A 72089-nucleotide genomic window follows, 5' to 3' on the forward strand; every position below is an offset into this window, starting at 1 on the left:
TAAACATTCATTTATTATATTACTAAAGTTTACTAATTGCATTCGTTGCATTATCATTGAGTCTAAGAAATTGAAAAGAATGTTGAATAGTATTATTATTATTATTTTTTTAAATCTAATGGTGCATATGCACTACGCAGTTTCTTGAACAAGGCAGCAATCAAGGACCCGAAAATGGCCGGTGGTATCACTGCAGTAAACAAGTGGTATCTATCAACCCTAACAGATGTTGAAGAAGTGAAATTGATCATTAGAATGTTACCCATTTGGGCTACCACCATCATGTTTTGGACAGTGTATGTCCAAATGACCACATTCTCAGTCTCACAAGCAACCACCATGGACCGCCACATTGGTTCCTTTCAAATCCCCGCAGCTTCCCTAACTGTCTTCTTCGTTGGTAGCATTCTTTTGACTGTCCCAGTTTATGATAGAATCATTGTTCCCACAGCTGGAAAAGTGCTTAAAAATCCACATGGTCTTACACCATTGCAACGCATAGGGGTTGGTCTTGTTTTCTCAATCTTTGCAATGGTGGCAGCTGCATTCACTGAAGTAAAGCGTTTGAAAGCCGCACAATCACACGGTTTAGCTAATAATCCAACGGCCGAGATCCCGTTAAGCGTGTTCTGGCTAGTTCCCCAGTTTTTCTTTGTGGGATCTGGGGAGGCCTTTACTTATATAGGACAGCTTGATTTCTTCCTACGGGAATGTCCAAAGGGGATGAAGACTTTGAGCACAGGGCTGTTTTTAATCACACTTTCGCTAGGGTTTTTTGTTAGCTCTTTACTGGTTACTATAGTGCACAAGGTGACTGGGAACCAGAGGCCCTGGCTAGCTGATAATCTGAATCAAGGGAAGCTTTACAATTTTTACTGGCTTTTGGCAATATTGAGTGCTTTGAATTTCGTGATATATTTGTTTTGTGCTAAGTGGTATGTGTACAAGGACAAGAGGCTTGCTGAGGAGGGGATAGAGTTGGAAGAAACAGAGCTTAGTTGCCATGCATAAGGGTTTCTCTCACTTTGTGTTAGTTTTAATCTTAAAGCAAGTCCGCCTCTTTGTTGAAGAAATTGTTTAGGATATATAGGGCATTTGGTAATATTGTTTTAGTAATATTGTTTATATTTTTTAGAAAGATGTGTGAGTGAAAAAATGTATGAAGATATGTGTAATGTTATTTAAATACTAAAACCTGTTATTCAAAACACCCTACCAAACAGTCTTTATAGTGATAAGAAAAATAATGCTAGTTTGAGAACGTTTGTAACATTATTTTTAGGATAATATTTGTTCTAGCTACCGGGTTATTTTAGGATACAGCAAAGTTATTAATAGTAGACGGCAATTCTGAAAAAAATAAATTATTATTATTAAGTAGAGTTCTCTTGTTAAATTGTGTGCCTGATTAGAATAATAAGTGAAAAGCTAAAAATTAGTTATATGTATTTTAGGCTCTTAATTTATAGAGAATAGAGAGTTTCAATAATTGAAACATCATGATTGTTCATTTGAATTGGTATTTTATTAAAATCACATAATCATTTAAAAAAAAAAAAAAACAGTTTGTCTTCTTTTTTTTTTTTCTTTTTTTAAGTTAGTTATTTCTTTATACACAGGTCATGTGACCAAATTCCGCACGCCCATTTGCTATCCTAGTGTTACGTGTCCATAAATTTTCTATATTATTTATTTGTTGATATTTGACTTAATTTATATATGTACTCATAAAATTTTTGTAAACATGTCACTTGGGACAATTCAATTTAAAACACAAACCAACTTCCTTTCGTATCATAAGTTACGTTAGATTTATAATACATCTATGTAAGTGTTTTTTTATCCTTTTACGTACAAAGAAGAATATGGAAATCTGGAATAAACAAAAATGTCAAGAAAATATAGATTTTTGGTAGCAAAGGAAAAGAATGAATGTAAATCTAAATTTAAAATATTTTTTAATGAGAAGTTGTATAATAAAAATAATATCAAATTGATCTTGACGTCAAGACCAAAAATGCGGTATTCAGACGAGCAAAATGTGGCATTGAGAACAAGATTGAGAGTTCGAGACCATTCCAGCCTTGACATCAATATTGCAATAATGATATCAAGACCATGATTCCTCAATCAATGAAAGCATAAACAATAATAATAATAAGCATAAAATTTTTTATTTATTTATAAAGTTTCAATTTATGACGTCCGATTCTGATGATTACGTTATTTATCATTAAATTAAAATACCAATTAGTTTTAATGCATGTATGTTGGCAATTATGCCCTGTGGGAGTTTGGTAAATATGTCACATATGTGATTTGTCAATAATGATTTGGCATAAACCACATGTAACCTCTAAAATTATTATTCCAAAAGTTGTCAAAACCTTATTTATTGTTGCACTTAAGTGTCACAGTTTTGGTCATTTTCGTTTGTTAAATAGTAACACAAATGAGCTAATTCTATTGTAATACACCTCTTCTCTCGACAAAATAGTAAGGGTTATCAAATAGCCCACGGCCCACAGCCTGACCCAGAAATCCGACAGCCCACCGGGCTAATGGGCGGCCCAGCCCGTTGTTATTGAGGCCCATGGGTAGCCCACTAGGCCAGTAGGTCAGGCTGTGGGCTAGTTTTTATGCTCATGGATACCCCATGGGCTAGCCCAGTAGCCCAACCCAATAACTCATAATTCATAACAAAAATATATAAGAAGTGTATGAAGGATTGATCCTGAGATATTATAGAGAAATTTCTTAAGAGAACTCACTCAACCACTAAGATATTCAAAGTAATTGTGCTAAACCTAGCTTACTAAATATATATTTTTCTAGTAGTCTAGCAAATTTGAATTAACCATTTGACAATTTTTTTATTAAAGATAAAAATAAAAAACTATTTAAAGCCTTAATAAAAAAATTAAATAGGTTTCCATCAACAAAAAAAAAATTAAATAGATTTGACTGTAAAAAAATTTGTAATTAAGTATTAAATTCTTTAATTCTTTCCTTTAAAAAAATAGATTGATTATTCCCTTATAAAAATTTATTCTTTTCTTATAAAAATAATAAAATAATATGCTAACACAAACCCATGGGTAGTCCATTAGACCCAACCCGATAGTCCAACCTCACGAAAGACCAAATGGGCATTGCCTATGGGCAGGGTTATGGGTTAAGGTTTTCTCTTTTGGCCCAGCCCGACCCGACCCATTAACTAGTTAATAGCCCATTATGTCCAGCCCATTGTGCCCATAGGCCAAGTAAAAATGGGCCGGGCTGACCCGACCCGGCCCATTGACGACCCTTACAAAATAGTGTCATATAAAATAATAAAATAATTTAATTTTATCAACTTCTTCAAAATTGACTTGGGGATAGGAAATTTAATTTCTTTCAAGTTGAGGTATGTTTACCTCGTTTGTAAATGAGCCAAACTATTAAAGTTCATTATTGTTCATTTAAATTTATTTTAAATACAAGCCGAGCTTGAGCTTATTGCCAAACTAGATTATTTATGCAAGCTTGGTTTATTTTCTTCACAAACAAAATCAAGTTGTTTCAAGAGCTACTTGATTAATTTATTTATTTTTACATATTCAATAAACACTATGACTAAAATTTATTTCTTCTTCACAAATTTATGATAATAATTAATAACCATTATAATTGAAAGTATATTACTTGAGTTAATTACATGGAATATTGATTTTTGTTCATGAATATATAACAACTAGATTCACCAATCTTTTACTGTTAAAATTTATAAATATTTTTATTAAAAAATTGATGATTTATATCATCTATTAATTACAAGTAATAATTTAATATCTTATGAACTTAATTACAAACTTACATAATTCAATATTAAATATGTATAAGTATATTTATTCTTATAATGATATATTTATTCTTGGTCTTTTTTTAAAAAATAAATTAATAAATGACAACTCCAATGCAAAAGGCTTGATCTAGGGGATAAAATTACATTGGTTGAATCATTACTTTGTGACTCATTTGACACATGTTGGGTAGTAATTCTCACATTATATGGGGAACACACAACAATGATGAAAAGCACCGTTCTAATCATGAAGTTCATATTATCATAGACTATAAAAGCACTCACCTATTCCTTTCGAAATGTTCTTCCATTAAAGTTGATTGTGAGAGTTATGGGTGAATTGGTTGGCAATATAGCTACAATCCCACAAGAGAAAAAATATATAGCCAAAGTAGAAGGTATATTATGTGAGAAATTGGAGGAAAGCCAAAATCTATTAAATTTAGAGAATGGGAAAGTGACGATGCACCTTACCTACCTCACGCAACAAATGATAAATAAAGATCTATACCATTCTAATATTATTACAATACAATTATCTTGTGTATGCTGTTGTGCTTGAAATGCTAGGTGGTAGGTGATTCTCATCCCTTTTATTGAATCACATACAAGCTCGAAGGTTCAACAATGGAGGAAATGAAATCACAGAGAAAGAGAGAGAGTGAACATTGTGAAGCTCGTAAAAATGATTTCGTGTATAAATTATCATGCTCTGTTCCCTTATATAATGAGAACAGAGGCGAGAAGAGTAACTGAAGTGACACGTGGCTTAGACTTATAACAAATCTAACTAACTCATTAATCTGTACAGTATAAATGACAACTGTTTAACACTAAGCTACACTATGCTATTGTAGTCTACTTCAATATGTACAAAATACAAGAAACACATACAACTATTGGTATGTACAAACTATCCACTACTTAACACTCCCCCTCAAGATGGACTATAAGTGTTTATTAAGTTCATCTTGGACAAAAGAAAGTATAGAACTGTTTATATCCAAGTGCCTTTGTGAAGAAATCAACAATTTGGTGTTTAGTAGGAACATGAAATGTCTTAATCACTCCATCTTGAATTTTGTCTCGGATAAAATGGCAGTCAACTTCTATATGTTTTGTTGTTTCATGAAACACTGGGTTTGCAACAATGTACAAAGCTGCCTTACAATCACAGTACAAAGAGACTGTCTGATTGTGATCTAAACCAAAAGTTTTAAGCAAAGCCAACAACCAAACAATCTCACTTGTCACAGTAGCCTTTGCTCAATATTCTGACTCTGCTGAGGATCTAGACACCACTTGTTGCTTTTTACATTTCCAGTATATGAGAGAATCACCAAGGAAAGCACAGAACCCTAAAACTGATCTTCTGGTGTCTGGACAGGCTACTCAGTCAGCATCACAATAGCCTTTGAGTCTTAATTCTGAACTTGCAAATAGGAATAAACCTTGTCCTGGTGTCTTCTTTAGGTACTTAAGCACTTTATAGGCTACTTGTAGATGTGGAGCTTTAGGGGAACTCATAAACTAACTCAGTTTATGCACTGAGTAATAGATGTCAGGCCTGGTAAGAGTCAAATAAAGTAGCTTGCCTATAATTCTTCTGTATAAGGATGGATCTGGAACATCCTCTCCCATTGAACTTCTAAGCTTGGCTGATTGATCCATAGGCACATTAGCAGGTTTACTTGCTAGTAGACCTTTATCAGAGAGTAGCTCTAGAGTAAAATTCATTTGACACAAACTGATGCCTTTCTCAGTCCTAGCAACCTCAAGGCCTAAGAAATACTTCAAGGTACCAAGATCCTTGAGCTTGGACTTGTCATCTAGAAAAGCTTTGGAAGTATTGACTGCCTCCACATTATTGCTAGCTATTAGGATGTCATCCACATATACTAGTAAGATGAGAATTGAACCCTTGCTGACCTTAGTGAAGACAAAATAGTCTAATTTAGATTGAATAAAACCATGATCAACAAGTATGGATGAGAGCTTGGCAAACCACTGCCTGCTTGCTTGCTTCAAGCCATAAAGAAACTTTGTGAGCTTGCACACCTCCCCCTTGCTGCCAAATCTAGGAGGAGGAACCATATACACCTCCTCATCCAAATCCCCATGCAAGAAAGCATTATTGACATCCAATTGAGAAAGATGCCAACCATACACAGCAGCCACAACCAATAGAGTTCTAACAGTCACAAATTTCACCACAGGAGAGAAAGTTTTATAGAAATCAATACCCTCAGTCTGAGTGAAGCCCTTAGCAACAAGTCTAGTCTTGTACCTCTCAATAGAACCGTCAGCTTTAAGCTTAATCTTGTACACCCACTTGGACCTAATAGGCACTTTACCAGGAGGCAATTTGGTCATTACCCAAGTCTAATTAGCTTGAAGAGCATCAATCTCAACCTTCATGGCAACTTGCCACAAGGGATCAGTGAAAGCTTGAGCATAGGATGTAGGTTCCTTGGCAACAGACAAGGCAATAGAAAAAGCTCTATATGCATTAGACAATTTAGTATAAGAGAGAATAGAAGAAAGGGGACAAAGGATACCTGGACTGTCATGAAAAGTGAAATCATCGGAAGGTATGAGGGAAGCTAAAGCCAAATTGCAGTGATGAGTGTGAAGGTATGTAGAAGCTAAATTGAAATGATAATCAAAAGGAATACCAATAACAGGTGGAATACCAATAACAGGTGGAGAAGAATCCAAATCAAGATGAACAAGATCTGAAAACTCATCAGGACGCATAGCAGTGTCCATAGGATTGAAAGGTAGAGAAAATTCAGCAGAAATAGGAGGAATAGACTCTGGAATTAAAGGCTGATAGGGAAAAACAGAATGAGAAATGGAAGAAGGAATAGGGATAGGTTTAGACAACCAGTGTTTAAAAGGAAAAATAGATTCTTTGAAGATGACATCTCTAGAAAGAAAAACAGATTTGGTAGACAAATCATACAACTTATACCCTTTGTTGCCAAAAGGATAGCCAAGAAATATGCATGCCTTTGCCCTAGGATCAAACTTGGATCTGTTCCTAGTTAAAGTAGAGGCATAACATAAGCAACCAAAGAATCTAAGATGATGGTAGGAGGGAGAATGACCTAAAAGTTTCTGATAAGGAGTGAGATTACCTAGGAGGGGACTAGGAAGTCTGTTGATAAGATATGTGACTGTAAGAACACTATCCCCCCAGAACTTCAAAGGTAAATTTGCATGGAATCTCATGGCTCTTGCAACATTCAACAAATGCTGATGTTTTCTTTCAATAACAACATTTTGTTATGGTGTTTCAACATAAGACAGTTGGTGTAAAATACCTTTGGAAGCATAAAATGAAGAAAGGGTAAATTCAAGACCATTATCAATCCTAATCACCTTAATAGAAACCTTGAATTGATTAAGGATCATGTGAAAGAAAGATTGAACTAAGGAAGAAGTATCAGATTTATGTTTCATCAAATAAACCCAAGTACATCTACTATGATCATCAACAAAGTAAGAAAATATCTTGAGCCATTCTATGAAGGGGTAGAATAAGGTCCCCAAATATCAACATGGATCAAATCAAAGCAAGATAAAGAAACACTTGTAGATTTAGGAAAAGGAAATTTGTGTTGCTTAGCTAAAGGATAGACATAGCAATCAAAAGACTTGTTATTATTACAAGAATTCAGTTCAAGTACAACATAATTCAACAAAGCTAATCTTTGTTAAGAGGGGTGACCCAATCTATAATGTCACAGTCTAACAACATTATTGGAAGCAACAACAGTATTAAAAGAGTCAATATTACAAGCATTGACACTTTTATTACAAAGAAGAGATGGCAATCTAGATAAAACCTCTGAAGCAGAAGATGGTAAGGTGACAGAATTAGTGCACTACAAGGTATATAGACCTTCATGCCTCTTACCCAACCCAATCATCTTCCAATGCTATAAGTCTTGAAGAAAATAATAATGGGAAAGAAAAATATAGCAGCAAAAAGGATTTTGGGTCAGCTTGCTTATAGAAATAAGGTTGAAAGAAAAACTAGGAATGCAAAGCACATGTTCTAGAGTTAGAGTTGCTGAAACTTTGACAGTTCCAATATGAGTCACCTTAACCATGTCACCATTAGGAAGTCTAACAGAATTTTGAACAGAAGAAGTAATAGAAGTAAAGAAATGAATGGAATGCACCATGTGGTTAGTTGCACCACTATCAAGAATCCAATCATAAGAACTGATATGAGAGGTATTGACACTTGAAGAGAAGACAGAATGCTCAAGAAAAGGAGAAAAACAGATACCTAATAACTCTTGTTCTTGAAAATTCATTGAAGGCTGAGTAATGATGGTAGCAACTTGAGGAGTATTGTCCAAACATGCCTCTGGTGGAGATTGAGTGCCAAAGTGACGTTAAGAGTTCAACAATCCAACCAATTGTTGATATTCAGCCTTGGTGAGTGTGATAGGTTCACTAGCATGATCTTCAGCAGCAATGACATTATTTGCAAAGGATTAACCCTTGTTCTTGAACTTATACCCAGAAGGATAGCCATGCAATTTGTAGCATTTTTCAACAACATGCCCCATGGCTTCGCAATGAGTGCATTATGGTCTGCCATTCTTGGACTTAGTATAATTCTTGGCATTACCAAACTTGGCTCCTAGAGCTGCCAAAGCTACTGATGCATCAACCAAGACTTTCTTCCCAGTACCCACCTTTCTATGCTTCTCATCTGGAAGCAAAAGAGAGAGCACTTTGCTCAAGGGAGGCACAGGATCCATAAGAAGAATCTGTCATCTGATAGTTGCATAAATCTCATTCAACCCCATCAGAAAAGACACGGTACAATCCTCTACTTGATGACCATAGGTACATGTCCTATAATTGGAAAACTCATCCCAAAGTCCCTTAAATTTGGTGTAGTATGCATTGATGGTTAAATCTTCTTGGGTCAAAGAACTAATCTCTTCTCTTAATTCAAAGATTCTAGGTCCATTCCCTTGTCCATATCTGTACTGCAAGTCAAGCCACACATCTCTAGCAATCTTGAAATAGACTATACTTGGTTGTAAATCCTTAAAAACAAAATTAAACAACCAAGCTAAGACTGTGCTGTTGCATTTACACCAAGCTGTGTAATAGGGATGATCAACAGATTGAGGTTTGGGAATAGAACCATCAATGAATCCTAGTTTGGTTTTGGCATCCAAAGAAATAAGGATTGCCCTACTCTAGGTGTTATAATTTTCCTCAATGAGAGGTTGAACCACCAATGAAACTCTAGGATTATCATCACTGGATAGGAAATAGGGACTAGAAGTGTTTTCCCAAGGCTGCACAGTGGAGCAGTAGCACTAGAGGTACTCTCAATCATACTTAGTGCAATTTTATCAAAGAGAAATTATGAAGATTCAAAGTCCCAAGCAAGAAATAGCAAATGAAAATTAAGAATTGACTTTCTAGAGAATTCTTCAAGAAACAAGCAATGAATGTTGTGAGATGATGTAAAACTAGATCAAATCAAGATACAATCTACAATCTTGATGAGAACACAATAGAAAGCTACAGATAGGGAATTGAAACCCTAAGATCGAAGATTTCAATTTGATGAGATCACAACAGAAAGCTACAGATTGGGAATTGAAACCCTAAGATCAAAGATTTCAATTTCCAATTATGGACAAGAGAATCAAGATTTCAACATGCTAAAGAAATCAAGACCTAAAAGATGATGACCTTAGTGAAAGAATCAATAGAAACACAATGAAGAAAATTTCTAGTTGATCTGGAAAAGAAACACCAAGGAATCAAAGAAAAACGTAATTGAACTAGGAAGAATCAGAGAATACCAGACTTGAATGATCTTTGAACTAGTTCAGCTCTGATAACATATTGAATCACATACAAACTCGAAGGTTCAACAATGGAGGAAATGAAATCACAAAGAAAGAGAGAGAGTGAACATTGTGAAGCTTGTAAAAATGATTTCATGTATAAATTATCATGCTCTGTTCCCTTATATAATGATAACAAAGGTGGGAAGAGTAACAAAAGAGACACATGGCTTAGACTTATAACAAACCTAACTAACTCATTAATCTCTATAGTATAAACGAAAACTGTTTAACACTAAGCTACACTATGCTATTGTAGTCTACTTCAATATGTACAAAATACAAGAAATAGATACAACTACTGGTATGTACAAACTATCCACTACTTAACATTGTTCTCTAAATATCTGATCTATACATATGTAAGTTTCAATTACACATGTAAGGTATGTGCTTGCCGTTATATAAAATAGAGATATAAGATCAAATATAAAACCTATTTATAATACAAAACACAGTTAAATAATTGATTTGAGAAGTGCATGAAAAGCATCAATAAAAAAAACTTGAATATTATAATAGAAACATGATACATTACAAATCGATATTATAGCATATTTCAAATACACACACATATGTGTGCTTAAAAAACATAAGATCACAACTCCAAAAAGAACTCCTAAACAATTGTTTATTTTTGGTGAAATGGGAAATTCGATTAAAAGAAATTAAGTATGTTAGGACATTTGTGGAACTTGTTAAAACATATGTTATTGTAAATTGGCTAATCCTTTGACAAAACGCACTTCATTTGTAATTGTGTAGATCGAGGATGGGTTTAGTACTTCAAGGAAAAAGAGTCAAGTCTAGTATTGAAGTTATGCAAGTCTGTCCAAGAAACAAGTGAAAAAATGATGTTCATTAAAGCTCGACAGATAATATTAATTGAGGTTTAATGCTGATGCTCGACAGAAACAATATCTATCGAGAATTACAAAATTCAAATTTTCAGATCTGTTTTCATGTATGATAGGCCAAGAATGTATTGACCCATTAGGGTAAATTAACCAATTAATTAGCCAAATTAATTAATTAGGTCAATTAATTAATTAATTTAACACGGTGATTTATTTATGAATGAGGAAAATGTCCAAGGCAAAAACCCCCCCGAGTGAATTTAAGATCACCACTCTTGAGAATCTACTATTATCAAAATAAGCGGTTACAAGTAAAGGAATCCCAGTACCTTATACCAACCTACAGTTGAATCATTATCCCAATACACAATTGGACTTGTAATGTAGTGACAATCTCTCCTTTCAATGCACGGCTCCCGTACGTGACTAACCAATTTGATGCACAGATTCAAATACGTGACTAACACACTAACTTGAGAAGGGTGTTGGTTGCAAAGTTCTTCAATTCATCCACACAATGAAAATCAAGAAGCTCCTTGATCACAAAACTCTACGGTGTATAAACGCAGCAGCTTCTTTAAGAGAAAGATGAACTAGGGCAAATTATCTCTGGTCACAATATGCTTGCAACAACAAGTGCAACAACCTTATGACAGCCCTTAAAATAATCCTTATATATATTTAGAGTTGTGTGAAAAGAAAACCTAAACACATAACTTGGATATGCATGAAAAACAGTTTTGAAAAACTGATTTTCGTAATTCTCGATAGATACAGCTATCAAGCTTATCTGTCGAGTTTCACATTTTAAATCTCGATAGATACATTTGTCGAGCTATCTGTTGAGCTTTAAAACATAGCACTTCTTCACTTGATTTTTAGATAGATTTGTATGGTTTCAATACTTGAACTTTAACTTTTGTTCCTTGAAATATTAAACACATCCTAGATCTACCCAATTACAAGTAAAGTGCGTTTTGTCAAATGATTAGCCAATTCTAAATAACATATGTTCTTAACATGATCCACATATATCCTAACAATCTCCCCCATGGGCAATCCATGACAAAACCACAACATACAAATAAAATATGAGAGAAGTTAGAAATCACTCAACTCATATTCACTTGTTGAATACAATAAAATCTACCCTAACACAAACTCTTGAAAAACTTTGTAAGAAGAGAGTTCATGGCATGGAAGACTTTGACAACTTTTATTTCTGAAACACTTTAAACAAAACTCATCACGACATCTTAGTGTGAAATAGAAATAAAAAATTGCATACAATAAATAAGAAGCATGTGCATAAAAAGAGAAAAGAAACAACACATGGAGAGATAAGTGAAAGAATGAAATAACAACCTCATCAAATATATATATCAAATAAATATAAGGTTTGCTATCACTAAATGGTCACAAGATCATAGTACAAGAACAATGTATCTAAAAGATAAAGAAAAGAAAAGATACAAAAAGTCCTCACTACATCCCTTAAAAAGATAAACACTCCCCCTAACAAAAATCTCCTATACTAACTCTTCTCCTAAGAATATGACTACTCTCATAACCAAAATTACTACCCCTTTTTGTCACGAATGACAAAGGGCAAGTCACTCAAGCATTCATCTCCTTGTCACCGAAGAGCTAGTATCCAAATCCTCATCATCATCATCACCATCAGAGTCACCATCATCATCCTCGTTCTCAGATGCCTTTGGAGAAGGAGAGGGAGATGCCATGAAACCACCAAGGTGAGTCTGTCGTCGTGCAATACAACTGACACAGGTGTTCACTTAACACTGAGAGTGTCAAGGCGAGCACTCATGCGCTGAAGCCGAGAGTGTCCGTGGCCGCTTCGGTCGAAGCTGGGCCTCACCCCGTCTAACGGGCACACCGCTGATGGCACCCATGATAGAGAAGTGAGCAGACTTAGGATAAGAGACAGATGCATGGCGAATGATTCTCGTGATAGCAGAAGGGAAAATAAGCTTATCACGGGTCGTCGTATCCTTATAGACATCTATAAGGGAGAATATGAAATGAGAGGGAAAGTCAATAGTAAGCCCCTCAATGAGGGGTAACAAAAAGGGAGCACGAGACTCAGTAATAGAACTATAGTGAGAGAAGGGATGTAAAACAAATGTCATCACCATGTTCAGGAACCTCAGACTTTTTGCAAAGCTCGAGCAAAGGGTGTTTTGACGGTCACCCCAAGATGAAGGTATCTCACAGAAGGGAGACATGAGTTCTTCTTTATACACAGTCCACAGACGAGGACAACTGGGGTAATCAGGATGTGATACCCTCGGGACATGTAGTACATCAGAGATAAGCTCCGAAGTGACTACTATACGTATACCTCGAACATAAGTGAGAAAGCGAGGTATGGAAGAATCAAATCTGTGCATATTGGTGTAAAACTCCTATATGATCACAGAGAGACAATTGACCGAGATATCACAAAGGGACTCCCAACCCCAATTGTGAATGATAGTGGGTAAGTCAATATCGAAAAAATTTGAAAGGACGACCTGGCATTCCAAATGAATGCCACGTCTAGAAAATTTCTCCAAGAAGTCTTGACGGGTCTTCTCATCATGGAACCAAATGTGAAGAAGAGTAGAATCAGAGGAAGAAGATGCCCTGGTACGAAGAAGGTTCTGGGACGGAGCAGACTTGCGCTTGGGTGCCATGCGCAAACTATCTGAGAGAGAGAGAATATGTCAAGCTCGATGGATCGAGAGCTATTGAGAATATGTCAAGCACTAATTCTCGACAAATTTAGCTGTCGAAGTGTTATCAAGAGCTATCAACGGCAAAGAAAGCTCGATGGATCGAACAGCTATCAAGCAAACAGAAAGTTTCTCGATGGATCGAGAATCTGTCGAGAAACTATTGAGACAAATTCTAGAAAGTTTCGATGGATCGAGATTGCGTTAACTTTTATCGAGAAAGGAAGATCAAAGATCTCAATGGATAGCTAGCTGTCAAGAGCTATCAAGAAGCTATAGAGATGGGCAAAAACAGTTTTTCAAAGAAGAGAAAAACACAGAAATGAATGCAATCAAGCAAGCCACTCAATCAAAGATCCAAACAACATTTTAAGCTCTCAAAAACATCTCTCAACAAAAAAATGTCAAGCATTTAGACCCAAAATACACACACACACTAAACAAGTCTAGCCAATTTTATATTTCAAAAATAAGTTAAGACAGTTTAGTGAGGCCAAATCACATTGTACCTATACATGTATCAAAAGTAGCAAAGAATTTGCGTGTTATGTGTGAATGAAAAAAAAAAAAAAAAAAAACCTTCACAAGATTGCATAAGTTTCTATATGTTATGCCGATTTGAGATATGAGAAAATCAATTTAACTCACACACAATCATAACTGTTTGATGGAAACTATCACCTTTAAGGTACATCCTATAACTCTCACATCTCCTAGAAGACATATTTGCAATCATATATAAAACATTTTGATTCTTTTTGCTTTTAATTTTTCTTCACATATTTTTCTTTTGAGCATATCATGCATGGGCATATAAGAGAGAGAAAAGAAATACTCAATTATATTAAGTTTTTGACATTGCACTTTTGCTATGCCGAAGCATATAGATGTCATTTCATGATTAGCAGGCAACAGTGGTACGATGGTTATTTATGTCTTTCTCTTAAGATTTTCTAGTCCTTCTTGTTAAAAAAAAAGTGATATAAGTGTTAAGTACAAGATATTATTTAATCTTACTCATCACAAACACAAGCCACTAAGCTCACTTGTTTAGTTGTGCATAGAGATGGTCATCTAAGCTACAAAAGATACAAAATTTAGAAAAAGTTGTTTCAATGGCCATCCAAGATACACAAGAACCAATGTACACAAACACACACTGTTTTTGTATATTTTTTTTCTTGATTTTTAAATTTTTTTCAATTTTTTTTTAAGAAAAAAAAAATAAAGTAAAACTAAAAACAAACAAACAAAAACTTGTTAAACAAAGCATAGCATAAAAACTAGATGCAAATGCATGAGGAAGGAGGAGAAGAAGAGGAGATTAATCCATGGAGATAACACCAATGTTTTGGTGAAGGAATTCAAACCGTTTGCTATCAAGAGGTTTGGTGAACAAATCAGCCTTCTGATGATCAGTGTGAATAAACTCAAGAGTGAGAGTACCATCTTCGACAAGCTCCCGAATGAAGTGATGTCAAATCTCTATGTGTTTAGTTCGAGAATGTTGAACAGGATTCTTAGAGATGTTAATGGCATTGGTATTGTCACAATAGGTGGTAAGATGTTCTTGACGAATACCATAATTAAGGAGAGATTTTTGCATCCATAGAAGTTGGGTGCAGCAGCTACCGGCAGCAATGTATTCAGCCTCTGCAGTGGATAAAGAGATGGAATTCTGCTTTTTACTCATCCAGGAGACAAGATTATTACCCACATTGAAACAACCCCTCAAAGTACTTTTTCTATCATCAACATTTCCAGCCTATTCTGTGTCAGAATACCCAACTAAGACATCGTTGGTGTCCTTGCTATATCACACACCGAAATCAGCAGTGGTTTTAATATACTTTATGATTCTTTTCAAAACAATCGTATGAGACCCTTTGGGATTAGCCTGATATCTAGCATACACTCCCACACTGTAACTAATGTCAGGTCTACTAGCAATAAGGTAAAGAAGACTACCTATCATGCTTCTATATAGAGAAGAATCAATACTTTTTCCCAAAAAATCAACAGTGAGTTTAACATTTGGGCTTATACTTTTTCACAAGATTGTTAGCATATTTGGATTGAGATATGAATATACCTAACTCTTGTTGATGGATCTGCAACCTAAGGAAGTGATTCAACTCTCCAATCATGCTCATCTCAAACTCAACTTGTATGAGTTTGGAGAAACTATAAGCAAGTTCATTATTTGTTGATCCGAAGATGATTCGAAACCATAGAGTGCCTTCTTAAGGTACAACACATGATTCAAAAAGTGTGGATCAATGAATCCTTTTAGTTGAGCCATATAGACATCTTCTTTAAGGAACCCATTCAATAATGCAATCTTCACATCCATTTGGTAAAGCTTGAACTTCAAGTGACATGTCAGGGCTAGAAGAATCTTGATGGATTTCATACGGGCTATAGGAGAAAATGTCTCATTATAGTCTATTCCTTCCATTTGAGCGTATCCTTGAGCCACAAGACGAGCCTTGTTGCAGATCACATTACCCTCTTCATCAGTCTTGTTGCGGAATATCCATTTTGTGTCAATGATGTGCTTACCTTCAGTCTAGGTACTAAAGTCCAGACATCATTCCTTTGAAACTGAAGCAATTCATCGTGCATTGCCTGAACCCAGCTTTCATCCTGAAGAGCTTCCTCAACCTTGGTAGGTTCAACCTATGACAGATAACAAGAATAAGACACAAAGTTAGCAACACATTTATCAACTGTACGCTTTCTTAGTGTAAGTTCATTCATATTTTCCACAATAACTTCAGGAGGATGATTTAACTTGATCCTTAAGGAAGGTCCTTTCTCTTCATGAGACTCAGAATCAGGTGAGGTAGGTATGTCTACTGAACCTTCTACAACACTTGGAGTATCGAGAGTACTTGGAGATGCGGGCTCTTAATTAACAATTTCTTGAACATCCTTAGGCTCAGGAGGAAGAATTTCTTTGGGGATTTCCTCACTAATTTTCCCAAAACCAGACTTTAAAGCTTCATTGATAACAACATTAACAGTTTCCATCACCTTCTTGGTTCTCTTATTGTATTCCTGATAAGCCTTGCTTGTAGAAGAGTATCCCAAAAATATTCCTTCATCTCTTTGGGAGTCAATTTTTTCCACATTCTTTCTATCCTCGAGAATGAAACAAGTACTTCCAAAGATTCTGAAATACTTCACATTTGGCTTCCTTCCCTTCCATAACTCATAGGGAGTTTTCTTGGTACCAGGTCTGAAATACAGCCTGTTAATCGTATGACTCGCAATGTTGACGGCTTCTCCCCACAAGTTTCTAGTCACATCCTTGTTATGCAACATGGCTCTAGCCATCTCCTGAATAACCCTGTTTTTTCTTTCTACTACACCATTTTACTGAGGAGTAATAGGAGGAGAGAATTCTTGAGATATACTTGATCTAGTGCAAAAGGACTTCATGTATGAGTTCTCAAATTCTTTACCGTGATCACTTCGAATTTGATCAATCTTTAAGCTCTTCTCATTTCGCAATCTTGTGCATAAGGCTTCAATGTGCTCAGGAGCATCTAACTTGGATCTTAGAAGAATGACCCAAGTGTACCTAGTGATGTCATCTAGTTGGACCCATGAGATCTAGATGTAGTAGCTCCCATAGTCTAGATGTAGCAAATGCCGGAGTGCCCGGATGTCTATTTCCTAAGCTAACATGGTCCACTCACAACATTGTTCACTCTATTGAGCTTTGGTATCCCCAAAATTGATTCATGCTTAGATACAATTGAAAGATGTTTGTAACTAGCATGTCCTATCATTTGGTGTCATAGGTTTTCATTTGGCAAATGAATACTATTGCACACAATATCAGCATTAGGGACCAATCCATAACAATTATCTAGAGTGTGAACACCACTTATGAGTTTCTTTCCAGACTCATTCAACACAAGGCATTTCTCCTTTGAGAATATCACCATAAAGTCTTGATCACATATCTGACTTATGCTCAACAATTTCACTCTTAGACCTTCAACATATAGCACATTTGCAATGTCTGGCAATCCGGGTAGAGAGATAGTTCCCTTTCCTTTAATTTGTGATTTGCTCCTATCACCGAAAGTGACATTATCACATTTCTTAGACTCGAAAACCTTAAAGAGATATCGGTCTCAAGTCATGTGTCTTGAGCAGCCACTATCAAGGTACCACAAACATATGTCCATAACCTTAAATGCGAACTTCATCATGAAGCACACCTCATGCTTAGATGACAAATCAGTAGGAATGGTGTTTTCTCTCATCTAACATTTATGAATAAAGCTTTTAACTTTCACTCTTCTCAAATGAACTCCTCTGCACATTTTCATTCTAAGACAGTCTAGTTTCTTCTTTGTCATGCTAAGATCTTTTCCAATAATCATCATGATAGGTTTCAAATAACATTTAGACTTGAATTCTTTGATACACTCAATCAAGTAGAAATTAGAAAAGCAAGATGTATTTGAAACAAAAAAATCTTTTCTTGCTAGTTGCAGCCATGACAACAGGGGTCAATGGATCACACAACAAAGATTAACCCTAATCACAGTATGCCCGCTCTGATACCACTTGATAGGCCAAGAATGTATTGACCCCTTAGGGTAAATTAACCAATTAATTAGCCAAGTTAATTAATTAGGTCAATTAACATGCAATACGCGTGGTAGCACAAATAAATCGCCAACTAAGTTAAATGCAGCAGAAAAATAAATTTGACGTGGTGATTTGTTTATAAATGGGGAAAATCTCCAAGGCAAAAATCCCATCAGATGAATTTAAGGTCACAACTCTTGAGAATCCACAATTATTAAAACAAGCAGTTACAAGTAAAGGAATCTCAGTACTTTATACCAAACTACAATTGAACCATTACCCAATACACAATTGGACTTGTAATGTAGTGACAATCTCTCTTTTCAATGCATGACTCCCAATACGTGACTAACCAATTCGATGCATGGATCCAAGTACGTGACTAACACACCAACTTGAGAAGGATGTTGGCTGCAAAGTCCTTTAGTTCATCCACATGATGAAGATCAAGAAGCGCCTTGGTCATAAAACCCTATAGCGTATAAATGCAACAGCTTCTTCAAGAGAAAGTTGAACTAGGGCAAATGTCTCCGATCACAATATGCTTGCAAGAACAAGTGCAACAACCTTATAATGACCCTTAAAATAATCCTTATATATGTCTAGGGTTGTGTGAAAAGAAAACCTAAACACTTAACTTGGATATGCGTAAAAAACAGTTCTGAAAAACTAATTTTCGTAATTCTTGATAGATACAGCTATCGAGCTTCACATTTTAAATATTGATAAATACATCTGTCAAGCTTTAAAACACAGCACTTCTTCGCTTGATTCTTAGACAGATTTGCATGGCTTCAATACTTGAACTTTAACTTTTGTTCCTTGAAGTATTAAACACATCCTAGATCTACCAATTACAAGTAAAGTATGTTTTGTCAAAAGATTAGCCAATTCTAAATAACATATGTTCTTAACATGATCAACATATGTCCTAACAATGCATATCTAAGTATATTTGTGTAGGGTTTTTTTTCTCACAACCCTAGACATATATAAGGATTATTTTAAGGGCCGTCAAATGTGATGCAAAGGTTATTGCAATTTTTGTTGCACGCACATTGTGACCGGAGTCAAAATTGTCATAATTCATCATATTCTTTGTAGAAACTACTGCATCTTTGCATCAAGGGTTTTGTAACCAAGGAGCTTCTTAATCTTCATCGTTTGGATGAACTAAAGAACTTTGCTGCCAACTTCTTTCTCAAGTTGGTGTGTTAGTCACGTACTTAGATCTGTGCATCAATTAGTTAGTCACGTACTTGGAGCCATGCATTGAAATGAGAGATTGTCACTATATTGCAAGTCCAATTGGGTATTGGGGTAAGGGTTCAACTATAGGTTGGTATTAGGTACTAAGATTCTTTTTATTTGTAATTGCTTGTTTTGATAATAGTGGATTCTCAGGAGTAATGACCTTAAATTCACCCAATGGGGTTTTGCCTCAGTGGTTTTCTCCATTCATAAACAAATCACCCGTGTCAAATTTAATTTCCGCTGCATTTAGTTATTTGGTGATTTGTTTGTGCTACCACGCTCATTGCATGTAATTGAATCTAATTAATTTCACTTGGCTAAATTAATTGATTAAGTTACCAAAGGAGTCAATACATTCTTGACCTTTCAAAGTACTATAAACTATAAAGTCTAGAGTACATATCACCCCAAGTATCATCCAAAAGCTAGTACAAAATACAATAAGTAGGCTTAGAATACAACACAAAGGATTCACTACAAATGTTTCCTTCCTCCGCTAAAAAATTCACATACTTATTTCCTTTTTGTGCAACGAGTAGGCTTAAAATAAAACACAAAGGATTCATTACAAATGTTTCTCTCCTTCGCCAAATATTCACATACTAATTTTCTTCGTGCAGGACATGTTAAAGGTGAACTTTTTCAAAAACTTGAAGGAAAGACTTGCAATCTGACATAATGAGAAGAATATCGACCAGGATGTTTTGAAATGTAAACATGCCAATTGCATACTCCAAAATTTTGATGAATATAATGGATTAACTAAATAGAGCTCATAACTATAATGGATTAACAAAAAAGAGCACATATCTTTTTTATATAAAAAGATAAAGTGATATACAATATACTAATAATGAGTTTTTTTCCTAATTAGTTTTTAATATATTTTTCAAAAATGGATATCTACCATTAGAGGTAACTTTTTTTTTTTTTTAGAAACACCATTATACTTAACTTGAAATTATATATCTTTTTTTTTTTATTAGAAGATATAATAATTAAGGGTGTGCATGGGTCGGGTTGAACCCATGGGTTGGACAATTTTTTATTATTATTATTATTATTAAATTGAGCAAAAAAATATATATCACACTTGCCACTTGAGTTGATAAACAAAATATACATTAATATATGAACTAATATTTCAACTTAGTTATACATTAATATATGAACTAATATACATTAATATTGTCTTTTATATAGGATAGGAGGAAGAGCTGGTTGTTTAAAAAAATTATTAATTATATAATATATTTTTAATATATGGGTGGGTCGGGTCGGGTCGGGTTTAGTGGGTTTAGAATTTTATGACCCAAACCCAACCCAACCCACTATCAAAAAAAATTTGTAACCCAACCCGGCGAGTTGGGTTAGGTCGGATCAGTTTTGGCGGGTTGGTTGCACACCCCTAATAATAATTAACCTATGCCATTGTAAGGACCAGAATTGGACCTTCAACCTGCCAATAATTGATGATGGCCCAATAAGCCCAACACAATATATTTGTTAGAGAGTGGATTTTACAAGAAAGAACGTTTCAGCAAATCAAATATGGGCCTCAATTAAGAGGGATTAAACTAGTTAAAAAACACGATTTAGGATTGACACTCCTCAGTCAAGTCTGAGGATGAGTTGTTCTTATATTTACTCAAGTTTTTTTTCTAAGTACAAGGTGTTCTCTCTTTTTTTCTCTTTTTTCCCAAAGATTACATGCCCTCTTTGTCATGGGGGCCTTTCTCTTATATGGTCCTGTTATTTTCAATCCTAGCCCTCCACTTGTTGGTCATGTAAATGATCTTTTGGATGCTTGTCCCATCAGAAACCTCCTAGAAGTTTAGTGAGTAGTTGTGAACTGAGATATCTTTGCTCAGGGGTCATTTCCATATAAATGCGGTCAGTTGGTTAGGTGTAGAACATTTAATGTGGTGGTAGCAACCTTCTCCCCAAATATTTCTTCTTTTGTTGTTGGTTATCTTCCTTAAAGCTTATCCATAAAAGGAATGATTACCTTTTTTATAGAATTTCCGGGAAGGCTAGGTTCCAACCTTCCATAATGCTTTCCCAAGGAAGCTCGGCTCCTCGGGAACTACTACCAACTTGTTGTTATACTTTCTCGTTCTCGGCTCATTGATCCCTAAACTTAATAAACCTTACAACCATCCTCAGGTTCATGTGTATTCTTAGGTACGACCCACGGCCGAACTCATTTACTCATCTTGCTCACCTTCACAATAGCCCCTCAAAATGTCACCTTTTTTTCTCCATTGAGGAAAGTGGGGTTTTGATTTTTGCCTTTGAGTTTCACACATTCAATGAACATTCCCACGTGACAACCTCTTTTCACCTGCTTTGAGCATGCTCCTAATGCTTCGACATTTGCGACGCCCCATTAATTGTTTTACACGGCATTCTGTCGCCACATTCTATGGCATGATGAAGATCCTACGGCTGGGATTTACCATGGGATTTCGAGCGAGAACTATCCCGCTCAACTTCTCTCCCTATATAAAGTGTGTGGGGAGTCTGAATCCTTCATTTATTGAATCTTCAATCTCTCAAGAAGCAGTCTGAAGTGCTCCTTTCCTACTTCTCTGTAAGTACCCTTTAGCTCGTATATTAACTTTTAGGACCCCTCCTTCCTCAGCCTTCTATTCTTTACCGTATTCTTTAACAATCCTTCCTTATTTCCTAGATGGGTAGGTTTGCTAACTTAGTGGATACTCTCGAGGGTATAGAAAACTTTAAGGCTCAATACAATATACCACTTGGGGTCTCTATACAACATTGCCTTCTTGGAAAGTGACAAGTTCTAAGATTAGAGAGGGATGTGGTGATCCCTATGATCGCCTTTATAGAGGAAGGAATGAGAATCCCTATGGGGAGGGTGACTAGGGATTTTTTGGTTGCCCATAGACTTTGCCCGACCCAATGCTCCCCAAACCTATTTAGGATTTTAGGTAGTGTCAATACCCTTAATGAAAAGGTGGGGGTAAACCTCACCCATCATGACGTCAATTAGGTGTATAACTGCCAATACCTCAAAAATACCGGGTATTATCTTAAAAATAGGGTTCCTACAGTTAGGCTTATTTTGTGTCTCCCCAAATCTAACAAAGGCATGGACCAAGATTTCTTGATTGTCTCAAGTGAATAGCGTGATGGTTTGCCTTGTCCGACATGAGAGGGGCAACTAGGTGGGATGTTCTAAGTTTAAGTACCCATTCTTTCCCCTTCCAATAATGAAAACTTTAATTTCGTAGTCTCTCCTTTTTTATAGTTCGAGTATTTTTTTTTTTTAGAACCTCTTTTTTAATCATACTTTTGTTTTTTGGATTTCTATAGACAAGAATTTCATGGCCCCCAACGTCAACTTGGTTAACGAGCCAGATCTCACTAGGATACTTCAATTCGAGATCTTTCACCTTACGGACGGACAACTGTGCGCCACCCACGTCATTCTCGGGTACAAGCCAATTTCGTCCAACTTTCAGTCCCCTGAATACGTCATCAAGGCGAAGGATCCTCAATTGAAACAAATCAACATCGCAGTACCTGGGTTCCTCGCCAGTCCTCCACTTAAAGGTACCCACCAAGTTGAGTTGCCCACCCAACGCATTACCGAGGAAGTAGCGACTTCTTCCACCAAAGGAGGAAATGGCCAGGGTGATTGAAGTACTAGACTCTGAAGAAGACTTTGAAGTCCTTGACCAATCACACTCTGCAGAGTCTCCAAGTGCTACTTTCAAACATCTACCCTTCATGAGCAACAGCCAAGAACCATCCAACGTCCCAAAAGCTAGGGTGCTTCAATGCAAAAAGAACACCAGCCTCCTCGAGTTGTTGGAATCATGTGCAGGAGGGTCCACACCCAAGGTAGCCAACCAACCTCAGCGCCCCACTCCCCTCCCTACCTATACTTCCCCTTCCGAACAGCTAGAAAAGAAAAGGAAAAGGGAGAAAAAAGGGAAGGAGACGTCCGAGAAAGGTGAAATTGCCCCCAAGGATCTTGAGCCCCAAAAAGGAGCAAAGTTTGCTAAAGGGGCACAGAGAAAAAATATGCCAAAAAGTTCAGGTGCAGAGATGGTTGCTGACCACCGCCCTAGGGTTCCAATTTGGAACCCTGTACTTAAGCTAGATGGAGCCCAACTCCCTTTGGACTCCTCCATCAAGGACTTTCAAAAAGGGAAAGCGGGCTCCGTGTCTGATGCTTTGGAACAACCTTTGCCCTTGCCTTAGGACATGGTTGACCTGAGGACCTTGAAGAAGCCCGAGGTTTTCTTAACCCTAAAAAGGGATCTGGCCATGGTACGTAACTCAGTTCATCATCTTGTAAAAGTTGTTATTATTATTATTATTATTATTATTATTATTACTTGGAGAGTTTAACTCATTTTTCCTTCTTCACATTGTTGCCTTGTTTTTTTTTTTTTTAGGCGGTCCAGACAACAAATATCGTCGAGGAATGGGTGGACCGAGCCCATGCCCAGTTGAAGGACAAGGAGACCCATTGCATATCTGCTATCAAGACCCTGGCTGTGGTTGAGAAGAAAATTAAAGAGCTCAGCATAAAGATGACTGAAGCAGATAGGGAAAGAAAGAGCGCAAAGGCCGCTTTGGCTAGTGCTGAAAAACAAGCTAAGGACTAGTGTCAGTAGCTGCGCAAGGCCGAAGAGCAATTGGCAATTGCTATGGAGCAAATAGGAGCTCAGAAAAAAGAGCTGGAGAAGAAAAAGGAGGCTATTGCTTAAGCTGAGCAAATTGGCTATGATATTGGGGTAAAAGAGACTGAAGACACTCAAAAAGCCCAAGTCACAGGAGTTTGCTGAGGTTACTACATTCAGGTACGGACCGAGGCATTGAACCTGGCCAAAGTGGATGCTTCTTCGGACTTGAGGAAGACAGAGAATACCTTTTACCCTCCAACACTGCGAATAGTAGTCCTATCTGGCTCTCAAGCAACCTAGCAGTTAGGATGTTATCGCTTTCCTTTACTGTTGTTTTTCTCTTCATTTTTTTTTTTTTTTTTTGGGATGTAAATGTACTCTTTTATTTCTCATCAATGAAAGGCTTTATTGAGAAATTTCATCTCATTTTAAGCATGTACCTTTATTATACTTGTAACTTTTTTATCCAAGCACAGCATAACTTATACCTTTAACAATCTACCTTCAACTCAATACGTACTCATTCACTGGCAGTATTTAACAAAGCTGCACTTAACAAAATAATCAGTGCTAACCTTTCTAAAGTACATACTCCGAGGAGCCAGTTGTGGCCGAGGTTATGTTTAATACTTAAATAAATAAAGAGTATTAATTTACCTAAGGTATATGATCCGAGGAACCAGACACAATCGAGGTTTTGTTTAACAAATAAAGAGTATTAATTTACCCAAGGTATATGGTCCGAGGAACCAGGCATAACCGAGGTTTTGTTTAATACTTAAACAAATAAAAAACATTAATTTACCCAAGGTATGTGGTCCAAGAAACCAAGGATGACTGAGATTCTGTTTAACACTTAAACAAATAAAAAGCATAAATTTACCCAAAGTATATGGTCCGAGGAACCAGGCATGACTGAGGTTTTGTTTAACACTTAAACAAATAAAAAGGAATTTAGGCCATAATAATCAAAACAAAAGATGGCAAGATTGTCTTTCATTAATAATAGTACCTTTGAAAGTTATTTACATTCCAGGGACGTGGTATATTATTTTCATTTAAATCTTCCAAAAAATAAGCTCTTATTCCGGCCACCGAAGTGATGCGGTACGGCCCTTCCCAGTTAGGTCCTAGTTTTCCCCAAGATAGGTTCTTTGCAGTTCCTACCACCTTTCTCAACACTAAATCCCCCGGTGCTAATGGTCTGACCTTCACCCCCATATTGTACCCTTGCTTAAGCTTTTGCTGGTAGTGTGCCAACTGGACCATGGCCAGTTCTCTCTGTTCATCAATTAAATCCAAACTCTTCCGTAGTAATTGATCATTGTTGTCAAGAGCGAATAAGCTTGTCCTTAATGTCAGAAACCCTGTCTCCAAAAGGATCACGGCCTTGGAACCATAGGTCATGGAAAACGGTGTTTCCCCAGTTGAACGTCGAGGAATTGTCTGATATGTCCAAAGAACGTGTGGGAGCTCTTCAACCCATCTACCCTTAGCTTCATTTAATCTCTTCTTGAGCCCACTAACTATAACCTTATTAACTACTTCCACCTGCCCATTACCTTATGGATAGGCTGGGGTTAAGTACCTATTCCTAATGCCAAGCTCACCACAATACATCCTATAGGCCTTGTTGTCAAACTGGAGCCCATTGTCCAAGATAAGAGTATGGGGAATCCCAAATCAGGTAACAATATTCTTCCAGACAAACTTCTTTGCATCAACATCTCTGATATAAGATAACGGCTCAGCCTCGACCCACTTTGTGAAGTAATCAATTCCGACAAGAAGCCATCTTTGGTTTCCCACTGCTCTAGGAAATGGCCCTACAATATCCAAACCCCATTGTGCAAATGGCCACAAATTAGAAAGAGGATTTAGCATGCCCTCAGGCTGATGGATACTTAGGGCAAATCTGTGGCACTGATCACACTTTTTAACATAATCTTGTGCCTCTTTTGGCATACCTAGCCACCAATAACCCTAAGTAAGAGCTCTATGTGACAACGATCTGCCTCATGTATGACTTCCACAGATTCCTTCATACAGTTCTTCTAAAAGTGGCTCCACTGCCTTGGGATGAACATAGAGTAAATATGGCCTTGAAAAAGGGCACTTATACAATTTTTGTTCCTCGGATAGCAAGAAACGGGAAGCTTTTCTTGGTATTTTCTCCGCCTTTCCTTTCTCAGGAGGCATTGTTCCCTCTTTCAGGAATGCAACTATGGGATCCATCCAATTGGGACCAACCCATATCTGGTGAACTCCGACCCTCACCATTTCCAGCTCAGCAAGCCTCAATAAATCCTCGACGAGGATGACCCAAGGAAGGCCCTGCTCAAAAGAGGTTGCTATAGTTTCCAAAGAGTCTGCATGAGTATTCTTACTCCTCGAGACCTGCTGTATGGAGAAAGATTCAAAACCAGATTGTAGTTGCCGAGCTTTACCAAGATATCCCTGCATCCTATGGTCCCTGGCCTCCAGCTCACCTTTAAATTGCCCGACAACTAACCTCGAATCTGAAAAGACCTCAACAATTTTTCCACCCAACTTCTTCACCATAGCCACGCTATCAACAATGCCTCATATTCAGCTTCATTATTAGTGACTGAAAAACCCAACCTCGGGGATTCTCAATAGAAATCCCCTCTGGGACATTATCACTATCCCAACTCCAGACTCCCTCTGGTTAGCCGCTCCTTCAACGTAAAGCTTCTAAGTCAGATTTCCGTGGACAGAAACTGTTAAAACTTGTACTCCCCCAAACTCTTCCTCCTCGACTCCAACCACTGCTGGACATTTAGTAAATTCTGCCACCAAGTCCACAAGAACTTGCCCTCTAATAGTGGTACAAGGCATGTACTTTATATCAAACGCTCCCAAAATCGTCTCCCACTTAGCGATCCTTCCCGTATAATTAGTTCTCCGAAGTAATGATTGCAAAGGGAGTTGAGTAAGGACTACAACGGTATGCTCCTGGAAGTAATGATGGAGCTTCCTTGTAGCATGCACAATGGCCAAAATGGCTTTCTCCAATGGCAAATAACAGACATTTGCCTCCTGCAATGACTAACTCACATAATAGACTAGTTTCTGTACCCCATTCTCCATCCTTACCAAAACCAAACTCACTACATGACACATCACTGCAACGTACACAAAGAGGACCTCTTCCTTTTCGAGTCTAGACAGAATAGGTGGTCGGGACAGGTATTCCTTCAATTGCTGGAAAGAAAGGGTGCATTCTTCAGTCCATTCAAACCCCTTCCATTTATGCAGGAGTTGGAAGAATGGTCTACATTTGCCTACAAACTGGGAGATAAACCTGTTTAAAGCTGCAGTTATCCCAGTCAACTTCTATACCTATTTGGGATTTCGAGGAGGTTATAAGTCGTTTATCGCCTTAATCTGATCAGGATTAATCTCAATTCCATGGTGCATGATCATATAGCCCAAAAATTTACCAGAACCGATGCCAAAAGAACACTTCGAAGCATTGAGACGCAATTTATGTCTAATAAGTATCTTGTATACACTTCCGAGATTATTCAAATGTTCGGCTAGAATTTTACTCTTCACAACCATATCATCGATGTAAACTTCAATATTCTTTCTAAATTGAGACTCAAACATTCTGGTCATCATCCGTTGGTAGGTTGACCCAACATTCTTCAATCCAAAAGGCATCACTCGGTAATGATAATTCCCAATAGGAGACATGAAGGCAGTCTTCTCCTGGTCGGCCAAAGCTAATGGTATCTGATCGTATTCCTGAAAGGCATCTAAAAAGCTCATCCGAGGATGGTCGATCGTAGCATCCACCAATTGGTCTATCCGAAGGATTGGAAAAGGATCATTGGGGAAAGTTTTATTCAAATCAGTAAAATCCACACATTCTCCACTTTCCTGGCTTCTTCTTCACCATAACTGTATTGGCCAACCACTCTGGATAAAAGACCTCCTTAATTGCCCCTGCATGCATAAGTTTTAGTACTTCTTCCTTGATAGCTTCAACATGCTCTTTAGAAGAGCACTGAGGTGGTTGTTTCTTAGGGATAACTTTTAGGTTGACATTTAGTTGATGACAAATGAAGTTCAGATCCACCCTGAGAGCTTCATAGGCACTCCAGGCAAAAACATCAATCTTCTTTCTAAAAAAATCCAACAACTCCTCCTTCTCCCTAGGAGGCAATTGAACTTCGACTTGGAAATATTTTTTTGCATCAGCGTCAATAATAACTTTCTCTAACTCTTCACACATCAATCCTCCATCCACAACGTTTGAGGATTCTACCATCTCAGTTAATTGCTACAAGGCCCTTTCTGGGATAACCGAGGATTCACCCTCAGACTAGTGTTTAATAGCAGCGACTAGGCATTACCTCGCCATAGCCTAACTTCTAATCAACTCCTCAACCTGGTCCCCAGAGGGATACTTCACCTTTAAATGCAAAGTCAAAGAAATAGTTCCCATGGCATAAAGCCATGGTCTTGCTAAAATAGCAGTATAAGGTGAATAAGCATCTATCACAATGAAGTTTACTTCCACCATTTCTGACCCTTCTTGAACAGGCAACCTAATCAAGCCCTTTAGGATAATAGTCTTCCCATCAAACCCCACTAGAGAAGAATCGTAACTAACTAAATCCTTAGATTTCAGTTTAAGTCCATTGTACAGGTCGGGATACATAATCTCTGCACCACTACCCTAATCTACCAAAACCCTCCTTACATTGTAACTTCCTATCTGAAGGGTAACCACTAAGGCATCATCATGTGGTTGATAAGTTCCAACCTTGTCTTCATCAAAAAAACTCAAAGCTAATTGGACTTGCATCCTCCCTCATTTAGATTCAGGGACCAAATCCTCAGTGTATGATCTTGATATAGACATGACCTCAGATGGACATACTCCAATTCGACTTAGGGCTGCAAGAATAACATTGATTGTTCCCAGGGATGGTCTCAAGGGGTTTTCCTGCTGATGTGTTGACCCAACCTGACTCCCCTGTCCAGAAGGCTGGTGCAAAAACTGCCTCAGCTTCCCAATCTTGACCAGCTGCTGTAGATAATCACGTAAAGTTCTACAACCTTTTGTAGTGTGTCCACGGTCTTGATGATACTAGCAATAAAGACCTTGATTATGCTTTATGGGGCCTCCTCCCATTTTATTTGGCCACTTGAAATATGGTTCAATCTTTATCTTCTCAAGAATTTAATGTATAGGCTCCCTAAATACTGTATTAACTACTTGGGCAGTGGAGTGCTCAATATGTCTAGCAAAATCTCTCTTGGGTCGATTGTTATTATACCTCTCAGACCTAAAGTCTCTTCGATCAGGGAGGGTCACCATCACTTTCCCCTTTCCTTGCTGCTAATCCTCCTTAACCTGTTTGTACTCGTCAATCCGATCCATTAATTGACGCATACTTCATGCGGGCTTCTTGGTCAAGGACTTTCTCAAATCATGCTCAGTAGGAAGGCCAACCTTAAACGTCCTTATAGCTATGTCTTCAAAATCTCCATCTATCTCATTGAACATTTTCCAGTATTTGTTTGAGTAAGTCTTCAGGGTCTCACCCTCTCTCATCGCCATTGATAGCAGGGAATCTAGGGAACAAGGAACCCTGCTACACGTAACAAATCAGACCCCGAAGGCCCTAGTGAGCTCTTGAAATGAGCTAATTGAGCCTTCATCCAACCCATCTAACCATCTCATCGCAACAAGCCCCAAGCTGGAGGGGAATACTTTGCACATCAAGGCCTCATTCCTCGAATGAACAGCCATTCTTTGATTGAAATGACTGACGTGCTCCATCGGGTCTATCCTTCCATTGTAAATGGTAAAAGTGGGTTGCGCAAACCGATGAGGAAGTTTAGCCCTGTCAATCCTTTGCGTAAAGAGTGATTTTGAAATCTGGTGTAAAGCCTTACTCATCGCATCATTCCCCAAGCTCCTATGGGTTGGACTTTTGTCCTTTTTTCTGATAATATCGTTCCTCCCTATCAAACAGTGAAGATAAGGAAACAGATTTGTTGAGAGGTGTTCTCGACCTTGGCCTACAGTCACTATCTCCCACTAAGTTAGACCCTATGCTTGAAGGAGATGCCTCTCGCTGTTTACGATGCAATTTTATGCGCAGATGATCTACTTCCAACCTTAGGTTTCTAGTTTCTTCTCCATGAGAAATATGGCTTCCAGTCCTAGAATGAATCCTACTATTGTGGGTGGTATGCGCACTAACCTCACGATCCCTCCTCCTTTCAAGGTTAACAAAATGGTCTTCACATTGAGATCCCACAAACTCTTCTCGGCTTAGACCAGAACCTACCATAGTTGATTTACATTGTAAGCACTTCTCTTATTCCCTTAAACGAAGCCAATTGTAAGGACCAGAATTGGACCTACAACCTGCCAACAATTTATGATGGCCCAATAAGCCCAACACAATATATTTGTTAGAGAGTAGATTTTACAAGAAAGAGCATTTCAGCAAATCAAATATGGGCCTCAATTGAAAGGGATTAAACCAGTTAAAAAACAAAATTTAGGATTGACACTCCTCAGTCAAGTCCGAGGATGAGTTGTTCTTATATTTACTCTCAAGTTTTTTTCTAAGTACAAGGTGTTCTCTCTTTTTTCTCATTTTTCCCAAAGATTACATGCCCTTTTTTCACGGGGGCCTTTCCCTTATATGGTCCTGTTATTTTCAATCCTAGCCCTCCACTTATTGGTCATGTAGATGATCTCTTGGATGCTTGTCCCATCAAAAACCTCCTGGAAGTTTTGTGAGTAGCTGTGAACTAAGATATCTTTGCTTAGGGGTCATTTCCACATAAATGCAGCCAGTTGGTTAGGTGTAGAACATTTAATGTGGTGGTAGTAGACTTCTCCTCAGATATTTCTTCTTTTGTTACTAGTTATCTTCCTTGAAACTTATCCATAAGAGGAATGATTACCTTTTGTATAGCATTCCCGGGAAGGCTAGGTTCCAACCTTCCACAATGCTTTCCCGAGGAAGCTCGGCTCCTCGGGAACTACTACCAACTTTGTTAGGTTCTAAAGTGTAGGACTTTATGTATTTAGAACTCTAATTTGTATTGTTGGCAAACCATGATCAAAACAATGTGTTTAGAAGTGTTTAAAGCTAGCTCAAAGTTTTATGTCAATGTAAAGTTGGAATCGAGTGTAAAGCAGAAAGTAGTGTGGCTTTCGGCCTGGCTCGATCGATCGAAGCTTTGGCTCGACCGATCGAACGTCAAGCAGATTGCTTTTCTGCAGAATTTTCCAACTCAGCCCTAGTTGTTTTAAAACGTTTTTAGAGTTTTTTATTTGTCCTAAGTATAAAAGGCAAACCCTAACCACGTTTTAGTGTTGCTCATACTGCGGTTTGTGTAAATCTCTTGTGAGATCTAGAGGAGCTTTCCTTTACACAAACTTAGGGTTTTCAAGGAGGAGATATTCTCTACACCTTGATGATCAAAACAGTTGCTGCCATTAAAACTTAAAGAATACACAAGCGGGGGTGCTTGTAGCTGGTGGGAATCCAAAGAAAGAAGGAGTCCGTGGATTCGGAGCTTGCATGTGGTCGTGTCAGTAAGTTCTACTGGTTTGTAGCATTAGGAAGTCAAGCGGGGGTGCTTGTAAGTCCTTTTGTATGAACTTCGATTCTTTCTGATAGTGGACTCAAGTTTACCTTGAGGATAACTAGGTCAAATCCTCCCCAGGTTTTTACCGGTTTGGTTTCCTGGGTGATCATATCGTGTGTTATTTATTTTCCGCTGCTTTGCATGATTTGATCTTTATTATTGTGATAACCTAGACTTGTTTAATTGGACTAAGTAACAACTTGGCTAATTACCTAGGTTTAATCAATTGTTTAAGAGGTCTAAAAACTGTCAAACTTGTTGTTATACTTTCTTGTTCTTGACTCGTTGATCCCTAAACTTAATAAACCTTATGACCATCCTCGGGTTCATAGGTATCCTCAGACGCGACCCACAGCCCAACTCATTTACTCGTCCTACTCACCCTCACAGTCATTATTCTCCACAAATTTCAAATCTTGATACTTTTCAAAGAATATTATATATAGCATTAAGTATGTATAAGTATATTTTTAAACATTTATACATTTTATATTCATGAGCACACTATTATGTTTAAACTTGACTAAAGGTCCGTTTAGTTGAAGGGGTGGAAAAGTGGAAGGATAGAAAATATTAAAAGGATGGAAAAGTGGGAGGGTAGAAAATATTTTAATTTCCCTCCTTTTTGTTTAGTTGGGAGTGGAAAAATGGAGGGATGGAGAAAGTGAGTTTGTATAAATTTATGCATATACCCTTGTTAAAAAATGAAGCCCAATTAAAACAAAAAAAAAGTGATAAACAACCACCAAAAAAAAAAAATCTATCACCTAAATTTATTTTAAAAAAAAAAATCATGTCCATAAAAAAAATAAAATAAAATAAAAAAAAAGCACATCTAAACCAAAAAACAAAAAAAAAAAATAAAAAAAAAAAAAAACAAAAACAAAAACAAAAAAAAAGACAAAAGAAAAAGAAAAAATGAATACTGGACAAGCCTGCCCAGTAAATCAAAAAAAAAAGGGCCAGGCAATGTCTAGGAGGGGGGGAAAAAGAAGAAGAAGAAGAAGAAAAAGAAAAAGAAGAATAGGAGGCAGGCAATGTTTAGGAAAGGAAAAAAAAAAGTGTAAAGAAAAGCACATGTATGAAGTCCATGTGCAATTGTACAAGGGCATTTTTTTTCCAAAAATGATGTCTAATTTATCCCTTCAGTTTTTTGTCCATTTTGAGAAGAAAACTTTTTGGTGGGCCTGGGGAAAAATACTTAGGCCCCACCATTTATTTTCCTTCCTTCCCACCCAACCAAATACACTCTAAAAAAGTCTTCCTTCCTATTTTCTCTCCAAAGTTTTCCATCCACCTTATTTCATATCCAAACAAACACACCTTAAGTAAATGAACCTAAAGTAAGTTTTTTCCATCGAGCTGAGCCCAAACTTGTTTAAAAACAAGTCATTCATTTACGACTCTAAGCACTAAGCAGCTATAAAAAGAAGGGAGAAACGTGAAAAGGAAAACAATATGGGTGGGTTGGGGGTAGGAAGTACGGAACCTTTCTTTCAAACGAGCCTAACGAGGTGCTCAATTTGATGACAAATTCGCGCAAAGCCCATTAATTAATTTATTATATATCATCTTGTACACCACTTTTTAACCAGATTCTGTATATTTATTTTTGGGATTTACTAATGTGTGTTCTTAAAACACTCACAACAGTAGTGCTAAATAGCTATATTGCTATTTTTAGCACCACCAATCACAAAAATGGAGCTGCAACAGTGGAGCTATAGTCAAAAAATTTGGCTTCTCAGCCACAGTGCACATCTAAAGATAGATGTGCACTGTAACTAAAAGGTAAAAAAAAAAAATATTATTTTATTTTGTGTTCACACTTATGGAGAATATTTTAATTTTTTTTTCTTTCTCCTCCTTCCCCATTTCTACCCGTTGCTCCTCTCTCCCCTCAATCAATCCTCACACTCTTCATTTCTTACCGTTGCAAGCTTCAATTCCTCCACTCATCGCCGACCCAAGCCCTGCCCAGCGCCAACCCAAGCCCCTGTCCGGTGCCGACCCAAGCCGCTGCTGGGTTCGTGGTTAGGTTTGGTGCCGAAACGATTTATGGGTGGTGGTGTGTGGTTGCTGTGTGGGTCTCTTTAGATTGCATATCTGGGTTTTAAGATTTCTAATTATGTGTATTTTGTGCTCTTGGCTTGGGTATCTTGAGGGTGAGATTTCTTTTTTTTTTTTTTTTTTTTTTTTTTTTTTTTTTTTTTTTTCGGTTGCTAGTTTTTTTGTTAAGCTTGAGGCTATTGCGATGGTGGTTGTGATTTGGTTGTGTTGCGATGGTGGAGGTGGATTTTGATGTGATTTGGTGATTTTGTTAGATTTGGGTTGAGGAAAAAGTTGGGGATTTGGGTTGGTGGTTTTTTTTTTCCCTGCTGTGGACTAGTGGTGGTGGTGATGGTGGTTGTGGTTGTGGGTGTGATTGTGACTGATAATGGAGGTGGTTGTGATTGGTTACTGAAGTTTGTTGTGAAAGTTTTTATTATTATTCTAATGAGTTTTTTGTATTATTTTAATCAAATAGCTAAAAATATAGATCCATTGTTGTGGGGTGCGAAGAGGTAAAATAGATAAAGTGACTTTTGTAAGTGCCAAATAGCTAAATTTTTAGCTTCACTGCTATGAATGCTCTTAGTGCATATATTAGTAATTCATTTTAGAAAATTTTTTATAGAAAAATGAAAAAATAATTTACTTTTTTTTTTAGAAACAAACACACACACACAAGGGAGAGAGAAATGGGTTCTAACACAAAGGCACACCACAACTCCACTCAAAAGCCATGATAACTTTTAAGGGAAGGTGGGGCAAGTTATACGACACACAACACACTTTCTTAAGCAATGTGGGACAATAACCCATTCTTTTTTTTGATAACTTTTTCAATTTCCTATAAAAAAACATTCCAAAAATGGATGATTAATTTTTAACCACATTCGGTATATTTATCAAAAGTAACACCATGTTTCTGCAGACCACGGAATTGCATAAAAAATGACAATACACCAAATCATTGCTCGTGATTTCTAAGGCTGGTATCATTCAAATCCTTGCTCGTACCATGTTTCTGCAGACCACGGAATTGCATAAAAAATGACAATACACCAAATTTTTGCTCGTGATTTCTAAGACTGGTATCAATCAAATCCTTGCTCGTGATCTCCAAGACTGGTATTAACTGGGCCGAGATCAAGAGACTAATAGACATTTAGCAATGTGAGAGTGAGACTACGTGAAACTTTTTCTTTTTTTTTTGGTAAACATGCACTGTTTTCCAGTCATGTAAAAAAAATCGAGATAGAGCATGAATGCCCAAATTAGTCTACCGACCACATAAAGTAGCATTACAATCAATCACGCAAACTAAATCAATAAATAAATGATGAATCATACAAGGTGTAGTTTATTCATGCCATTTTACCCAAAAAAAAAAAAAGTTTATTCATGCCAGCAAATGTAGAATTAAAGACGTTCAAGCCCAACTCTTCCTTTTGTTGTCAAACAACTATAAAGCTATTCATTTCGTATTGAAATTTGAAAGTGTAATAGGACTGTTCAACATAAGATGTCAATTTCAACAACCAAACCCGCACTTACATATTAATTAGCTTTCCTTTTAATACTCATTAATCATTTCTTGTGTTCTTGATGCTACCACCAAACCATGCATTAGCCTGGTCTACTTTTTACAAAAGTGGAGTGCAAAAAGCATTGGTACCAACTGGCCAGGTTACGAAGAAGACAAGTTTATCCAAGCTCTAAGAAAGTTTCACTCTCTTTTTCATTTTAAATAAAATATGTTATCTTGATGTTGTGGGGGAAAAACTCTGGCTTGAAAGCAAGATTGACAATGAACTTCTAGAACGGACTTTTCTTGTATAAAGAGATCATCAAAAGTTAGTGTTGGGGACCACAATTTGACTCCTTACAACCACTCTAAAAACAGGCACTCGTGGTGTGATATCAAATGCCATAAAAGATTTGAGTATGTCTTCCTCATCACCAATTAGTTTTGAGGTGGAATGACACAGCTCACGGTCCGAAAAATAGTATCAGAGCCAAGGTCATGAGTTCGAGTCACAGGAGTGTCATTGTGAGGGAGAGATTGTTGGGGGGACCACAATTTGACTCCCTACAACCACTCTAAAAACAGGCCCACGTGATGTGATGTCGAATGCCATAAAAGATTTGAGTGTGTCTTTCTCATCACCAATTAGTTTTGAGGTGGAATGACACAGCTCACGGTCCGACAGTTAGCATACAAGAAATTTAGGAAATTGAAAATACTAGAAACTAGAAATCATCTAAATGATAGAACTGCGTGAAAATTAGTAACCTAAAGGGAATTGTTACAAGGATCAATACTCATCGCCATCGGCCATGTCCTACATTGGGTTTTTTTTTTTTTTTTTGGCAACTTCCTTTGTTTAGGCCTTTAATTAATTGTTATTGCTTTTTATAGTAATTTTTTCTCTAAAGTATAACTTTTAATTTAAAAGTCAGAATAACATCCCGCCTATACTAGGACATTTCCTAGCCACCGTAAAATTTGATTTTGTAATTCTCTCAATTTTTTATTATTTAGCTAAGTTTCCTATTTTCTAGCTTAATTTCTTGTTTAACATGAGTTAGGATTTTCTAGCTACCCTAGAAGTGATTTTGAGTTTTCTAAGAGCTTCATAGCACCCCTAAGACTTCTTTTTTTCTATTTAAGTGCATTATAGCCACAAATCAGTTTTCTCATTAATAAAATTTCAGAGAGTAATATCCTTTATTTTTTAGTGAATTCTAGAATTCTCTCTGTAGATTCAAGGATTATCATCTTGAAGAAGACGTGTTCTATTTTTTGTGGCTTTTCACCTACATCATATCTTCAATGTTTTAGTGGGATTAAAGTAGAATGTGCTAAGTAAATATATTAAACAAGATGCCTTTAAAATGTTTTTGTCATGTACCAATGGCTTTCTTGGCCATAGGATAAAATCCCCAAGTTCCAGAAGAACAAATTTTTTGGTCGGAACCAAAAAAATGAAAAAGTATGATTATTTCCCATAACCATGCAATGATGCAAAAACTATTAATATAGAAGGGGAAAAATTTTCAAGAATCATGGTGTAGATAAGTAGCGTTAAAATTAGATCTAGGGTCGAATCCTTTCAATTTTTACTTAACAAAAAAAAGAGCAATAAGTATCCAGGGAGGGAGAGAGAGAGAGAGAGTTTTTATTTTTGACAAAATCCTATGCAACAAAGACTCACTTTTCTTAGTGGGAGTTTTATTTAACAATAATTTTATATAATAAATGTGACAAAAATATGGGATATACACATATGAGTGAAATTTTCAATTGAGGCAAGGTAAAGAACTTTAGAAATATATATTGCATAATTTGATGTCGCGAAAGCTTGAAGAAAGTACACACGATGCTTTCTTGATGGAACAGAAACTAAACTGTTAGTTTCTGGTAGTAAATCTCAAATCCACGAGGGGTTTCCCTAAATTCACAAGTAGAAGAAAATTGGAATCCACCAGAGAAATGATTTGACAAAACTCTGTGTTTATTGATAATAGTCTGATTTGCCTCTGACAGCTATAAAACATATAAATACTAAGAAAAACGTCTAAAAACCTTAATTCGCACTAATTACGCGATTAGGTGACAAAATACCGAAATTTACCAAAACTGGCAAAATTAAGTTAAATGCAGAATTATAAATTACTGACCTTAAGGGCCATCCCAAAACAAACAGGACCTTATTCTGATTTTTAAACTAAAAGTTATTAAGGAAAAGTAAATATTACTATAAATAGCAAAAACACTATTTTTAGGGCCTTAATAAAGGAATTCACCTAAATTTTGGTGACGTTCATGATATAAAGCTGGATCAGAACGCTGTTTCCCTTCAACCTACCAAATTTCATACAATTCGGACACTGTCACCTTGATGGCCTCTACTGGCACCCCCTTTGATTTTGCGTTGTGACGTCCTGCGCCCCTGCTACTCTAGAAAGGCATGTGTTGTCTGTTCTACATCAGTCTCCCCCACTTGAAAAGAACTCGACCCTAAGTTCCCACTATCTGGTTCATTAGGAGGATAATAATCATACAAGTCAGCAACATTGAAGGTAGAAGAAATGCTCATATCTGGAGGAAGAGCAACCACATAAGCATTGTTGTTGATCTTCTTAGTAATCTGAAATGGCCCATACTTCTTGTCCTTCAATTTGTTGTAGGTACCAATAGGAAATCTCTCATTTCTAAGATAGACCAGCACTAAATCCCCAACATTGAAAATCTTCTCACGCCTCTTCTTATCAACAACTTCTTGTACTTGGCATTTGTAGCTTCAAGTTTCTACCTCATGTCTTCTTGCATGGTCTGAATACGGCCAGCCATATTCTTTGCTGCTTGACTCACTCCTAGAAGCTCAGGTAAAGGTACCAAGTCCAAAGCATGTTTTGGGGGCACGCAGTAGACGATGGCAAATGGAGACTTACCATGCTTTTGCTGACTGAGCTTTTGTAAGCAAACTCTGCTTGGGACAATGCAAGATCCCACTGCTTGGGCTTCTCGCCTGAGATACACCGGATCAGATTCCTGAAAGTACAATTAATTGCTTCTGTCTGGGTATCAGTCTGAGGATAACTGGTGCTATTGTAATTCAAGGAAGTCTAAAAACACTTCCACAAAATCCGCCGAAAATGACTAATGAACTTGGTATCCCAGTCAGAGGTGATGGACTTTCGCACTCCATGCAAATGCACAGCTTCTTTAAAGGACTGATTGGCCATTCAAGTAGCATCTGAAGTCTTCTTGCATGCTATGAAATGGGACATCTTCGAGTACCTGTCAACCACAACAAAAACAAAATCCATACCTCACTAGGTTCGAGGAAGACCCAATATAAATTCCATAGATAGATCCTCCCATGGTGCTTATGAATTAGGTATTGAAACCATTTATTGGAAAGTTTGTGGTAGTTTATTTTGACGATATTCTGATTTACAGTAAGACAGAAGCAGCCCACTATAATCATGTGTGAGAAGTATTGGTTGTGTTGCAAGCCAATGAGTTGTATATCAACTTGAAGAAGTGCAACTTCTTGACTGATAAGTTACTGTTCTTAGGGCATGTGGTCAGTGTGGATGAGATTCGTGTTGATGAGAACAAGGTCCGTGCAGTTGGAGAATGGCCAACCCTAAAGACAATGAATGATGTGCGAAGCTTCCATGGGCTGGCAACCTTCTATCGAAGGTTTATTCAAGATTTCAGTAGTACAATAGCCTCTATCATTGAGTGTCTGAAGAAGGGGAGGTTCTCATGGGGAAAGGAGGCAAAATAGAGCTTTGCCTTGATCAAGGAGAAGTTAAGCAAAGCCCCGGTTTTGGCATTGCCCAACTTTGATAAGGTGTTTCAGATGGAGTGTGATGCATCTATGGTTGGGATAGGCGCTGCTCTTTCACAAGACAACAAAACAGTAGCATTCTTCAATGAGAAAGTTTGTGAAGCTCAAAGTAAATAGTCGGCCTATGAGTTGGAGTTCTTTGCTGTAGTACGAACTCTTAAGCATTGGGAACACTACCTGATTCAGAGGGAGTCTGTATTATATATAGATCATCAGGCATTAAGCACATCAATAGTCAAGTTAGCATTAACAGAATGCATGCTCGGTGGGTAGCTTATATACGGTACTTCTATTTCACATTGAAGCGCAAGTCTGGCGTCACTAATAAGGTGACTGATGCACTCAGTAGGTGAGCATCTTTGTTGCCAAAATTTAGGCGAATTCCTTCATTTAGGCTCCGAAAATAGTGTTTTTGCTATTTATAGTAATTTTTTTTTTCCTTTATAACTTTTAGTTTAAAAGTCAAAATAAGGTCTCGTCTGTTTTGAGACGACCTTTAAGGTTAGTAGTATATGATTCTGCATTTAACTCAATTTTGCCATTTTCGGTAAATTTCGGTATTTTGTCACCTAATCGCATAATTAGTGCAAATTAGGGTTTTTAGACGTTTTTCTCAGTATTTATATATTTTGTAGTCGACAGAGGTAAATCAAACTATTATCAATAAACATAGACTTTTGTCAAATTCTTTCTCTGGTGAATTCCAGGTTTCTTCACCTTGCGGATTCAGGGAAACCCCTCGTGGATTCAAGGTTTACTACTAGAAATTAACAGTTTAGTTTCTGTTCCATCAAGAGAGCATCGTGTTTTCTTTCTTTAAGCTTCCGTGACATCAGTTTGCTTTCTTCAACCTCCCAAATTTCATGCAATTCCAACACTGTCACCCCGATAGCCTCTATTGGCACCCCCATTTGATTTTGCATAATGACTTCCTAAGCCCCTGCTGCTCTAGGAAGGCATGTGTTGTCTGTTCTACATCATAATTGAACTCTAATGAGGAACTTTTTAACTAACTCCATAGCTTGTCTTCCCAAATGAGCTACTCTTCCCAAACGGGTTACTCTTCCCAAATGGATTACTCTTCTCGAAATTACCTACCTATAAAAATGGAAGACTAGATGTAACTAATGCAAGTTATCACAACTACTCTAGTAAGATGCACGTCAAGCACAAAAGCTGACAAGTAAGCACTTGCGAGCCTAACCTTTATGCAACCATCACCCATAGGGACGGATGAGAAAAGATGCACACATTGAACCTACATTACAATGTTCATATCACCTAAGACTCTCCTATATTCACACAACACCTGGCAAAGGGATAACTCCCATCTCCTACAAGTTAGCTGAGGGATAACCCCATATCCCTACAATTCAGCTAAGGTGATCATCTACAGACCCCTATATAAACACCGAGACATTCTAATCTCAAGGTACACAAAAAATACTATTCAGAAACTCCTTCTTTGAAATTCATAGAGATCATGGTGAGTTTCTAACTAAACCTTTAGAGGGTCTTAGACCGGCACCACACCGGTGCTCTCTGAGGGTGTTTCCATTTTTGCAGGTTCACTACTCTTCACCTTTTACTAAAGATTGCAAGTTTAGGTGATAGACCTACTAACGATTTTGAGTATCATCAAACTCAAACCCATAAAATTAAGTTCTTGAGATAAGTAATGTTCTAATATATTAAGGCTTCACGTGAAATTTTTCCAAGACATTATCTTCCTAATAAGTGATAGTACAAGGTGGCAAGATCATTAAGATGGATGATGGTGATCCCTTTTACAATAGAGTGGTGGTAGGGTACAATCAATATTCAATATAATACAACTTTTTCCAAATTCATAAGCTTAAATTTTTTGGTTAAATGGTGTCTCAATATAATATATTAAAGACAAACTTTATGTCTCCCTAAAGTGTTATCTTTCCAAGGTTTTATACTAAAGAAGTGTAAGTTTATTTTTTAATACAAGGCTAAAGCATGAGTTAAGTTGGCCCTAAACTGGGTTTGGTTTTGGAAAAGTTTCTAAACCAAGTTAGGTATGGGTGATCTGAATGTTGGGCTTGTGAAGGTTAATGAGCCTAGTGGATTTGGGATGGTTTAATCAAGTTAGACATGGGTTGGTTAATAAATCAGGTTGAACTCGAGTAGGGTTCTTTAGCTAACAACTAACAAGTCATGTTTGATCCAATGTGAACACCCCATTTTATGACCGGAAGTCGACTCATGAATCAAAAATAAAATAATATGTGGTAAAAATGTTATTTGAGTTGTTAGATGAACCAAAACTTAATTTCAAACAACATTTTGATTATTGAGTGCTAAAATCAAACCATCGATTGAAGATTAAGTCACGAAAAATTTCAAAAGACAAGATGAATTCTTGAAATCTAGGACTAAATGATTGTGATGATTAATTATGACTAGTTCTTAAACTTTAAGACAAAAATGCACTAAAATACAAAGGTCAATTCTAAAGGAAAATTTCATGAAGTGATCTCCATTATCATTATAACATGCGCACGCATCACCTAGTAGAATTGACATTACTAGTCACGAAAAATTTCAAAAGACAAGATGAATTCTTGAAATCTAGGACTAAATGATTGTGATGATTAATTATGACTAGTTCTTAAACTTTAAGACAAAAATGCACTAAAATATCAAGGTCAATTCTAAAGGAAAATTTCATGAAGTGATCTCCATTATCATTATAACATGCGCACGCATCACCTAGTAGAATTGACATTATTAGTTTTGAAAAGTGATACATGAAATTATGACATCCACATAGGAGATTAGGTTTTCATGATGGGAGTCTTAAGTCAAAACATCATGTGAGATTTTCTTACGTTAAAATCATGTTCATGCATAGTTAAAATAAATAAATGCATCATTGTATATGGAATAAATTAAAGGTTACTTAATTTCATATTTTGATCTAACCTTGAGTTTGCTCATGATAAATGAATCTTTTCTTTTCTATCATTTATGCCACTTGTGTTGTTCCCATGACATGTGACGGTATCAACACTTTTCTCTTGTAATTCTTTTTGTGCTGTAATTGTATATGGGTAGATTGTCAACGGCAATTACATATCGGGGACCTATTTTTGGATTTAATAGAGAAAGTTTCTAATACCTTTTTACCTTGTAATTTAGCCTTCGGGTTAAGGACATAAAATAAAGCTTTATCCTTGAAATATTGTTCTCTTTACATTGTAACAAAGTCAAAAGCCATGTAATTTTTTGTTTTCTTTAGGTTGTAACCTAAGATCAAAGCCTTGTAACTTTTTTTTTAATATAGAAATTAATGAATTGATTTGCAATTCAATAAAATTACAATATTTTTTTTTTCTCTAAAACTAAATTAAGTTGTGACTTAATGTAAATCCTTTAATCTAAGATGGAGTATAACAATAGTTGAGTTCCTATTATGAGACTTGCTATTACGGGACACTTGTATCACATGACACCCAAGTAGCTAAGCTTGGAATATTTGCCATCCAAGACTATTTTGTTCTCTTGGCTAAAAAATAAAATAAAAAACGATTTTGTTCTCTGTTTTTTTGTTTTTTTTGGTGAAACGGAAATGATTATTTTGTTCACAAGCAAGACTTAAATACAGTACTTAGATTTTACCATATAGATTTTAACTCATAGGATGAAAATATACTTTTTAGTTAAGTAATCATATGGCTCAATCTTAAGTGAGAAACCTAAAGAACAACTATCATACTTAAATTTTGTCCTTTGTTCATACATGATATGTTTATATTTGAATGGATTACATAATTGTGGCAGTAATACGATATGGGCCAGTGGACATGGGCTGGATAGCAACTGTCCCAACTCCCAAGAACAGTAGAACTTTTTTTCTTTTTCTTTTTTAACTGAGTAGAACTTTTAATTGAAATCCAAAGACACGGTACCTCCCTGGAATGTATGTGGCAATGTGACCCTAGTATGTTCACGGCGAAACAAAAGAAACAAATATAGGCACCAACGGCTCTTGAGTCTTTAACTTTCATTCCCATTTAGCAACTCAGATTTGTTAAGAGTTGAAACTAATAGTCTGCTTCACATAAATAAGAATGAAAATCTAGCTGCCCGTCAAATACCAAAGCATGAGGACCAAAAGGTCTGGTCACAAGATATTGACGATTAAGTGCTCCTGGACAAGGCGTAATTTTATGACATCAGTCATTTCCGGATTTTATTGGTTGATTGCTAGCACATTGGATAGTCAAGAAGAAATGACATTCTTAATCGCCTGAACAAGGAACTTGCAGTTTCGAAAAAAAAAAATCTTTGTTTCTTTTATTATTTCAAATAAAGAAAGTACAAATAAATATGAAATAAATGCTCAGCCAAGGGCTAGCACAGTTTAAAACGAGAGAGAGAGAGAGAGATTACATTACACAAGCTAACCCCCACTGCAGACATGGACAATGTTAAAAAGATACACTAGACTTCTGACCTAACCATTGCCACGTGCTTGAAAGATGATTTCTTCACTCGAATGCATGTGGGGATCAATTTTGCCAACTTTAGACTAAAATTCTGGTACATACGGCCAAAAAACATGGACAACCAGGTCATTTCTTGCCCAGCTTACTCTCTAACAGTTGTAAAGGTTTTCTACCTATCCTGCATTATCAGCAAAACAATCAATCTAACAACTTTTCATGGCAATTCTAATGAGTAATGAACACATTCAGTGACATGTTGTACTAGACCTAAGCAGTAGAGGGGCATAGGTAATTATGCCCGTAGCTTGCTTTACAATTGAACTTTGCCATGTGATAAAATGCAATTTTGATTAAGTGATGAATGAATATGATCACTGGATGACAGATCTTTTTCTTTTGATAAAGGCCTTTTGAGTTGTGGTTGAGCTGTGGAAGTAGCATAAACAATACAATTATTATGCTAGGTTTTGTCACAAAAATGATTTTTAATGAAAGCAGCAAAAAATAGCAGCATATTGAAACTTCAAGAACAAATGGTTAGCCAGATGACGTACACACCTGAACTAAGATCATGACACTTCTAAGGGATCAACAAGGTCTTCATTGAATTCACCAAATATATTTGGACATTCATCCCATTTGCCCTGCTGCCGAGCTTCCCAATATCCACCAACATAGCGGAAGGGTCCATTATCACCTTCTTCTTTCTGGAACCATCTGGGCTTCCACCCATTTTCTTGCATTTTCCTTGCCTGTAAAATGAGGAGGAAAGTGAATCACCAATAAAAGATAAATAACAATGCTTTGATGAATACGGACAAAACCTAAACCAGGTCCTGCCTGCCTAAGTAAAGTTAGATTTAGGCTTTACAATTCTTCAAATTTAATAATCCCTATATTTTTCTTTTTCCCGCAGAAAAACACCACAAAGAGAACTGATAAAAAAAAATAATAATAAAAATAAAAAAAAAATAACCAAAAACAAAACAAAACAAACAAACAAAACAGTAAAACAGATCAGAGAAGTACAACAAGACAACCGGAATCAATAGAGTTGGGGGACTCAGCATGTAGAACTTCTTGAGGGACATATGGGAGCCCAGAAAACCCAAGAATTTCAAGTCACTTGTTACAAGACTCATTTCAATTTACACTGGTAACTATCGGCCACACTATTCACTATTAATCCAGTCTATTGTGGCACTTGCAAGACAACATATGACTGTATATACCGAGGATAAATGACAAATAACTCTATGTGATTAGGGCCATTATTAGTTTACCCTCCTGACCTTTGAATGTTATACTTTACCTCCCTGTACCTTGGACTAAATTGCAAAGCCATATTTTCCATCCAAATTGACAGAAAATGGCAAGAAAATGACAAAATACCATTTCTTGGTGTTATAGTTTTTTGGAAGGGAAATGCATGTATTTGTCATTTTGATGTCATTTTCCATCAATTTGGATGAAAACATGATATTGCCTTTTAGTCCAAAGATGCGGGGAGGTACAGTGTTGTATTCAAAAAGTCGGGGTAAACTGATAATGGCCTTTTAGTCCAAGGAATACAACTATACAGACATATATCAGTCATCCCCTTCTTATCCATAATGCACAAAATCCAAGATCAAAACATGCTAATTTGCATAATTTCACACCGTTCAGCATCCCCTTCTCAAGATCTAATCTTAGTAGAAGCCAACAACAAACAAATTGTTACCTAATTTTCTATGGAAACCATGATACAATATTTTCCAAATTCCTTAAGCTTCCAGCTTTAAATAAATTAAAAGCTACAGCATAAATCCACATCAAAAAATTGTGCATACACAGATTTTTGTCCACAACTGCTAAAGTTTCATAGAACATATATTGTAACCAGCAGCTGGCAACTGATGTAAAGCCAGAGACATTCAATGATGAGTCCAGATATACAGCCAGAGACATTCATGTCAGTGTAACTGAGGCTTTCTTTATCAATTCATTAAAAAAAATGATTACATTCTAGAATGAAGACTTGGTTTCTAGAAAGATACATCATAAATATATCTGACCATAGCATGGACTTTAGATGTACATACTAGTATGTATAGCAAACATAATATTTATGTAAGCTGATGACAGTGTAGCTTACATGAACCTATTATGGGAGACTTAAACTGAAATTAAGAAAACCCTGGTAGAAAACTAAGTTTAATAAGCAAGATCAGCAAATCATATTAGGTAGGCAGGCAAGTGCCATTAAGAGCAAAAGCCTACCCTACCTGTGGCTGACATTTGTCAAAGCCACTTTGAGAAGAGCAATACTATGGACAGCTTTTTTCACAACTTGCTAAAGTGACAAGGTGTGATTGGTGTAATATCACTCTCACATAGGCCCACTGCTAACATTACTTTTATTACTCACCAATCAAAACATGCCACCTCAGCAATCTAAACATTTTTTGCCTTCCGAGTGTAAAAATCAAACAAGAAAAAGGATCACACAATTTAGCAAATGAAGCTAAGATGTGTTTGCATGAGTGTTCATGAGAAAGAGGTACTAAGCATACCATTCTTTGCCTCTTTTCCAAGCGCTGTTTCTCCGCATTTGCCTTCTCATATTCGCCATTTTCCAAATGTCGTTGATCTGGTCGAAGCCTCGAGTCCGTGGGTGGGAGCTTCTCCTTAATCCGTGATCAAATACCCGGGATCAGACACAACTAAAAAAAACAATTAGAGATGCATAAGAGGGAAATGAAAATGCTGAGAAAATTGATTTGATACATCATGTCTACCTGCAGTCCTGGTGTCAGCTCATTTAGTGTGATTGCAAACGAAGTTAAGTTGTACCGAGTGAGATTAGGAGGCGGCTTACTCCTTTTCCATAGCAAGGATGCATCAGAAGAGGAAGTACAATCCTTGGGCTTGCCACTCCCATCATTATTAACATAATACATGCTATCATCCCACTTCCCAAATAATGTGGCAACCTTTTTTCCCATAACATCTTCAACAAATCCATTTACCTGCGTAGATGTAGGATACAATTAAATGAATCTGTTAATCATGTCAGTAAATAACAATTAAATTAGACAAATAGGTTCTATCAGGAGTAGTGATACAGCATGTAGCCCATTTAGATATATGGTGATCCAAAGGTAAATGGAATTTAAAAGTTTCTATAACTTTTCCAGATATTTCGGTCAAGATGCAAGCATATGAATGGAATTCTCTACAAGTAGAATGCAATACTAACCTGGCGAGGATTTCGGTCAAGAATAGACTGTTCTTTAAACTTGAGTTTGCATGAATATTCGCGATTACCATGTATGTGCATTGTCCCATGGTGACCACAATAAACTTTACCGAGGATAAGATTATAAATAGTTGTAGTGACCTAAGAATAGCATGATCATGTTTTAGAATATCAATGAAGCACTGATAGAAAAGAAAAGCACAAGATCAAGACAACTGAGCAGTCAATATTTTGCACAAACATAATCACACAACAATGCACACCTTGCTCCACTGGAAAATTTCACCATCATCAAACTCTAAGGTCAGAACTCCAACAGGGTCAAGCTGAATTGACCGCCCCCAAAATTTTGTGCGGAGGTTGCTGTCACACCAGAATTTCCACCCTCTTCCTTCACAGTGGCAGGCAATGAGTGTTGGGTGGTGACTGACCTGTTGCAATCAACATGATATCAAATTACTTTGGATTGAAGATTACATTTAATTGTTTGATTATGATTACTGTATTTATTCAAAATGAACACTTGCGAAAGTGATTAAAAGACTGAAGAACATACATGGCCATACAGCAGCATTACATATTCTTCATGTGTAATTAAGCCTCCTCATATGGATTAAGTTCTCAAAAACACATCACATTTCAATTTATTTATTTCTTTCACTATTCTCATGAAACACAAACATAATCTTCAAAATTCCTAGAGAAAAAATTCATGGAATTTTTCTTCTCATAAGGTCATAGCCATTGGACTGAAACTCAGGGAATCTAATATCCCCTCTGGCATCCAAATTCTTATAAATGGGATTCCAATAAACCTGGATGCCTGAAAATATAAGTATGTTCATGTTTGGTTTGATTAAAAATCTAAATAGGTTTCCACGAATGTAAGATCTCCGTGTTTGGTTTATTCCTATAAATCTTATAGGAATCATTCATTCTTCTTATAATATCTTTAGCCTTATAAATACAATGTAAAAGTATTACTCATCAAATAAATAATAAGAAAAATATTATGAACCATGAATTAAGTCAAATCTTACATAAATAATAAAAAGAGTCTAATATTAACACATACAAGACCAAAATAATGTTTCCAATTTTTTATGGTTTATCAAAGCGCCGTGCCTTGTTCATCAAAATTATATATTTTCTTAAAAATTATAAACAGCATAAAAAATCAAAGTTAAACAAAAAATTATTAAAGGTGAATATAACAATAATATTTTTAAAAAAATGAATAACATAGCATAAACACTTTATTAGAAAAAGTTATATTTAAAAAAATATTAAATTTGAGGTATAATCGTCAATTAAAAAAAATATAACTTCCCAAGCCATGGGAACGTGGGTGCCCACATTTTTAAAAGAGAATTCATAAACCCCCCAAAATGGGATTCCAAATGCATATAATTACTCTTGAGTTATTTGCAACCAAACATAGAAATACTTGGGAATCCTAAAAGTATTCTTGGAAATCGCAAAAGCTTATCCCAAATCAAACAACTATTAAGGGTTTCAACTAGAACTTTCTTTTTTCATAATGCATCAGAATTTTAATTTGTGGAATTTGTCATTTGATCACCACTCTACTTAAAGTTGGTGCCACCTGTCTCTTCAATTGTAAATCATGTTCTTCTCACAGCTAATATATATCATTTTTCTCAGTTTCTGGAAAATGATACATCCTGCCAATTTGCTCTTCATGATTGAGAATCTTCCAACCAAAGTTTCTTTATCAAAGTTACAGAATTTCTTATGAAGCCAAAAGCTGAATTCTTGCTAAAACTAAAAATCATATCTTGACCTCAACTCAATTATCAAACAATTTTCATTTTAAGATCAATGTAACTGCTACTTATTCCTTTCTCAGTAAAGTAACTAGTTAAATATTGTACCTTCTCAGAGAAGAAGCGAATTCCTTTCTCAGGATAGTCAGCTTCATAAGTTTCCCCCAACAAAGGATTGAATGGTTTACAATTTCGACCTTCAGAGGAAGCATATCCAGAAACCGCAAAAGCAGCAACATTCAGAATCCTCTGAAGACTGTTCCCCTGATTACACAATGCACGAACCCATGGGAGCAAATTGTCAGATTCACAAATTTCTGAACAGTTATCTTTTTTATGCTCTCAGAGCATTTTACTCCACTAACATGCCAAAGAAGTCATAGAAAAATGCACATTTTAAGAACAATCAATTACACAAATACATCTACAACAATAGGAATACAAGTCTAAATGTGTAGGAAAATTACACTATAAAGAATGCACAGAGAGGTTTTAAATATTACAGTGGTCTTCTTACGAAAAGCATTGGAACTTAGAAGATCATAGATTCATAATCATCATAGGCCAAGCTTGGACTGCATCCGTGCACAATCCAAAACACTCCAATATGAAGATGAATTGAATATGGTATGCTAGTAGTTACTTAGGGCAGGTATGCAATTAACGGAACAGCTATAATAAATTTATGTTCTTTCAGAGGCTCTGCAAAATTAGCATTTAGTTTGATGACAGGCAAAGAAATAACACAATCTTTCACTCAAATTGTTTTGTTAAAAAAAATTTAAAAATTATAGCCTTTACCAAAAGCCCAAACAACTAATCTCTATCACTATGTGAAACATAATGGACCCAATCAACTTCCACAGCAAACATACCCCACTAGTCATTCACCCAATATCTTGCAGCAATTCTTTTATGCAAATTCTAGTCGGTAACCTATGCAATGCACGAGAAAGTTTAAAATAATTTTTTTTTCTCACTTATATTTTTTGTCTAAATATGAAATTAAATAATTATGATAGTTAGTAATAGGCATTTATATATATTACAAATAACACAAAAATCCCTTTAAAAGACAAAATTTCAGGAGGGAGTAAAAGGAAAGGAGCACAACAGCTTGGACAACCATAAACACATTAAGTCATATTACAAGTAAATGTATGCCAAGAAACTGTTAAATTCATATCACTGATCCAGAGATAAGTAATGTATATCAATCTTACTTACCGCTTTCCCGTACTCATATGCTTTATCCAAAAGAAAAGAGTATTCTAAGTCCTCACAACATTTTTGAAGAGATGATATTGGCTCATTAAAGTAAACAGGGAGGCAAACACGTGTGAGGTCTTTTCCCACATTGTCCTTGATCATAGACCAAAGACTGACCCCCTTCTCCTTCTCAACAGGATCCGGAAGCTTTTTCCGCCTTTCAATGTGTGGATATCTAGAATTTCGAACTTCCCTATTGTTCTGAACTTTCGCCACATCACATTGGCTTTCAGCTTCTCCATAATTATCAAGGTGATTGGAAACTTCTTTTATAGACCCACAGCTAACGTCGGGTTCAGTAAAATACTCTTTTGAGTCATGAAAGGACATTTCATCTTCATCTGACACTTCCTCAAGCTCTTGTTTCTCAATATCATCAGACGATTCAGTCGTGCTGCATTCTACGAACCATAAATGTCAAGAAATATGTATATATGCTAAGAAGCTAAAATATATAAATGGATGTTGGCAGTTGTAGAAAGCAGCAACTTGCCACATTATCCATGCAATATGCACAGATGAATTTATTGATGAAGTTCATTATGATGACCCTAAACTATTTCTAACTTCAACAAAACAATACAGAGAGAACAAAATTTGAAGAGAGAAGAAATCAATGAATTGACCAGTTTTGGTCTTGACAATTGAAACATCAGACAAATATACCATTTGGCTTTCAATTTTAACTAATTCAATCAAGGCCAAAGTTATAAACCACAAGCAAATAAGTAATCTTTTCTTATTGAAGCAGAAAGAGAGTCCACAGTCTACCTAGTACTCCATGAAAGTGATCAATCATCAGATGTCAAACAAACCACTAATGAATCAAAATACAAGTGGTATTCTATACAATAGATCAGCATAGTTCTTAAGAATATAAACTTCTATCTATGAGAGATAGTTAGAAAATACAAAGGTTATTATTCTCATCAGATTTTTTTTCTTTTCTAAAATTGTAGATTAAAGAATAACAACAAACAACTAAAGGTTATTTTATCAAAAGGATACATAATGTATAGATTATTTAACATTTACAGGTAGAACTCAGAAAGCTAATAGACAGGAAAAAGGAAAAAATAAATACATAAATAAAAAGTCTCAACAGATGTGCCAGCAAAATTTTCATAAAACAGACTTTAAATATAAAAGCTATATGATTTAAGTGAATTTATTTTCAAATTTTAATGGAATTTTTAGCTAAAAATCAGATAAGAAAAGTCTTCAAGCAAGCTATTTGATCTGAGGCATGCCAAAATGTTCCATTTCTAGTGTTCTTGATCATCACGACCTGAGTATATGTTCAACTTAACTCTGTTTACCCAACAATGACTAGTTTCTTTTTTTCCATAACCAACCAAAGTGAAAATTTAATGCATATAAGTAACTGAGTATAAAGAAATGAAAGCATTAGAAGTATACATATGATACATACCACTGTATTTTCCACGCCCTAGACTCGAAAATTCATGTTTGGTCAGTTGGTATTGACCATCATGAATCCCAGAGGCCTCAGCTTCAATATTAGCTGCCTGCATATGCAAAGTAAATGTCTTAGATAAACAAGCTAATTCTAGGAATCATATGTTCACTGCATAAAGAAATGGTAGAATGAAAATTCATCACATTCAGAAATTGAAAAATAAATGGCATTGAACCAATTGTTCTAATTAAGACCATCATGGTACCAACTTGATGCAATACTAGACCAAAATCACGGCTACTACTGAGATCATGCATACTGTTGCCAACCTCTAAATTACGAAATTTGGATGGTCTATTCTTGGTAAGATCATTAGTAAATTGTTCCTTTCAAAAACATTCTGCCAGGGTGATGACAAAAATTCGTTATCACAATTATCCCCAGAAAAAAAAAAAATATATATATATATATATATACATATATATAAGTCAAATTTAAGTGCCATGAAGAATTTTTTTTTTTTTTTATACAACATAGAAATTTTACTTTAACCTAATCTAAGTGCATATATGTATGAAGCTCTTTCTTGGAGAATTGAACCCCAATCTTTGCCCCCCCGCCACCCCCCCACCCAACAAAATTCTTATGGAGTGACCATCACGCCAAGGGTGTACGGTGGTATTATAACAAATTTCTGGTCCAATTTGTTACCATGAGAAGCAGTAATAATAGTAGAACCACAGCCAAATTATTTAATTGCTGAAAATCCCAATATTCCAATAATATTAATCATCTAAATGACCTTATAAATGTTTTCTTTGATGCAGTGAGATAAGATAATACTCTACTCTCACAATGACAATGAATGTCAAATTGCCAATTTCTGATTCTCACTTCAACATATGTATTATACGAAACATCTGGCAGTCAAGAAGACAGAACTTGTAATTGATCATGAGTAACCCACTGGTCCAGTAAGATGATCAAAAGAAAATTTAGCTCAATGCACAACATATATACACAAACACACACATTATTCTATACAGGTTTAATAACATATGAAAGAATTCATTTCACTGTTACTTAAAAAGGCATATTATCATTTTTTTTTTTTTTCACTTTGCAAAAAAAAAAATAAATAAATGACCATTATATGGGGTTGTGCCTCAAGAAAATATTGATCTTGCACTTAAGAATGCAAATAATACGATATAATAGTCTCTGATGTCTAATAACATAATAAGGGAAAGAACAGTTGCTTAAAAAGTTTTTTTTTTTACTTTGAAAAATAATTTCGATTCATTTCAAATTGTGCCTCAAGAAAATATAGATCTTGGAATTAGCATGCAGATGATATAATATGACAAGGGGGCCATCATTTAATTAAAAATGCAGATTCTTGTTGCAAAAAGAATATTTAAACAATTTTGTCAAAAAAATCAATGCTCTTATGAGTTTATAAAGAATTGGAATAAAAAAGAAAAGATGAATTATTAGGGAATGAAATAAAATAATGGGAAGGAGAAGTGTGTGAATTGACTATCATACCCTTCCTTTTTTTATTTTTGTTTTTTATTAAAAAAATCTCAAACAAGGAATGGTGGGTTCCATACTTCCATTCCGTTCTTCCCTAGCCTTCCCAGGCCCTCATTAATTGTCCCCCATGGCAATCAAGTAATATGCTTACAAAATGAGAAACAAAAATGTTGAGATGTGTAAATGGAAAGAATAGATGAATCCAAAGAAGAAAGAATTAGGGGAAAAAAAAAACAAAATAATGGTTAAACAGCTTTCTTGATCAGTATTGGCACCATAAGAAGCTCAAGGTCAAGGATTTAAGGAAAGCATGGTGTTCAGTAAATTAACAACCCTAAAAAAAAACCAGTCACTTAATAGGATCCTAGGTTGAACATAGAATTAGTCCACTTTGATGTAAAGAGAGCCATCAGCAGAAAAAAATAGTTAAAGTTTGCATAAATTGACAAAGCATACCAATTTACTAATTTACCTCTAACTGCCTTAACGTGTCAAGCAAATTGGATCGCTGTTCACAAAGAACTTGAACTTGTCCTTTTATTTCTGAGAATTCTGAACGCATAATCTGCTCACAATCATTTACAAGGTTCTCGTTTATTCCCTCTTCAAGCAAGCGTTTTTTAAGCCTTTCGGTTGATATAGATATATCATTTGGCACAAGGGAGAGATTGTCATTGATTGGTCTAAGTAAAAATAGGCTCCGAGTTGAGACCAAAGCTTGAATCCAAGCCACCCGATCGCTCTTCGAATCAGTTCTCAGATGAAGGGTCTTTGTGGCTGTAAATATGTAGAACTTTCGATCATCAGATTTGCTCTCCCGAAAAGATGAGATCTGCTACACAGGAAAGAGTGGCACCACCAGCACATTTGATCAACATTAATGTCTCTTAAAAAATTAACATAAATTCAGAAAACAAAAGCAATTAAGAGAAAAACTAATCGAAGACAAATTGCCTTGAGAATGAAATAAAATATATATATACTGTCTGTATCAGATAATGTATATTAATAGACACGCCACGATATGCAGCAATTATAGACAAAGCAAGCTGAGACTCGGTCTATCCACCTACCACAAAACAATCGAGTGTGGGGATCTCACTGTTTTTACAACCAAATCTTTGCTCAAAAACGCAAAGCAAAGCACTAATGGAATTTTGACCATAAAGACAACTAGTTGAGTAGACCCAAATTTAAAATACATATTCTTTATTCTTTTTCCCGTTTCTAAACAGTGGTATAGCTTTGAATTCAAAATTGAAAAGATTCAAACCCCACTTCGTGGTATCAAGTCCCCACATTTCCCTTCGTTTATATCGCAAGAAACCAGACCAAATCATACCTCAAAAATATCAAGATGTTTAATTAAACTTAATGGCAACCACTAACCACTCAAATCCATTTAACCCAATTAAAATGAGTCAAACTCAAAGAAAGCAAGAAATACAAACCCACTTTATTCCCTAATTCCCTACCGTCCGATTCTGATCACTACACTGTTCACAAAAGCTAGTATTATTTTTTTTTTTTTTTTAATTTAGACGCACCCCAAAAAAAGAAATAAAAACAAAAACTTGAAAAACTTCCTCACCTTTGAGTAAAAGAAACAGCACCCAGAAAGCTTTACCAACACGTAGAAGAAAAGAAAAAGACTACCGAACTTAACGAAAAAAAGAGAGAGATTATTTACGAGATGGGATTTGTGGGAAAAAAATATATATATATGAATCTGAAGAAAGAAGTTTCACATATGAATGAGAGCTCAAAAATGAAACCAATACATTACAAATCGATCCCTGATGTGACCACAGGATAATAAAACCTACGCCTACAAAGTAGCCTATCACAATCCCCCCATTTCAACACCTGTTGATGTGACCCACTGAACATTGACAAACAGTTTATTTTTTATGGTTAAATCATTGACAACCAGTTAAAACTTAAAACTGTAAAAAAAAAAAAAAAACAGAGTGGATAATTGAAATTTAATTAACAAACTCCAACGAACAGAGAGAGTCACAGAAACACGGCGAACAAAGCAAGAAACCATTGGTTCTTAAACTTATAGCTCGCTCGGTTATCCAAGCCTTGCTTTCATTAGTACTCTTTTTGTTTTTATTTGTTTTTTTCTGATTGAATCAGATTCTTGTGAAGGAAAAGAAAGATTTTCAGATAGAGACGAATACAATGGAAATATCTCTGTGCCAAACGCAGCGATTCGATCGGTGATAAAATTGTACCTTGAGATGGACAATGCCAACGGTTTTCTGGTGGTGCTTTCGTCTGCCACTACTGTCCAATCTCGTGAGCCGATTGGCGGAGATTTCTCCGATCAGCGTGATGTCGTCGGAGGTCGGAGACATAAGGAGGTTGAGATTCTCCGTCCGCCGGATTTTCGTATAGGAAAGAACGCCGTTGCGCAAAAGGAACCACCTGGATCTCCATCCTTTGCCGTAATTGGTCCACTTGTAGAGGACTCCGGCCACCGTGGCCTCCGATCGTCCCGCAATGCGGTCAGATCCGCCGGCCGTCGCCGTAGCCGGCAAACTCCTCGCTCTCAATAGCGACGCCGACAATGGCGGCTCCGGCGATTGATCCCTAATACTACCTCCAGGACTCTCCAGCGAAATACAACACAGCGGGTGCATTTCCTTCACTCGCATTTTTTTGCACCAAATCTCATTCAGTTTTTCCACTTATTCCATAAGCGAAAACCAAGAAGCATCAAAATGTGAGAGAGAGAGAGAGAATTAGAAGGTGAGAGAAAGATATTGAGCTCTGAAACTGAGAGAGAAAGAGAGAGAAATTGAGGGATTTGTTTACTTAAAAAAATGGGGTTTTGTTACTTAAATTGATGGCAAAGTAGTACACACCAAATATTTATATCTGTATCTCTGTGTGTGTTGAGGAACAGTTGGAAATAAAGGCGGTGGCAGAAACGTAATTAAATAGTGTTGTTGTTGAATAAGACTACTAACATTTTTTTCCAAAAGGTTGAGAACGACTCGTTCTTCGTTTTTGGTTAACAAGAATGAGAAATTCTCTCTTGTGATGAGAGTTTAAATTGGTAGTAAAAAATTAACCCTATTTTTATGTGGATGAGTTTTGAGCTAAATAAGCAAAGACGATGCTGAGTGTGGCAGTAAGTCATTTTAATGAGTAGGAACAGAGGCGTTGTAATCAATGGCATTAATTTACTGCGTAATCATGATTTTTTTTATCTGCCATTTTATTATTATTATTTTTTTACCACAATGATAAATTATGAGGGGGTTAACCTACGTAATCATTATTTTTTCTTTACTAATCCTACTTTGTTGCGTCAAGAAGTTATGAAAACTTTTAGAAAAATTCTTGGATTATATTCAAAACTACAATTTTGTCCACAACTCACTTATATGACAAGTTGTGGTTGGTGGAAAGTATCAGAATTACTCAAATTTTTGTAGTGTTTAGAGTTTTTCTGATTGTGGAGTAGTGCTACTGTTCTTTTAGCTGGGATTTCTTTTTTTCTTTTTTTTTTTCTTTTTTTTGACGGATATGGTTGGAACTTATTTTTTCAGTCACACTTAAAAAAAAATAAATAAATAAAGATTGGCTTGAGCATGACTTGGTTGAGCATCTCCAACATCTCACAAAATCCTCTCCAATTTAGAAAGTAAAACCATAAAAATAAAATACTCCTTCAAAAGAGTTCAAAAATAGTTTATCTTTCATCTTTATCTCTATTTTTGCACAAAAAATAATAAAGAATAAATGAAAAAGAGACAATATATACAACCAGTTGGAAAGTGTAAGGACTCAGTTCGTAACGACCCCAAAATGATGTTGGGGTCGTACGTTAAAAGGCTCAAACAATAAAATTTGTAGAGCGTGGGTTTGAAAGGCTAGGCCTTGGTCACCAGACAGTAGTTGGTCGTGGTGTTCATACAGAACTAAACCATGTTCGCTCGAGAAGTCTATATCCTCGATACGGTCTGGGAGGCTCTGGTTCTTGGCCTTTTTCTCAACCTCTTTTTTTGGATTGCTTACATTTCCTTTTATATTAGCCTGTACCCCTCATCCAACGTCCACGTGTGGATTCGACTTTCTAGGACTGATACTTGTCCCATCAGCCCATACCCAAAGTGGTTGGGGGTGGTTGTAAAAGCTGAAGAATATGGTCCTGTCAGGTGCAGAGTGCTTTATTACAGTACTGACAGCCTTTTACTTGGGTCGCTCCTGCACTGTACTTGCCCTTTCTTTTAGGGGCACTATGGGGTGCCGATCACAAGATCGTCCTCGGCCATATCCTTAGGCCGTTCTAGGCTCCCATTGTGCGTCCTTGGCATTATCTTTCCTCAGCCCAGGCCTTGGGCCTTAATATAAAATGGGCCGGGGTCATAAATTCTCTAACCCCACAGAAAGTATGTAAACAAAATGGTAAATAAGTAAAACAAAAAAAAAAAATGAATTTTATTCGGAAATATGTCTCATATGTTGGAGATGCTCTAATTTTCCATATTTGAAGAGATAGCTAGTTAATGGATGCCCTAAAGGCATTGATTAAAATATATATTTTTTTAAAAATTTATGAAAAAAATTTTAAAAAAAAATTTAACTAATTTTTTTATGACTATTTACATTATTCATAAAAATGATATTATAACCTTCCTAAAATTGTCCATTAATAAATATCATAAGGACATCGCTAACTAGACCTATGAGGACAGGAAAACCAAGCACGTTTATTGGGTTGTGGGCCTTGCCTGAGGACAAACAAACACTCGAGGATGGTTAAAGGGATTGTATAATCCTAAATCAATGGGCCGAGGAGAGTAGAGGAGAATGACGAAGCAGCTGAGGTTCTCGAGGAGCCGAGCCATCTCGGGAGAGTTTTAGGGAGTTAACCATTTTGGAAAGATAAGTTTCAAGGAAGGGAGCAGAGCTAAGCCAACAATAAAAGAAGAAATATCTGAGAAGAAGGTTGTTACCACCACATTAAATGCACTGCACGAAATGAACTGACTGCATTTATGGAGAAATGACACTTGAATAATGTCATCACAACTCAAATCTCCTCACAAAGCTTCCAAGAGGTCCTAATGGGACAAACATCCAAAGGATTTCCTAAAAATCAACAGGTGGACGGCTGAAATGTAGAAGTAAGGAACTATATAAGGAAATGGCTACCATAAAAAATGGGGCAGGTAATCTAAGAAGGAAGAAAAGAAGAAGAACACATTGTACACATATAAGCTTGATTCATTATAAGAACATCTCATCCTCAAACTTGACCGAGAAGCGTTATTTCTATCAATTCTTATTTTCAGTCTTATTGACATGGATTCTATTAGCTATGGTCTGTACTTAATTTGCTAGGAAGTTTTTTTGTAAGACCCATTCTCTAACAAATATATTGTTTTGGGCTTATTGGGCTATCTTCCACTATTCTTGGTGGGCTGAAGTTCAAATTAAAGCCCTTACAAGACCCTTTAATAAAAATTCCAAAATGTGCTTTCAATTATGTTTGAACTATATATTATAGTCTAATTTTATCCTAAACTATCAATGGATTCTCTTTAGTCTTTAATTTATAATTTTTTTAAAATAAAATAAAATAAATATGAAAGCACTTAATAATAATTTTATATTGTATAAAAATAAAGATAGTAATAATATTGTATAATAATAGTAATAATAATATGGTAGACTTCTTATTACACACTTTCCTGAAGTGCTAACATGACACGTTAGGACACACGTCATGTGACTTATTATAGGTTGCAAAGTTAGTATATTTTAACACACCCCCACCCCCCCCAAAAAAAAAAAAAAAGAAGAAGAAGAAGAAGTTAGTTAGTATATTCGCCATTGTTTTTAACTTGTAAAATTTGTGTATGGTCTAATGAGTTATGTTAAACACTTAAAAAGGCTAGGGGTTCCCTTATTGACCAAATTTGATTAGTTTCACCCTAAAAATTGTTATGTACAAATGATCTAGGCCTGAATAAATATATTTGGAGTTAATTTTCTTGAGACTTCACAAACCTTTTTGCCTTACTGTTTCTTTAAGTCAGCCTACTCTTCTTGCTTAAGAGTGTGTTTGTTTAGAGGTGAAATAGGGTGGATGGAAAATTTTGGAGAGAAAATGGGAAGGAAAACATTTTGGAGTATGTTTGGTTGGGTGAGGAGAAAGGAAAATAAATGGTAAGGTCCAGGTATTTTCTCCCTGAACCTACCAAAAACTTTTCTTCCCAAGTTGGAGAGAAAATTGAAAGGAGAAAATGAGACTACTTAATGAACAAAAATCTTCTTCTTTCTTTGTTTAACTAGACATGATTTTTTTTTTTTTTTTTTTTGGGTCACTTTTTTGTTTAATTGGCTATCATTTTTTAACAAGGGTATATAAGTAAATTTCTATACTTTGTCATCGGAATATATATATATATATATATATATGTATGTATGTATGTATGTCATAAGGATTTTTATTTCACAATATAAAGTAAGGATAACAAATCGATTTTTAAAATCTTGATTGAATTAACACAATTCATAATTCATAAATTAGATTAATTAGAATCTGGACTAAAATATATTATCGACATGGCAATGTGCCCTCCAACACTTGACAAATTAGTTGGTACACAACAAAATCCAAGCTGTTAGCTTGTCGCAAGTAGGGTAAGAGAACATTGTATAACTTGGTAAATTAATGCAGGGCCAGGGCAAATGGTTTTTTTTTTTTTTTTTTTTTTTTTTTTTTTGGAGAAACAGGCAAATAGTTAAGCGCCTAGGCAAATGGCAACGTACTCCGGTTGGTATGATGAATGATTAAACTAAATGAATATCAATATACTGCTGTAAATTAATGAAAAGTTTACAACCTTAGTAGTGGTGGTTAGAAATGATAGAGGTGGTTAGAAATGATAGTATGAATAAGTAAGGCTATAATTTAAAGTAAAAAGTTTAGAAACATGCACTCTTGCACACAGTTTGCCACAATTAGTATACATATCAAGTTATGATTAGATTAATTTTTACAAGTACTAGTGATGGTTCTACGCATAAATGATATAATCTAATCACACATTAATAAATGTATAAATTGGGAGAAAATGGATAAATGCTCTTTTCGCGAAATTATGTAGCGTTTTGCCATCTTTCCTAAACTAATTAAGGAAATGCCCATATTTTGAAACTCAATTTGAGATAAATCGAATTAGGCTCTATAGTGGCGTTTTTAAGAAGCCTATAGTGACGTTTTAAGGACTTATAGTGGCGTTTTGTAACTCGAGTTCATGAAAGTTGAGTTATAGGTAAAAAAAAAAAAAAAAAAAAAATTGCCTATAGCTCAAGTTCATGGAAGTCGAGTTACAAAATGCCATTATAGGTCCTTAAAACGTCATTATAGACTCCTTAAAATGCTACTATAAGGCTCTAGAATTTTTTTTTTTAACTCGATTTATTTCAAATTGAGTTACAAAAGAGGGACATTTCCCTAATTAGCTTAGAAAATTGGGTAAAACGCTATATTTTTTTCTTAAAAAGGGCATTTGCCAATTTTTTCCGTATAAATTGTGTCAAAGTGCGTTAAAATTGACCCTTTCTTAACAGTTATCATGACTTTTGAATGGAGTTGTGGTATGTCTTTATATTAGAATTTTTTTCTCTTTTCTTTATGTTGTGATTGTTTCAAAAAAAATATAAAATAAAAAAAAATAAAAAAATAAAAAATAAAAAATTATCATTAGTCCAATTCAATGCAATTGCCGGCTATAGGCGAACGGGGAAAAGGCAATAATGACAATTGGAATAGGGGACAGCTTTTGGGGGTTGGTTCACTGTTCACATTTCAACATTTCCAACTCCAGTTGCTTCAGCTAGACACCTATGACACTGTAGGCTTTTAATGCGTCACATAGCCTATATATATATTGCTCCAATGTACGTACGTAAGCGTTACATGATAACTTTCAGTTAAGGATGTCCTTATCATTTGTTTGCCGTATTAGCTAGCTGTTTCATTAATAAAGCGCCGTATGGCTATTAGTCAAGCTCTCGTTACATGCTTCATAGCCTATGGCAAAAGAGGAACGTGCTTGGTGAGTAGCTCACAGTACCAAACTTAAATAAGCTCCTAGCTAGTTCGGTAGTTCCCCACCTCCTTAAAACTCCGGGACACATTGCCACGAGCTCATAGATCTGTTTTGAATGGAGATGTATTCCAAAACTCGAAGAATTTTCAAGTTTCAACTGCGGCATTTATTTCATACAGTTTTATTCTTATAAATAGGAAAGAAATAAAGCTTAAAAAACTTGAAGCATTTTCAAGTTTCGTTGATTTAAAATCGAGTTTGCTCCTAGCATAAAGTGCATTCTATCAGTGGGCCATGAAGTTTTACAACTTATTACACATCATTTGTCCACCTTTTTAATCATTCAAAATTTTGTTTGAAAGTTTGTCCACTTTCTTTTTTTGAAGTCTTGTCTTAAAAATGCCTTTCTTGTATGAGACTTCACATTTTCTATATCATGATAGAAATTACCTTAATTTGGTTATTATAGATATGTGAGTGTGTCATGGAAAATAGTTTTTAAAATAAATATATTTAAGAGATGAATTTGGATGCCTATACCAATTATAAATTATTACCCCCACCCAGCCACCCTACTAAAAAATATCACGGAAAGAAATAAAAATTAGTGTAATCCTGATAATTAACCCGAGATAGACAGATTATAGTTTTATATTTGCATGTGCGAGTTGAGTTCTGTGGCCCAACACCCAACAACGCTGGCAGGGGGAGGGGGCCATTGCTCTATGACTTCTCAGACCTACCTTTAGTAGTGATTCATAATTTATGGTATACGTACGTACTCCCATTATTTAGAGGTGATTCTTTCTAGATTTTTGAATCTTTTCATATGGATATTTAATCTATTGTTAATCCTATTATTTGCACAATATTTCTCTTGTAGCATTAGCATTAAAAATGTAAAATTCATCAAATTGCTATTTTACAAATATACACATCCAAAATTAACTTTGTCCATGTGTGTATTATTAAATTTTTTTAGCAATTGTGACTAGTGAATTCGAAAATATACCAACTATTGAAAACCAAATATATCATTTTAATAAAAAAAATATATTCTCTGTCTCTTCAGTCTCTCATCTCTCTCTCTCTCTCTCTCAAACCAGTTACTCTTTTCTATGGATGAAGCCAGAACTTAGAGTTGGGGGGGCGGCTTTGCTGTTGGTTGTGTGCAGTGACTTTGACCTTCAACTTTGTTGCTACTTAGTCGTTTAACTGCTAGTTGTTTAAAATTTTTTAAAGGATCAAATTGTTTGTTTTAAGTAAAATTGGTTGATTAGGCTTAATTTTTTTTTTTTTAGTTTACTGTTTATAATTTTTGTTGTTGTACTAATTTTTTTAGGCTTGTATATTTCTTTTTTAGATTTTAGACTTATAAACATTTTTTAATGGTCTTTAAAATATGGAAAATGTTTGAACTACAAAATTTTTTACAAATTATTGATAATGTAAGTGGTGAGCCCAAATACGAACCAATAAGAATTTGCTTCCTTAACCATTTGTAAAAATGTTATAGAAAAATTTGTGACTATAACAATACTCTTAAAAGAATCAATAATATTTTTAAGGGATCAAAAGTGTAATTTTCTAAAACAAAATTGCTAAAATTAGTACCCATATATATAATAATATTTTTTAAAAAAAATTGGGGGCAATACCATGGCTCCATCCATGCTCATTTCTCTCCAGTCACCCTTTTTTCTTTTCTTTTCTTTTTCTCTCTACTTCTCTCTCCACCTCTCTCAAGTCATTCGTCTCTACATTTGTGTTGGTTGAGCATGTATTAAATGAAGTGGATCTCTACATTTGCATATGGATCTCGGTGGTGGGTTTGGTAGTAGTGGGTGGTGATGCGGCGATGGGATTGGGTGATGTCGGTGGAGCATGTTTTAAATGGAGTGGATTTCAAATAGTGATGATGGATCTTGGTGGTGGGTTTGGTAGTGGTGGTTGGAAATTTTGTTAATTTTCTGGGTTTATGGTGAGGCAATGTTGTGGTTGTGGTAGCTGGTGGTTTGTGGGTTGTTGTGATTTAATGGTAGTGGTTAGTTGTGGTTCAGTAGCTGGTTCAATTGGGTGGTTCGATGTTGGTTTTTTATTTTTTTCAATTCGGTAGTATTTTAGTGGTGGTTGTGATGGCTGGGTTTTGGTGGTTAAGCCGAGTTTTGGTGGCAAGTGGTTGTTGGCGATGGTGGGATTGGATTTGGTGGTGATTGCTGGCTGTGTGGGTTTGATAAAGGAAAAGAGAAGGAGATGGAAGAGAGAGATGGGAGAGGAGAGAGAAGTGAATTATTTATATTATTTGATAGGATAGTTTATATTATTTTAATAAATTGTATGTCAAAATAAAAACTGAGATATTTTGTGAGTTGTAAAATGATATGGTAAAATAGATCAAATAGGTTTTTGAATGTATAATTGGTATTTTTTTTTAGATCTCCTAATGGGAATGCTCTTAGAATTTATTTTGTCAAGCTTATTTACTAATTTCTTATGTATTGTTTTTTAGATTTTCACTCTTTTTTCTTTAAAAAAAAAAAAAAAAAAAAGTACAGCTTTACATTTATACAATAAACAAAATAAGCTTCATGGAAAGTCAATTTAAAAAAAAAAAAATTTCTTGGATGTTGACTACTTGTAATTTAAATATAATTCCTCTCATATTTTAACCTTAACTTTTAAGTTAATTATGTTTTATCATTTGGTGCAATTCTCCTTCAAAAGTAATATGATATATAATTAATGTGACTCAACAACTTCTTAACATAAAACTAACATATCAAGAGCATTGGCCAATCACTACTCAATCACCCGTGTCCATTAGGTTTTGATCCCTTTAGAAATATTTATTTGATTCAACCACCGTCCGTACAGTTCTGCTGCCCCCATAGTAGTGCCCTCACAAGAAAACAACTTTGAAGGTGAAAAAAAATAAAAAAATTAAACTATCTACTCTAATAGGCACAAACATACACATACATACGACATAGGAAAATGGCTTTTTGAAGAAAGTATCACTGCAATATTGCATATGTAGATGAAAGAGAAGACAAAGATATGGATACAACAAAGAAGTTGTAAGCTAGTGCAAGTACTGCAACAATATACATAAGAAACGTGGAAGGAATTTTGTGCAACCTTGGATTGCATTTGCATGAGCACAAACGATAGTGGTCCGGCGAGAAAGGGCCGAAGTAGGCGGTGAAACAAAAACAATCCTCTGAAACCTGTCAGCAAAAGCTGAAGTAACATCAAGAATAAAGTTGGCTTCTCTCTCTGCCCACATGTGGTTGTGGCTCGGCCTTCCACTCCACACGGTTCTCACTCCCCTTTGGCATTCTTTTCTCCTCTCGAGGTCTGCGATTTCATACTACCATTCGGTGAAGCGCGTGATATATCTAATTGAGTGCTACAAATAATATGTTAATTTAAATGAGGGTATGTTAATAAACTATTTTATAAAAGTTTTTATACATTTATTATGAAAAATTTAAAAAGTTATTAAAATATTAATTGTTTTTTTCATAAATATTTTTTTTAAATGGTTCACTAACAAATATTCTAAGGACATTCATCAACTTTTTTCTTTAAATAATAATGTTGCTGGTAAAACTCAAAAACTCCACTATTGGTTCTCTGTTAATCAACATTGTCTTGCCCAAACTCACAAGGGAGGAAAGGGAAAGGAAAGGGAGGAGACAAATGGGAAGAGAAATGATGAAAAAAATTCATTTTTTGGAGTATTTGGTTTATGTGATATGCCCATACAAGTTTTGACTAGAATTGAGAGATCGGACTGGTGCCAAGCTTACCACACTATTGGAGGCAATTGTCGACAACATATGGACTAGTAGTCAGAGGTTTTTAAGGAAATTGAAGATCATTAAGTGTAGGTATTTATTTCTTGTTTTAAAATTCCGAGAAGAAACGCACCAAATCAAGACATAGATCGAATTGAAGATTTTTTGCTTTGATACCATATTAAATTTTCGATCGTCCCAAAAGTTTCTTGTCTCATCGTATTTAAAAGAGTTTAAATTCAGTCAGGCTGTGGTGTAAAACACTAGTTTTACGCCAACTAATAGAACACAACCACATCATCTTCTTTTAAGTGATAAGTTAAATTCCTCTCCAAAACACAGAACAAAATAAGAAAACCCATAGAAACCCATAGCCCTGCTTCCTCCCTCTTCCATTTTTGCTTGTCCAAACCTCCACCACACCACACAATTCAATCATCGAAAACAGAGTACTTCCATGGGTCTTGAATGTTCAGGGTGGCTTTGACCTTGTGAACGCCATGGGAGGTGGTGTTTTTGATATATGAGGGGTTGAAGGAGAGAGATATCCTAGACTCAGTGGTTCGGTTGAAGATTTCGACGCCACCGGAGAAAAATGCGAATTGGAAGCTGAGGAAATCGTTAGGGTAGGAGACAGGGACATTGACGGAGGATAAAGGTTGCTCGGGAACGACGTCATTGCAGTGTTGGGAGTACGAGATTTCGGGTTTCCAAAATGGGTTTTGGAAAAAAGCTATGGCGGTGGGGAAGTTTAGGAATAAGAATAAGAAGCAAAGGAGGAGACTGAGTGTGAATTTCAATTTCTTAGGATATGGAGAAGAAGAACAACAACAACATGAATTTGAGCCCATTGATGTGAATTAAATATTACAAGAATGAAAGAATTACTCTCTGATAAGATTGAATATTACCCTCATGAAGAGGGAGGAAGCAGGGCTGTGGGTTTCTGTGGGTTTTCTTATTTCATTCTGTGTTTGGAGAGGAATTTAACTTATCACTTAGAAGGATATGACGTGGCTGTGTTCTATTGGCTGGCGTAAAACCAATGTTTTACGCCATAGCCTAACCGAATTTAAACTCTATTTAAAAATCTTGCGTGTTAAGTTTCATCTATTAAAAAGGAGTTTGAACCCATATATAAGGGGGAGTATTAGAATTATGTGATTAAGGGTGTGTTTGTTTTGGGTGAAAATCATTTCCGGAAATGCGGGTGTTTGGTTGGTCCGGAAAATAGAATTTTCCAGAAATCAATTTCAGTTGACCGAAAAAAATAGGCTTTGACCACGGAAATGAATTTCCGTTCCTATTTTCACTTCAAATGAATTCCGGACTGAGAGAGAGAGAGAGAGAGAGAGAGAGAGAGAGAGAGAGAGAGAGAGAGAGAGAGAGAGAGAGATAGAGAGAGGAAGAAGAGGCCCCCGAGCTCCAATCCAGTTCGACGATCGTCGGTGAACCTCGAGCTCCAGTCCGCGTCAATCGCATGCACCAATCGATCTCGCGAGCTCCAGTCCGACGATCACACCGCGCCACTCAATCTTGCGAGCTCCAGTCTGACGATCGCACCACGCCGATCGATCTCGCAAGCTCTAGTCCAACGATCGCACTATGCCGATCACACATTCGATCTCGCCTCCGCGCAATCTCCCCTTCGACCCACCGATCTCTTTCTCTGTGTGATTTTGATTTTTGTTGTTGTTGTGGTGGTGTTTTGGTGGTTGTGGCTTTTGATTGCCCGAGTTTGCTTCCGTGGGTTGAATTGCCGTGTGAAAATTTTGTAGGAAAATAGCATTTTCAACCATACAACCAAACACCAAAAAATATTTTTCACAACATTTTCTAAAATGCAACCAAATACTTAAAAATATTTTCCTTTCCGGAAAATCACTTACATGAAACAAACACAGCCTAAATTCTTGAATTTACCATTTTCAATAGTTCAAATTTTTGGGAGAATTGGCAATTTAACAACAGCAAGCTGAAAATAAAGCTTTTGAGGCTACTAATGTAGAAGCTATTTTAAATGACACTAAGCCATATCCTCACTCGATCATGACTTTTTTGTGGTCTATTATGGACACACAGGCTACTCATGGTTAGCTTCTATACCAACATGGCTGATGATATTGATGACTTCCAGGTCATTGAAAGCTGGTTGAAGAAGAGATTCTAGTCATTCTACCACCTAGGGGATAGTGCATTTACTTATTCTGTTGTTGTTGGAGAGGATAAAGATGATGATGATGATGAGTGATCTATTTGACCATAGTGGCAAAAATGGAGAGTGAGTGTGTTGAGGTGGAGCTTTGTGCTCATTAGTTTTTTAGGGGGATTTTTTTTTTTTTTTTTCCCATTCTTGTTGTTAGGGCGAGTTTCTTTTTGTTATGCCTTTGTTTGTATTTTGTCTTGTTTTCACACATGCATGTAATGTGCTCTTTGAGCGTTCTTGGTAAGACATGTAACTTATGTAATGTGCTCTTTGAGCGTTCTCGGGTTGAAGTGTAGTTGGTTAGGATTGTATTATGCGTTTAGGCTGACTACGTAATTGGGTTATCTTTTGTATTGGATTTTGTCATGGATTTCCAAAGGGAAAGATTGTTAAGTCCATAGGTTAGCAAATCGTGACCATACAAGTATTAAGAATCTTTGTGTGTCTTGAGTTTATTTAAAGTCTATTTCAAGTTCAAAATAAGTCATAGGTTCAAGCATTAAAAAGATCAGAGTTTCGGCAATTTCGACTCTATTTTGATCCCTACTCGACCGATTGAGCTCTGCTTATCTCGACCCATCAAGATTCGTGCAGAATCATTTTTCTAATATGTTTCCACCAGCCATCATGAACTGTGGTTCCATGTCTTTCAAACCAAGGTATAAAAGCAATCCTAGATAGGCTAGATTATGTTATTCAAGAATTTTGGAGAGCTGTGTACTGTAAACAAGTGTAGGAGTTGTTCTGAGATCTCTTGTAACATTAACTAGTGTTCCAAGTTCCAAGTTTTTGAAGATCCAGTGATCAAGACAAAGTTTTTGTAGTTCAATTACATCATAGTTGCTATTGTGAATCTTAAAGTGGGTATTTGAAATCCTGAATGGCTTCATGTGCAACAAAGGTCACTAGTAGAAGAGTTTGTATATTTAGAGTTGTGTGTGGTCACGTCTATAAGTTAAGCTCTCGCAATGGGTTTTACTATGGAGCAATTTTTCTATTGGTTTTCCCTGCATTACCATATCGTGTGTCTTTGTGCCATTTACTTATGTGGTATGGTGAATGTGTTTATCAATTAAGATCTATGCATTATTGAATTAATAATCAACTTGGCCAAAAAATTGGTTATTTAGCATACCTAAATCCTTCACACTTTTCAAGTTTTCAAGACTTTATATGCATAAATTAAGAAGGCTATGCGTATATTTTTCAATTTAAAATTTCATACAATTAATAGTCGATTTTGGTATGATTTTAATAAAAAGAACTCCATCTAGCTTTGAAGTGATCAGTGTAGCATACAGCCATATAGTGAGCGTTTGGGCTCCGCGTCCACTGCGTCTGCGTTTTTCCAATTCACGTTTTCTCTTTTTTTTTTTTTTTGGCCCGCTTTTGTTGACTTTGGGAGACAAATTTCACTATTATGAACAGTAAATATACTGTTCATGCACTGTGTTGTTACTGTTTACCTATTAAAAAATATTAAAAATGGGTCCCACGGTACTATTTACACATTTAAAAATTATTTTGCTACAGTGTTTTCAGTTTTCAGTTTTCAGTTTTTAGTTTCAGCAACAATAAGCTCAATCCAAACGGACCCATAGGAAATGAATAAGAGAAGAGTTTATAAGCGACGGGTAAAGAAAAGGGGTCTATGTTGAAAAATGATAAGCCCTTTAAAAAAATCCAATTAATCTAAGTTCTAATTTTTTTTTTTTTTTTAAGATTCAAAGTTCTAATATTAAAGGAAATTAATTTATTATTCCATAAAAGATTTAATAACAAGTATATATTTTTTGTTCTTTTAATTAGGGGTCTTAAGGAGCTTTCTGGAAATGTCATTCAATAGGAAGTATTAAAATTAATAATTATGTGCGAACGATTTAAAATTTAACCATTTTAAAAGTCACTAAGGCTGTGTTTGGTTAGTGTAAAAGTATTTCCGGAAAATAGAATATTTTCCGGAAATGCTATTTTCCGGAAAGGAAAATGTTTTCATGTGCTTGGTTGCATTTCAAAAAATGTTTCGGAAAATATTTTCTGATGTTTGGTTGTGTTCTTGAAAATAGCATAGAAAACACATTTTCACATTTTCTCACATTTTCTTGGTTACCAAACGATTATATAATATCATTTATTCATCAAAACACAAACAAAACCCAGAAAAACGAAGGCGAGATCGCGATCGGAGAGATCGCGATCGGCGCGATTGTGATCGAAGCGGTCGGCGCATCGCGATCGGCGGCGCGATGCGTCGATCGCGATCGCGATCGACGCGTTAGCGCGATCGCGATCTCTCCGATCAACGCATTGCGATCGGCAGCGCGATGCGTCGATCGCAATCGACGCATCGCGATCACGCGAAGATCGACGCTTCGCGCGAAGATCGAAGCGGAGATCGCGATTGGAGCTCTGGGTGGCTGGATCGATCGGAGCTCTCGCACTTGATCTCGCTCGTTGGCTTTGATCTCGTTCGTTGGCTTGATCTCGCTCGTTGGCTGTTGTGTTCTTCGATTGTTTTTTTTTGTTCTTTCTCTCTCGCTCTCGTGTTGTGTTTTCTGTTTTTTCTCTCCCTCTCTCTGCATTTTGCAAGACCACGGAAATGAATTGAAGTGAAAATGAAGGCAGAAATTCATTTCCGTGGTCAAAGTGAAAATTTCAGTCAACAGGAAATCAATTTCCGGAAAATAATATTTTCCGTGACAGCCAAACGCATGCATTTTCCGGAAATTGATTTCTGAAATTGGTTTGAAGCCGATTCAAACGCAGCCTAAATAACATAATATTAATTGTAAAAGTGTTAATCGTACATGGAAGACTTAAAAATAACAAAATTTTGTAAGTATGTTGTAGAAGTTACTTCTTCCAAATTCTTGCACTTCTTCAAAATTCTTGTAAAAGTAACTATGTTGCAAATTTTTTTGTCTATTTTAGAATAAGAATTTACTTTATTATATTTTACATATTCACTTTTCAAAACATCACACTTCAAATTATCTATTTTATACTACATTTCATTAAAATATTAATTTTTCTTGATTTTATTAATTGTTTCTCTTTCTTCTCATACAATAACCATCATTCACTTTCTTCTTTTATCCTCGAAATATGTAAAAAAATAATAATAAACTAAATACAAAATAAATAGTTTCAATATAAATTTATACAATTATTATATAAAATAACCTTGCATAATTGGATGTGGGTGAATTTTGGGCTTAATTAACTAAAATGTGCTACTTTTTCTATCATACAAGCACTTATACGAGTACTCTTAGTACCCAAGATGAAGAAATCCCATGTGTGATGTGGCCCTAAGATCCTCAGTTCAAGACGTTAAGGTCGAAATCAACAACTCAGGTTTGAGATAGATCGAGTGTTAGGACAAATAGAATTTGTGGGTATATTTCTATTTCTATTCTGAGAGCCGGATAATAAGCCATTTGCACAAGAACAATTTGAGCTATTACTTGGCTGACCCTGCATCAGGCTTGACTTGAGCATTTCCAACAGCTTAGCTAAAAGAAAAATCAAGTAAAATCCTCCATATTTTCAGTGAGTAAACTCATACCATATAGTTTCAACAGTCTCTTCAAAATATGGGGAAAATTACTCATGAATAATGACTCTTTATTTGAAGATTCACTTATTATTAGAAAAAGAAAATGTTATCTTAAAAAAAAAATAATGAAAAAGTAAAAAAAGAATGAAAAAATGTAATTTAAGGAATGAGTAAAAAATCTTTAAGAAAGAATGAATAAATAATATTTAAATCAAATAAAGAATATAACAGAATATCAGTTGGAAAATGTATTTAAAAAAATAGATAAGCAAACTGAAAAAAAGTAACTTTTACTCTTCCATTTGGGTGGAAAAATGCCTAAACCGCTAGAGATGCTAACAAACTATCTGGTTGATTGAATTCATGTTTGTATTTAATTTTTTTTAATTTATTTTTCCAGCATATTTTTGTTAGTATTGTTATCTTCTCCTATATATTTCCAGCTTATTCGTGTTGATTCAATTGTAACCCATGCCATTACAATAATTGTAGGTATGAGTATGACATTATAGAAATTGATTGATGTTGTTACAACTTATCAGGCGCGCGCCTAACTCCAAAAGTAAGAGAAAAAGTAAACTAGAAGAAAATTTTGAGATATGATGACAATGAGAGCAAAATATATAGCTATGAATATGAGGAAAAATTTTGATGATAATGAGAAAAAGATTAATTTTGGGGGGTGGGGGAGATGATGATGAGGAGGAGAGAGAGAGATAAAAATATGAAGTTTAAAGACTAAGAATGAGAGAAAAAAAGAAACCACCAGTTTGAGCAATGCACAATGAACTTTCACAAAAAATTAAAAAATAAAAATTAAAAGAAAGACTGAATATGAACTTTCACAATGGAATACGGTCAATGCACAAGGAATAGCGCCCTTTTGCATTCTTAGGAAAAAAAAAAAAAAGATGAGGCACCAGGAGGTTAGGGATTTATTAGGTTTTCGTAGAAGTGTGTTTTGTTTGGATGGAATCACTTGTGAAACTAAATCTAGTCTTTGTAAGATTTGAAAGGAAAAAGCATAAAAACTAACACTGGACTCGGCTGCGTATTTTTTTTTTTTTGGGGAACCAAACAAAAATGTCGCGGTTAAAAATTTTTTAATAATCAATACAAAATAGCAGAACCTATAAAGAAAAGAGAGAGAGACCAATACTCTCTTTTTTCCCTGAGAAACAAACACACAAAGTAGTGGGAAAAATGTTCTAACATAAAGACACGTCCCAACTCCATTCAAAAATCATAGTAACTTTTAAGGGAGAGACCAATACTACGTCATTTAAAATTGAATCATTCTCATATCATATTATATTTAATAAATAAAATCTTGACTGTGAAATACATTATCTCTATTTTAACGATAATCACTTTTCTTGGCATATAAGAGACCTTACCAAAAGGAACACAAGTTTTTTTTATAATACATGCCCTTCATTTCTATTAAACTATTTGTTTGAGACTCAATGAGTTTTACTAATTCTTGTGTTTGTAATTAAGGTTACGTTTGTTTTGACGTAATTTTTTTGAAACTATTTTCCTCAATTTTAGGTGTTTTATGTGGATGAAAATGTTGGTCAAATTGAAAATTTTGTCAAGCTAACCATTAGATTTTGCCTCATGCAACGTAAAATGGTTTATTCCCCTTAAGACACACTGACCTTTCCCCTCCCCAAACCCAATTCACTTTGAGTCAAACTCTCTAATCGAGCTCCCTTGTTGGTGTGATGAATTTTGTGTTCAATTTTTAAAAATTTTCTATACATGCCAAACACTTTAACATATTTTTTAGAG

At 35.7% G+C, this 72089-nt stretch overlaps 3 protein-coding genes across 8 annotated transcripts in view; 1 reads left to right on the forward strand and 2 right to left on the reverse strand.

Annotated features, from left to right (window-relative positions):
* The window catches only part of LOC115972029 (protein NRT1/ PTR FAMILY 6.3), a 6579-nt gene extending 5430 nt beyond the window's left edge, over window positions 1–1149 (forward strand). Inside the window, exon 5 of the mRNA XM_031092165.1 lies at window positions 141–1149. Coding sequence (XP_030948025.1) covers window positions 141–1011 — 871 coding nt within the window. The 3' untranslated portion in view covers window positions 1012–1149. The remainder of the gene's footprint in view (window positions 1–140) is intronic.
* A 23709-nt stretch (window positions 1150–24858) lies between these two features.
* Window positions 24859–26421, reverse strand: LOC115970248. Its single transcript, XM_031089911.1, has 3 exons — window positions 25907–26421; window positions 25552–25774; window positions 24859–25410 (listed from the first exon to the last, which is right to left on the reverse strand). The coding sequence occupies exons 1-3, from the start codon at window positions 26419–26421 to the stop codon at window positions 24859–24861; spliced, it is 1290 nt and encodes a 429-aa protein (XP_030945771.1).
* A 16795-nt stretch (window positions 26422–43216) lies between these two features.
* On the reverse strand, window positions 43217–55547 carry LOC115971167 (oxysterol-binding protein-related protein 2A). Of its 6 annotated transcripts, none has more exons than XM_031090901.1 (11): window positions 54890–55534; window positions 53122–53481; window positions 51126–51222; window positions 49652–50094; window positions 48533–48688; window positions 46901–47068; window positions 46638–46778; window positions 46177–46407; window positions 45952–46071; window positions 43955–44148; window positions 43217–43569 (listed from the first exon to the last, which is right to left on the reverse strand). In XM_031090901.1, the coding sequence occupies exons 1-10, from the start codon at window positions 55310–55312 to the stop codon at window positions 43966–43968; spliced, it is 2322 nt and encodes a 773-aa protein (XP_030946761.1). In that variant the 5' UTR covers window positions 55313–55534; the 3' UTR covers window positions 43217–43569; window positions 43955–43965. The 6 variants fall into 6 exon arrangements, 5 of the variants coding, with proteins under 5 accessions (XP_030946761.1, XP_030946759.1, XP_030946763.1 ...); XM_031090899.1 differs by having other exon boundaries at window positions 43217–43574; window positions 54890–55532; XM_031090903.1 differs by having other exon boundaries at window positions 45952–46065; window positions 54890–55526.
* Between the last annotated feature and the right edge of the window lie 16542 nt (window positions 55548–72089).

Source organism: Quercus lobata, chromosome 12 (genome assembly GCF_001633185.2).
Source record: "Quercus lobata isolate SW786 chromosome 12, ValleyOak3.0 Primary Assembly, whole genome shotgun sequence".
NCBI classification, from domain to species: Eukaryota; Viridiplantae; Streptophyta; class Magnoliopsida; order Fagales; family Fagaceae; genus Quercus; species Quercus lobata.

Excerpts from the sequence above, each read along its gene's own strand:
- LOC115970248 (XM_031089911.1), bottom strand. The coding sequence starts at position 26,421 with ATGGTGAAGAAGTTGGGTGGAAAAATTGTTGAGGTCTTTTCAGATTCG. Across the intron at positions 25,775-25,906 it reads GAGCCACTTTTAGAAGAACT|ATTTGCCCTAAGTATCCATC; the intron begins GTATGAAGGAAT and ends TCAGTGCCACAG. Across the intron at positions 25,411-25,551 it reads AGTTTGTCTGGAAGAATATT|GTGGAAGTAGTTAATAAGGT; the intron begins GTTACCTGATTT and ends GGTAATGGGCAG.
- LOC115971167 (XM_031090901.1), bottom strand. The coding sequence starts at position 55,312 with ATGCGAGTGAAGGAAATGCACCCGCTGTGTTGTATTTCGCTGGAGAGT. Across the intron at positions 53,482-54,889 it reads TTGGCATTGTCCATCTCAAG|ATCTCATCTTTTCGGGAGAG; the intron begins GTACAATTTTAT and ends CCTGTGTAGCAG. Across the intron at positions 50,095-51,125 it reads AGGGCGTGGAAAATACAGTG|AATGCAGCACGACTGAATCG; the intron begins GTATGTATCATA and ends TATGGTTCGTAG.